The sequence below is a fragment of the Betta splendens genome, chromosome 3, assembly GCF_900634795.4.
Source record: "Betta splendens chromosome 3, fBetSpl5.4, whole genome shotgun sequence".
In the NCBI taxonomy this organism is placed as follows: Eukaryota; Metazoa; Chordata; class Actinopteri; order Anabantiformes; family Osphronemidae; genus Betta; species Betta splendens.
This window is the reverse complement of record NC_040883.2, coordinates 11,264,797-11,336,885: the sequence shown is the minus strand read 5'-3', so window position 1 is coordinate 11,336,885 and position 72,089 is coordinate 11,264,797. Positions and strand designations below refer to the sequence as shown.

General features: G+C 45.5%; 1 long non-coding RNA gene across 1 annotated transcript; it reads left to right on the top strand.

Moving 5' to 3' along the window:
* The first annotated feature begins 20,016 nt into the window (after window positions 1-20,016).
* On the top strand, window positions 20,017-68,533 carry LOC114852776 (uncharacterized). The gene is made up of 5 exons (XR_003785446.3): window positions 20,017-20,162; window positions 20,261-20,349; window positions 63,228-63,401; window positions 67,548-67,604; window positions 68,099-68,533. It is a non-coding gene; the product is annotated as an uncharacterized LOC114852776 (long non-coding RNA).
* Window positions 68,534-72,089: the final 3,556 nt, after the last annotated feature.

Here is a 72,089-nt window from a genome sequence, read left to right as displayed (position 1 = left end):
TCCACATAACATTATCAACAAGGGAAGGCATACATGAAAGGTGTCCTGCCCAGGTTCTGCTGTAAGTGGGCAGAGGACAAGCTTCATGATATGTCCATCTGGTGTTTGGCTTCTCGCGTCATCCCCTCATGGTTGACCAGAATCGGACAGGTTTCCTATCCTGGATCGCTCTCTTTTGATGCTTGTACAAACACAGGGCTGAGACACATCTCCTAACGCTTGATGCAATTAGTCAGCAGAGTGTGAAGCAGAAAACCTTGTGTACCTTTTTACTCAGTCGACAAAAGGAATAAATTAAAACCAGCACACACAAAAGGATGCAGAGTCCAGTCGGAGGAGAAGCAGAGCGTATTTGTTGATGCCAGTGCACTCCCCCGTGATTCAAGAACAGAAAAAATGATCTAGCGCAACGGAGGTAAAGACTCGGAAAGACTACGGGGGACGAGGTAAGGAGCGGTGATGAGGGAGGGGACTACAGGTGGTAGCTCGGTAGGACGTGAGAGTGCGGCTATGAACCTAATAACTGAGCGGGGATAGCTCTGATAGGCGGCGCTCCTGTGGTCTGTGAACTGACTGGAGTCTGGTTGGAACCTTTAAAAAATGTAATTGTTGACTACTGAGAAGTCACGCATATGACGGGCGGACTGAAAAAGATAAAGCATAAAGGGGTAGAACCACTAGAGTGCTGCACGTTGAGATTGCTTCTTTTGGAAATGCAGGATGTGATTCGTTTGAACTGGATGTGTCTTTGTGTGGGACGCACTAATATTCTGAATGTAATTCAAGCATCGCTCTATAATTAGTAGTAATGAAATTGTTATATAGCAGTGAAACAACAAGCAACAAGCTCTGTCTGAAGGAGGGTTAAGTGTTTATTAACTAATGACAGCTTGCCGCTGATTACGGTCTCCACCGTTGATGGCAGGCTTTTGGTGAGATGCTTGACCCCAACGTTAATCCCCTTTTGTTCTGGACGCTCGTTCAGAGGGAACCGTTGTGAGCCACTGTCCTGAGTTTAATTGAATTGGGCTGGTAACAGTTGTTTTGTAAACAGGGTTTTCAGAGGAGATTTAGATTGTGGCTTGGTTTTAACCATTTTACTGAAGATTGTGATGTGTGTCTCATTCAATCATACCCTCAGTTTTGCAGGGTTTAGCCACGCATGTAGTCTTAGGCTGGCGCCACGGGTTTCCAGTGCCACGCTGGGATCGCCGATCACTAACCACTCCCACCTACAATAAAGCGCAAGTTTACAAGCTGTATCAAGTAGCGTGTCACCAGTTGCGCCCTCTCCCTCTGATAGAGGCTTTAAGCTGAACTGTTGTGTTACATAAGTCAGCTCGGCCTGGGGAACCGACTGGGAGGTGGACTCTCCTTCCCCCGGTTAATTTCCAGCAAAAACGATAATGCCGGCGGCATCCTGAAGAAATGGACAGAGGGAAGGAAGGAGGAAGGAACAGAAGAAGGGTGAGAGGAGCAGACGAGGGAGGGGTGGGTGTCCAGAGGATGCGGGGGAGGGATGCTTCCACTCCGGTGGACTGCGAGTAAGAAGATTGCATATAAAAAATGATAAGTAGGAGAGAACGAAAATGAGAGGGATGGAAAAGACGAGGGCAGTAAGCAAAAGCAGGGGAGAAGATTGAATGAAAGCAGCAGGGCAAGAGTGTTGGTGAGTTACATCCCGAAATGGACCGGCTTTGAGTAGTAACTGGAGGGAACCTTTTATGAGAAGCATTCTTGAATCAACACCCCAACCTGCCAGCAGCTATCCTCTATACCAGTGGGGTGAATGATCTCTCACTCTTTCACTGCGCCAGTCAACCAAATGATGATCCTGCCACGCTTTGTCAAACTGAGAGCTAAATCAGCTGCTCATATGCTCAGACGTTTGAGGAATTCTTTACCAGAAGTTGTGGAAATGCTGTAGATTCCTCTAACAATGATTGTGATTCCCTTGCTTGGTGCATTGAAACATAAGGAGTTTATTGTGTGACTGTTTACCACTCTCAGGCTTCAGGTTGTGTCTCTAGTTGCTGGGCAGTGGGTGGTTGACACTACATGGATTAGTCCATACCTGAAGGTGAACAAGCAAAATATTGAGAAGTACAATGGGAAAAAATAAGAAGTGAGACCAACTGCTAGGTGCATGAAGTGTTACTGCAGTGCAGGAACGGCTAATCACCACTTTGCTTGCAAGGGTCGTCTCGGTGGTCTCTAGTGCGCTCATTAGGAAGCAGGGACAAGCAGCATGAGCCCTCCCTTTCCCAAGAGATCATGAAAAAACTAATTAGAGGTATCTCTCCCTGACACATTCCCATCGCCCTCTGGCACACCAGTAACTACTCAGCTTGCAACGTGCAGACTTATACTGTAAGTGGGAGGAAAGTGTTGGAAATACACGATGGAGAAAATGGGAAGGTGGTACTGATGCATGGAGTCTTGCACTAAATAATGTAGCTGCATCTGGACCCATTTAGACGCCACCACACCGGCCTCTATATAAACTTTATTAAGTCATCACCTTCCTGAGGGTTTATCTTAAAAGTGAACTATTTAACTGAGCAAGTTTGAATGAATAACTTTAAATTAGACGGTAAGTTTAGCTAGCTTATTAGGGCTGCCAACGCAAAGTGCTTTGCTGCAACGTGTCGTTTTACTAATGGGACATGTGACATGTAGTAATAATACTGCGACTCATTGGGAGCTTGCGAATTGTCTTTTCTCCTCTGTTCATTTCCCTTCCCCATCCTCAACTTGAAACATCTTTTTTTAGCTAAGCATTGAAACTAACGGAGGAGAACACAGGCGGCTAATTGCCTGTGAAATCAACATAAACAAGGCCCTGTTAGGATATTGGATTATAGATCAGCAATACACTAGCTTATATTGCAACTCTATCGAAAACGATTTAACTTGAGTAACGGTTGGGTGTGTGGTGGTGTGTGTGGTGTGTGTTGGGTGTGTGTGTGTGGTGTGTGGTGATGCATGTGGCGCGGTGTGTGTGTGTGTGCGCTGCGACGTGTGTGTGTGTGTGGCAGTGTGTGTGTGTGTGTGTGTGTGTGTATGTGCATGCGCGCTTGGGGTCGTCCCACTAGAAAAGAGTACAGCTTTGTTTTCATTGATTGTGCACTAAACCGCACATATTACCATAGCACATCCCACGTCGTCCTCATCTTCCCAGCGCCAATGAATCAAAAGCTGCAGTGGGAGGTAAGCAGAGCTGTTAGCGCGACTTTCCGGGAACTCTTTACTCAAACAACTGTACAGCCTCATTCTGATCGATAGCTGCCGTTCGGTCTGTGTCCTGCCTTTACTTGCACTTGTGACTAAGCTAACGTGTCAACGTGCTTCAAACCAGATGGACTGAATTACCCTGTGCTCCACAGGGGTAGTGACTTTGAGGCAAACGAGTGACTACGTGTGATGTGTTTTAAATTTTATTTTACAAGGAGAAAAGTGTCACTACTCTTGGTGATTTTTGTACCAGACGTGGTCAAAGTGGAGCTGGTGGGTGGGGGTGGGGGTGGGCATGGTGGCTTCACAAGGGGTGGGGTACACAATTCTGGACTGATGGCTTTACCTTCTTTAGGAACTATGATGGTAGTAACAACCAGTACGTGTACTGAAGTAATGAATATTGTTATAGATTGCAATTTGTCATGCCAAAAAAAGCAATACATACATACATACTGTGACAGTTCGGCTTTTCACAAATGGGAGCCAGTACTCCTCTGAGGTTGTACATTCAAATTCTGGCCAAAGGTCTAAGGAATGATATCTTTATTTTTCTTTCTTTCTTTTTTTTTCCTTGTGGGGAGAGATTGCACACAGAGGCTCACTCTCTAATGAAGCTTAATTCAATCTTATATCTTGTATTTCAAAAAGTTATTAAAGCACATTTCATCTCGCTCTGCGGAAAAATCACTTGTGTATGTTCGAAAAAAATAGTGTAATGATGGAATTAGGTTGCAGGAGATGGGGAAAAGAAACAAGACACTTTGTGGAAAGCAGACAATGACATAACTTCGGCTTTTGCTGTTTTGTAACATAAACATGAATAAATAGAAACAATCAGAACAAAAAATAACAACAACCTAGATGGTGCAATGTTGGTGTTTAGGTGTTTCTGAGAATGACAGATGTGGACGACCATTTGAATCCGTTGTTGAACCGGCACAGACAGAACATTTAATCTAGTCAATTCACTGTCACTGCAGGACGCCTTCATGCCTGGATCTTAATGTAATAAAACCCGTGCTCACGTCTTTCTGAATTTCTAACCGCAGATGTAAGAGAGCTATGCTATACGTTGTACGCAGTAAATATCATCAGGATCGTGTACGCAGGGTGGCACATTAGAATGAGTGGGGTAATGTGTCCTAGTAGAAACAGAGAACGAAAGGGGCCAGGATTGCAGCCATACTATTAGGTAATAAAAAGAGCAGACGCTGCCAGTGGGCATGGTCCATAATTAGCAGCCCGGCGGAAAAGAAAATGATAAAATGAGGCTATCCTGTTTTAACATAATTTAAAAGTTAATAGACTTAGGATATTATAGTAAGCAAAAAGAATTTATCTAACATGTTTGATGTCCGGAAATTCTGCAAGTAAAGGTCTAAAGAATCTGTATGGGGAAGAGGTCTCAGAGCTCCTCTAATGACTGGTCCTGCTGATCGATCAGTTGTGTCGGAATCAGCGTTGACATGCTGCTACCCCTACTTGATATGCTTTGACAGAGACAGAGGAAAGACAGGAAGGCTGAAAGGTTGAGAGCAAAAAAACAAGGACGGGGAAGACGTGCGCGCGCAGAGGTGAATGGGGGGGGGGGGGGGGGGGCGCGACGAATGAGGAAGCGGGAGGGAGCCGAGAAACAAACATCAGACATGCAAAAAAGCCAGAGTGTGTGGACGCGGAGGGCAGCAGAGGATAAGAGGAGATCAACACGAAGGTAAAGACGTGCAGAGAGAGAGGAAACGAAAGGGGGTGGGGGACGAGGAGCGAGGAAAGGGCGGATGAGCCGATCGTAGTGAAGGGGGCGGTGGCAGCGCCAGAGACCTGAGCAGAAAGCCTTGGCCATCGCCTCCGTTGCCAATTATGTGAAGCTGTCTGGGTCCAGGAAGCCTATTAGACCTCTGGCAAGAAAAACACATTAAAAAGCGCAGAAGAAAGTTCCACTGGCTGCTTCCCCACAGTGGTGCCTGTATGTAAAGCCCCTTGTTTTTTCTTGACTGAATAAAGTCTTCACCCCCCGTCCCTCCCTCCCAAAGTCTTTGGATGTGGCAGAAACATCTTCTGTTATTAACCATCTCACTAGAGACAGGAACAACCCCTCGCCGCCAGCAGCAGCCTTTATTTAAGATCCGCCGAGTGGAAAGGAGGTGAGCATTGAGATTCATTGGGAGACGAGAAAACACTGTGTGGGCCATAGCTGTAGTTAGTTCGAATAAGAGGAAGAATTTGTCTTGATGTTAATCAACAAGCAACAGTTTTTTCTTCTTGTTTAATAAGCAGTGCTGTTGCTCACAAACACGCGCACAGCAGCGCAGAATAATTGGGCGAAAATATTGTGTTCGCATGCATTAGAGGGATTTAAGTGTATCAAAAAATCTATCTATACGTTATCATAAAATGATAAATATCAGCACAGCGGTAAAAGGAAAATGGGCTAATGAATTTCTCTTATTTGTAAAACACATGAGATGACATTTAAAACCGCAGTGAAAGTACAGGCTACCGAATTTCCTTCGCGGTTCATTTCAGCAATTTGAACTGGAAAGAGATAACAGAAACCAGCGTGGTGCAGTTATATACATCAACAACAGTTAAACACTCTTTGTAAGGATTCTCCAGTGTTGCCAAAGCAACTCCAGGTTTTGATATAAAACATCAGGCGCCTGGTTTTAAACACTGGAGGTTTGTTCATTTTCTTCTGAATCAATCACAGAAGAAGTAGATTTGAATTAGATTTTCTTGATCCAAATGTGAAGAACAAGCAGCAAATAGTTTATATTCGACATTCAACTTTGGTTTTCGCTCACGTTTGTAACATTCGCGTCAGGAAGACATGGCTGAATTGAATAGTTATAGATATCTTCAAACAAGTCAAGATCCCTCCGGTGGCCTGTGATTTCTAAAGGTACTCCAGCTAAAACCGCACGTACCGCTGCAGTTGCACTTTTGGACCCTTTGCATGCGGTTGAGACAGTTTGTCGTAACCCTAAGCAATATAGATGACTACGGAGGGTCGCTTTTCATGTGCTGTATACATTACAACAGGCAGGATTGAAGGTGTTGGGAGTTCAGTCAGGGCGTTTTAAAAAAAAAATCATGCAGCTAAAATTGTGTCCCTTCGCATGTTTGGGAACAGTTTTATCAGTCGGATGTGGTGTGGTAAAACAACATCCCCGCTTGTTGTAATCGGGACAAAAACAGAATCACACCACGCACCGTGATAACCCAATAAACACTCCAGACAAATGTACGGTGGGTGATATGTTGGCAGGGTTGGTCGCTGGAATTCGGTCTCTAGTTCTGTTGGTGCGGGATGTGTCCTGTAGGAGCTTTCCCCCACATCACAACACCAGCTTTTGAATCTGGGGAGAGAAAATCTCAGAAACGTCACTTTAAAACTGCTTCGAAACAACGGTTAAACATTTGCTATTTTTACAAGTGTTTTGCTCCAAAAGGGTTTTTACACTGTACCTGGGGAACTATTAACAGGTCTTAGAGTGTGTTTTGGCTAAGGGAGAATAAAGCGTGCAACTCTTTGAGGACAGATGTTTAATCTTTTATTCCCCGGGTCTGAGCGTCTTCTTTAAGAGCTTATGTGCTTTGTGTTTTCAGCACACTCCTCACCTTATCACCACCCAACCCTAGGACCTTTTGGAATGTCATGAATGTACAATGCACATGAAATTGTCTAAGAATCCGATTGAGATATTGACATTAACAAGTGTACAGCCTATAGGAGAACATGTATCCTCATCAGCCAAATAGAGCTCCCAGTGTTTTTGTGCACGACTCAAATGTTACCCGCAGCCTGACGTCCGCTTTGGTAGACCTGTGAATTTGCTATTTCAGTTGTGAAGGTGCTAAGAAATGTTCAGGTCGTTAGATAACGCATGGAACATGTTCTAGCTATATAACAGTGTATATCATTAAGGAAGGCTTTGGTGGGGGAAAGAGGTATATAATGCTTGTTAAAAGTGTTAATGATAGGCTCACTTCTACGTCCATATATCCCCCTCGCCACAAATTGTTGAATTGCCTTGTATTAACTTTCTCTCCTGTCTTCAGTCCAATTTATCGTATGCTGATTAAACCATAAATTGCAATGCAATAGTTTCAAAGGACTGATTCTGCCTCTCTATACTCGCTGTGCCTCATCGTCTGGCGGCGGTTGGCTCGGACGCATCGTCTCTGATCACATCTTTCCCCTTTTCTGTGTGGGGGGTTGGCTCTGCTTGTATGCAGCCTTTACAAACAGCCGCCCGTTTTCGAGGAGCTGCATTGTCGCTGTCGGTCTCAGGCTCTAACGCGCTCATTCACGTCGCCTTCCACAGATTCGGTCTTTTATCTGGACAGTGTGTTTTACCAATTCAGGACACGTTGAGCTTACGCTCAGGTTTGGTAACTTTTGTTGAGCGTTCGGGTGAGGGATGTTGTGCCTGAGGTAACCTTTCTTCCATTGGAAGCACCTCTTGGGATAAGTGCCTAGTGTTTTCAGCGTATTTCTACTAAACACTTTTGGTATTAAATATCGGCTAAAAGTCTATGAAACCGTAGTGAGATGCTAAAATGAGTTGGTATGCTTGCGTTGAGTTTTTGGACTGGATCCTGTCTGTGTGGGCTTTAATGTACATGTTCTCCCTGTGTTTGTGTGGCTCACTCCAACATCAATTAATGTAGATTACATGGCCCCCCTTTGATTTAGCTTTGTAACGTATGGTCATTCGTATAACATGTTGTCAAACATGCCTCACAACACTGGCAGTTATATTGTGCTTTTTGGGAAAGGGGTGATTTTTCTCTCCTCATACAGTAAATAAACACCCATCCACCATCACCCTACACTGCACCAGTCCAGCAGTAGGAATAGCTTTGCAGGGGCAGAGTTTAAGTGAGGGGGTATTATCTGAGCCTGAACATGCCTGAAGCGCCTGTGAGAACTGGTGAATTACGGCCTCCGCTGTATCTCATCTCATGTATATGTGGTCTCTCTGTGCCGGAACCTGCCGCCAGTGCTCCGACATGATGACTCTAACTCTGTGGTAAGTAGCTGTTCAGCGCATAGAGGCGATGCTATAAAAAGATTATCAACTGCTAGACCCACAAAGAGCTGGCCATTTCTCAGGAAGGCCCGAGTCTAGGAAGAACGACATCTGTCACCAAAACCAAAGACACGAGTGTGAAGGTGTATGGTGGACTTTTAACCTAACCTCTGGTTAAGTGGTGTGGTGGTGGAAAACTGTTCCATCTTCGTTCTTCTTGATTCGTGTTTTCCATGTTGTCATTTAAGCCCTTCTGTCGCGATCAGAACCGCAAAATGCTGCTGAAAAAATTTCTGTATCCAACCTCTCCGTATGTGTCTCATGTCAGTCTCACACCTTTTAGACAGTCTCCACCTTGTTGCAACATCAATCACCTACGTCATTGCCCAGGAGGCCGGTCCTCAGCAATCCTCTGTATGCTGTATGGATGGTTGCAGAGATCTCCTCCACAAGGCTGGGACCCCACAGCCGTTGGTTTCAGGGAAAGCTCAAAATGAAACTCATCACTAACAGTAGAAGAAACTTAACTGTAAATGTAATGAGTCACCTTGGATAATGAGACCAATCAATCCTGTATTCGTGTGGTAATGTCTTAGTACATAGTATTAATGTGTTCACGTTCACATGATTTCCTTTACTCTTCTCTGAATTTATGCACAAACTGCCGCTGAAAACTTTTATTTCATTCAACACTCTTTGGAGACCTGTCATACAGCGTGTATTTTTTATGTTCAGATGAAACACAATATAAGTCTTTTAGTTAGACACTTTACTTGACAAGATTTATATATTTCATCTGCTGTAGATGCTTTAATAGCACTGCAATGGAAAATATCTATATGATATGATAGATACATTGTGGTTCAGGAAGGAATCAGAAGTCTGTTGCGTGTTTGTGTGTTATTAGCTTGTTTGGTGGTAAAGGGGGAAGGGGAAAGGTCCATGTCAGAGTGTGTCCCAGTTGCTCTCAGTATTGGCCGGTGTTTAGGGAGTAGGGAAGTCTAGGTCGTGTAGCCGATCGGCGGGATCAGATCACGTTTCCGGCAGGTTGAGGCACGTTTGGTAGTTTCCCAACATTTGTCAGCAAATATTCTCTTCTGATTATAGCTCCTACTACTTTGCCTGGCTCATTCCCGTAATATACATTTATCCTATGGACTAATTTAATCAATGACCCGTTCTAAATATAGCTTTAGCAATGCCAGATCAACACTCTTTGTCACTGGCTTGTCTTTGTCCACGACCAGGAAGTGCAAGCACTCCTGCCCAAAAGCCCTTTTCCATTGATCTGTGCCATCCGGTTATGTTGTGTTAAGTTTTTGGTATTTGCACATTGAAAAAAGAGGCAGTCCGACAAGAAACACTGTTATTTTCTCTCAATCACAGCTCCAGCAGAGATGCCCAGATGGCCCAATCAAAAAAAGAGTCTGGCTCGTTGCATCTAGCTTGAGCCAGAAGGCCAGATGGGAGAGTGGTGCAAATATGGGTTGAGTCAGAGCAGAGAAAAACAACTCCAAGAATGCACAACATGCCACCATTTGTGATTGCGACGGCCTTGTGTTCCCTTTTGGCCCTATATGGCGTTGATGAGTAAATTTCCCAAACGGATAGTTAAGATTCTCAGCGCTCAATCTCCCAGATCTAATTTCACTGTTTGCTGTGTGTTGGTCACAAACTTAGTGGGTCTTGTAGTATCACTCGCAGATGTTGCCCAGCAGTGCACTGATGACTTCACGTCTGTGTCCCTCACTACATGCAGATGGACACTCAGCTACGATTTGTGAACTATACCACAGAGACTGCAGCTTGACCGCATGAGTGAAACATGCCAGAGCAAAGTTCCTCTACAGAGGTCAAAGTGGTGTACTTACCGTCCACGTGTATTTCATAAAAAAGTTTTATTTCAAGAGGCATGTCAGCAGTTCAGCTTCAGGATGTTAGAGAAATCATCCTTTCTTCCTGAAGAAGATCTTTGAACCTTTGACTGATAGGAGGTTCGTAAACCTCTCCTAACTAACCTTTGGTGAGTCTGCTCTTTAGTGGGTCTTTGAGGGCAGGAGTGCCCGAATCTGGAGGGTTTTTTTGAAAAACGTTGCCCCAGGTTAGGTGCCAGTGAAAACACGTCCCTCTGGTGTCCCCCTTTATGTGCTAAGATGATGAACCTCGCATGATGCTGCACCCACTGAGCTTCTCTGGAGAATGACAATTAACTTCTTCTGATCGTCAGTCTTTAAAATGCTGGTTTAAAACGTGTGTGGCCTTTTTAAATCCACTACCTCCACAGGACTGATTGATAGCTGCTGTGTCTCCCTTCCTCAAGTTCTAGAGAGGAACCATGGTGCAGTTAAGGAGCATTGTGAATACCATTCAAACAGTAAAGTCAGAATTGACAAAGACAAATACAGAGAACATGAAAATTGTATCAAACTATAAAACCCTTATGGAGCCTCAGAATTCACTTCCTGCTGACTGCTGCTCTGCCACTCGCTGTCCCTCCCTTATCCAGCAGATTAGAGATTATTATCGGACACTCAGCAAATACGTAGGAGGATGCAGCGCTGGCAAAACAGCCAACTTTGTGTTGGACAGTGCGATAAGAGGTCGCACTATCATCTCCTGGCTTTTCTGGCTGATTGTGACCACTGTCTACACCGAGTCCGTTTCAAGGCCTCATTCATTCTTGTGGAGAACAATGGAATTTGTTTTATAACACCTGGTTATCAAGCTGTTTAATGATGAGTCTGAATATTCTGTCCAGCTTTGCGTGCACGACGTGTTATCTTAACGTAACAAAGTGTTGAGCCTTTTCAGCAGAAAAACGAAGAAATCCTACGTTTCTGTGTGTCTGTAAATTCCTGTACTCATCGTTTACTCATGAAAATCGTGACTTTCTACATATGACACTGCTGTCATTTATTCATTTCCTCAGTGAATAAACCTCATGAACAAGTACTGGTACATACGTGTACATACATAAACACTGAGAATTCACAGTGTTTATCCTCACAGACACAGGAACATTTTACAATACATTTAACGTCAGTACACCCACATGCTTTTATTCTCAAAGGATCCCTCTGTGTAACCAGTGTTTTTCTTCTCCAGCGTTAAAAGGTCGGGCCGACTCGATGCTTTACACGTCCCACCGATAATACTCCTGGAGCTTGGCGCAGCACCACGAGCCCAACAATCTAATTCACAAGTTGCCTTACACAACTCAAGCACTTCATCGCGCCTGGTCAGTGGCTGCGTAAAGGGTCCAGTGCTCCTCAAACGGCCAGGTGCCGAGCGTGAACAGACCTGTGGAAAGCAATTCAAGCAAGACAGAAGGTTGTGTGTTGTGAGAGCCTAGGTACACATTTCGGCTGGTATTATAGAAGCCAGCAGCAGCTTTTGGCTTGAATTTATTCAGACTCGTGTTAGTGTAAAGACTCATCACCTTTAAATCTGAAAAGTGTATCAGATGATAAAGAACTGGATTGTCTCCAGTCTTACGTTCTAATGCTCAACCAAAGATGCTCAGGTCAATTTTCCTATTAAGCCCAGTGCGTCGAAGCAGTGAATAGATTAATGCGCTCATGTCGTAGTTAGTGGAATCAAACTTCATCATCAGTACAGATGATCCATTCCACTGGACACACGCGGCCATCCTGGCTCCAGCTCGTTTGCTGGAGGGGCAATCAATTAACATGCTTTAACGAATTAATTTGGCCTTAAATGTTGGTGAAAAGTTCAAGTTCATGCTTAATTAAAGTATGTCCAGGCTGCGTAGCGTGTTTATTAACAATGTGAGGTAAAATAATAGAACAGAGGGCCGACGTAAAGGATCGACCAACGAGTGAACAGCGTGCATGGAGCACAACAAAAGAAGAAGTCACATGAAATATCTGGCGGCTGTGTTTGGGTTTCAGGGCTGTTGTAGGCTGCAGCCGCCTCGGGGATGCGCCTGAGGTGGGACAGTCTGGCGCGAGGGAGGGATTATCACAGGTGCTGCTTTCTCTGTGGCCTTATCGATTGTTGTCTCATTCCAGCACCTGGAGAGAGCTCCATCAAGCGTTAGTTAGTGGGTGGTTACAACCAGAATGGAGGCCTTTTCGAGCAGATCTACAATGTGGTTGGTTTCGATTGACTCACGTTCCTAATTTGCTCAATGGAGCCTTCAGAGTGAATTTTTAACACGTATTCGGTTCCTTTACACGACAAATGCTTTGCTTAGAAAATACTCTGGGTATGCAGCGTCTCTTTTTAGATGGCTGATGTGTTTTGCTAAAATAATGCCCCAGTTCATGCTTTACAACTGTCAGAAACAAACACTCGACTTCTCCTCCATGACACACCTTGTGTGTTTCATATTTTTTTGATGCCTGACATTAATAGTGCTACTGTACCTTGGAAACGAATACATTTCTTTCTTTAAATCGCACAATCTCCGTCTTTCTGTTCACAACGTCTCCCAGCTGCAGCTGATGCTGCTGTACGGCTTTCTGCAGGCACAGAGCAAGACAGGCTAGAAGGACTGTGTTTCTGACCCTGTAGTGAATGGTGATGATCTCAATAATCACAAGACACGCGCACGCACCTGACAAGGCAGTTAACCAGCCCGGGAACTGGCCTTCGATGGGGGAAACCATTTGCAGGATTCTGCCTACTGCTGAATGCAGGGGGATGTGGACCTACTTATTACAGCCCAGATGTGCCTGTTAATCCATCGTCTCCCGCGTCTCCCCGGCCCCCATCCCACTCTGGAGGATGTCTGGGATCGTGGCCCCCGAATGTGGCTGGTGCGTGTGTTGTGTGGTGTGTGCAATGATTATATGTTCATAGGTTTCTTTCGTTTCGCCCTTTTGCTTTAATCTTGAGTGATTATGCCGTTTTTATGCATATTTTCAATCTGTCAGTATGGCCCTCGCAGTTTCTCTTCCAAGTCGGCAGTTTTTGCAAATTTAATTAGACTTAGAAGTAGTTGTACGATAACCGCGACGGTCGTTCGCACTGGCATCCTTACGTCCACCTGTTTTGCAAAGCTTGTTCAATCATTCATGTGTGTAGAATGTCAGTGAAACCCCTCACAGACTCACTCAGACTGTATTACTGCGGTGCAGATGGTTAGTGTGTTGGTTGTGGCCCACTCATTTATTCCGGCTTGTCTGTTATTTACTCATTATGTGTGTCACTCTTCTTCTGCCGCAATAACATAATGATTTGTTTTGCGGATCCGATCGGATTCCGTTGCCATACATGCGATTTTCGCTGATGTCCAGCAGACAAGCTGCGGTGTTATGCTGGTTTGGGGCTGGAGCGACCTTGCCGTTAGAAACCTATGATGCGTTTAGTAGCAGTTGAGACCGTTCGCTCTGACAGTTTTGCATCAATATTATCAGGTTTTTCACTGTACATGAGGGGACCTGACTTCCTCCAGGTTGTGAAGGCGCCTGCGTTACCACCAAGCGGTTCAGAGCAGCTGCAGTCTTTACATTCAGGCCTCAGACGCTATCAGGAAATGCATTTAGAACAAAGACGACTTTGGGAAGTCAGGACAAGGGCAGACGTCTCGATTCCTGGGCCTTTGGTGTTCTCCTGCTCCGGTCATAATCACTGAGCCCAGTTATCGCCACCCACCACCAATTATTTGATTAGAGCAAGAAAATGCTTCGGTCGTTTTGGCCACTTCGTAATAAGCAGGCGACGCCACGGGATCCTAAGTGATCTGGTAAATACCGCAGGGCTGAGCTCCCGTACTGAAGGGATATGATCTGAAGAGCTGCTAAATAAATCCCACCCTCACAGACGCACGTGGACGCTTGTCTTCAGTCACTGAAGGGTGTGAACAGCAGCTGTGGAGGAGGCATCAGCTCCACAACACAAAGCGGACCTGTTCATAAACTCTCTCCTGCTTTACACTTTCTGTCTTTGCATCTTGTTTCCTCCTTCACTAACGACTTCCTGTGTGCACGTCTGCATCCTGCACCTTCGTTCTTATTTGAGCAAATGCAAACAGACAGCGATTTGCAGGAACTGTGTCAATACAATAAACATGCCACACGTAAATATGTTTTTTGTTGCATGAGGAAAAAAAAGCCAACAGCTTCTTCGGGCTCGTCATTCTCTTTCATGGCATGTGATGCAAGGGGGAAAGCAACGGGTTCGCTCGGGCTATTGATTTTCAGCTGAACCAGGCTACGTTCTCACAGCTGGACGGAGGCTGACGGAGCAGCTGTTCAAAGGAAGCCATGAGACGCTGGCGTGTTCGCTTTGTTGTCCTCCAGCTGACGAACGGACGAGACCTGCGCGAACGCTTGCTAATTAATGACACTGATTCATTCACGTCAGAACAATCCTAAAGAGCGCCGGGGCAGCGTTTGACCTCTCGGTGATGACATCATTTCTCACTGATTAGCTGCATGGACCCAAAAGGGCCAGTTAGCGGACTACAGGGCTCTGTGAGAGGTTGTTTCCCGTCCTGGACTGCTGATAAAAACACCTGCCCTTGTTTTATGCTCATTTCTTGAAAATGTTCATGATTATATAATGATGTGATAAATCAGCACAGTGGATGGTGACAAGAGAAAATGGAATACGTGAGAGAACCCAGTGGAGCCGGCGCTGGAACCGGTCCCATGTGTCCTCCAGACGGAACGGTGTGTGAGGAGGGAACATGTTCCAGCTGTGAGCAGCACATCAGCCTGGCGACTGTGTGTTGTTGTGAATACAGCAGGGATTTATGGCCTTTTTCATTCACTTCATTCTTTTGGTCTTGGGTTTTAAATTCCCTGAAGCTTTAGCACAGTGAGCGCATCCTGCTTTGACCCGCTGCTCCTCTGGTCCGAGTCGTGTCCTTAGGCCGCCTCTCCTGCCTGTTTTCTTTTTCTTTCTGCCACAATCTTTATTATGGGCTTTTTGTTTCCAAGACTGTATTTAAAATATTCACCCGTTGCTTGTTGTACAACCTGGAATTGGAATATTTCAACGGGGACGACCTACATTTAAAATCACAAGGTCCCTAAGAGAGCACTTATTAGATGCATTCAGGAGTTTTATTCTGAAAATACACCTTGAGACTCCAGCCTTTCACCAGCAGGCAGATGAACCCACGGGCGAGGGAAGCCATCCGTGCGACCAGCCAGATGGCGTCCGCGTCCACATTGATCCCGTTTTTGTATCTGGGCCGCGGTTCAGCCGGAGTCAGCGTTCTGATTGTGTTCTGCCCGAGAATGTTCACAGCACGGATGTGTTTGCTTGACCAGTGATTCATCCTGACACGAACGCAGATGGGCAGTATGTCAGAGACGGTAAACAGGGGCCTGACTTACAGCAGGGAACCGGCTGCTCTCCAGCCCCGGCTCACTAGAGAGTCTCTGTTTGGGCTACGAGGCTTCAGCCTCTCACACATGGGTAGAAAATCACAGAGTGGCAAAATCTGAAGGAGTAAAAGGCACAAATCTGAGCAGGGGAAATATGTGGAGCACCTTCTGATGACGTGGCTTAGATGTGTGCTGAACAGAATCGTGCAAGGACTTTATTTTGACGCCTAACTGGCTAAAAAGCTTTTTTCGTGGGGAAACATTGTATCGGAGTCACAGTCAGAGTGTAATGAAATGGGTATTTATGCGAGCGTGCACACAGTTCAAACCGATGCTAAGCTCGTCCACAGACAGAATCTCTAATCAGTCACCGGCTCCGGGCCCGCGGGGACGTGCTGTTCTAATGAAAAGCCTGCAAGAATAGACGCCACCAGTCTGCAGACGTTTTCACAAGTTCTCAACATGTTTTTTTTTTTTTTTCCCGGCGCTGCTTGATGAGTACTGACAAGAAGCGCTGTTAGTACTGCAGGTCCTCAGAGAGCGCCGTGGAGCTTGATAGTGGAACGGAAGAGAAGATGTTTCTGTGGGATTTAGCTTTAATCCAGGCAAAAACAAAAGAAAATTAGTGGAACAGAACGCCAAGAGTTTATTACGGAGACGCGCAGACGAGGCTCATCAACACCCCTCTGGCGCCGCGCGGCACCGCGGGAAGAGCTACGAGCTAATTAATTGTCTACTTAAACAATAAGCACCACAGCACTGACAGGAAACGCAGACTGGCTGAAGGTGGAAGAGCGTGAAGCAGCAGGGCTCCTTTCAAATAGTGGACAACACTGTTCAAAAGTCCAATTGGATCCACAGAGAACGAGCCGGGCCTCGTTGTGGTTAAGAGGCCTAATTATTCGATTCTGTGATTATTCAAACTGAAACAAATCCACACGTCAGAAGGTAAAAGCTGCGTCGACCGCAATAACCAGCCGAGCTCTGGCTGCTCTGGAGCTTCTCTCCGTCAATTACCTTTAATGCGTTTTACAGCTGCAATAAGAATCGTTTGTTCTCGGCAAAGCGCGGTGCGACTGCGAACAGATGTGTCGTCGCCCGCTCGCCGTGCGTAATCACCGGAATAGCAACGACTTCTTCTCCCTCCTCGTCTCCTAACAGCCGCTGGGGCTCCGATGGAATCTCTCGCCCGCGAGCTGCGGCGCGCGTTGACTGGCAGCTTTAAAGACGCACGCGAGAGCTCCCGGTTCAGCCGAATGTTGCTGCACGGGCACGTTGGGAAAGGACGAAAGTCAAACACACCTGATCGCTGCTGTTCCCCTCACTGACGCGTCGCCTCAGGCCACCGTTACAGTCGCCCGAGCGCAGGAAGATAAGGGCGCACGACGTTGGCTGCGGCAGCGGCTGATGGACACCAGATCGGAGACAATTTAAAGTTTTAGCAGGTTTGAGGACAATCATGGGACCTGCCGGAGGGAAGGCCCGGCCCGGTGCCGACCCGCTCTGCTGCCCTTCACGCAGCACGCGGGCCGGCGACTGGGCTCATTTCACGCCCTCACGGGTCCGAGTCATTTCATAAATGCGCATTGTGTCATTTGTTTGGATTCGTTGCTAATGTGCCTGGTGCTGTACATGTAGAACGGACTCGTCGGGCAGAACATTGTGACGCGGCTGTAGGGATCAGGATCGGATCAACATCTACTTAACAGACAGCGAGACACTCTGACAGCGCTGACACGGGTCCTCTTGATAATAAGGACGGGGGGCACGGGCTGTCGACGGGTGTTCCGTGGTTCCAAGTTTATTTCTCCTCCGCTCGGCTGCCGGCGCTGCCATCTATATTTAATATTTCCATTCCCTTCTGTCTGCCCTGGTGGCCCGGTCTTACTGTAAGCAGCGTAGCAAAACATACACTCATTCACCGGATTACTAAAATGTATAGTTGGCCGCGGCAGGTGCTTCAGCTGAGGCACTGGAAACATAAAACACGGTGCACATTCTAAAGCATGGCTGTTTTCATAAAATGAAAAAGTGTAATATGCTCGACCCTCTTGTGGAGCTGGATGATCTTAATTCACCATCATTTCCTTCCAAGTCCGAGGACCGAATGGGCCTGGAGGGTGCCGGCCCCTGAGTTATGGGACGTGCGTTGGACAAAAAAAACTAACTCTTCCGCTTCCACTGGTTCGTTATCACCTCCGAAACGTGTGCCGAGACACAATGCGAGATGAAGTTTAGACGATTCAATATCACATTATTGTGTTAATGCTGACGTGCGTGGGTGGACACCGAAAATATTTTAGCTTGAGCAAAAAAATGTTGTGTGTTTATATCCTGGAGATTTATGAATGTGGTGTTGCTTCATAAATCTCCACAGACAAAGCAGACTGGAGGGGAATGATCCTGGCAGGGTCTGAGATCAGTTAGAGGAACAGGAAAACTCCCACACGCATCTGTCAGAATATTCTCTGAATATACAGTACGCTCGATACGTGCGCTGCTCTAGAGTCAAACATCACATTTACCAATAACTAATCCTAATAAACAATGCAGAGGCTGTGCCACTCTGGCTGTGTGGTGTGTATATACAGTATATAATATACTGTATATATATCTATATATACATATATACTTTTCAATGCATTGTGTATTTTTGATTTAAAATGATCCCTGCTGCAGATACTGGGTTTGGTTTTCCTCCCCTCCAGAAAAGACTGACATTTCATTCTTATGCTGCGCTGTATGGAAACAAATTGCCACATACTTGGGGAAAAAAAATGACTTCAGCTACTCTGAATATTTTTTCTTGTTTTGTCAGAGTTTCAGTTTTGTTGTGTTTCATTGTGCCTGAGCTGAGACTTTTCATATCAGTGCATGCGTTACGTCGGGCTCTGCTTCTGTCAATCTACCGACTCCCACTGGGAAAGGGAGAAACCTCTGCAAAAAACCCTAATCCCCTTACAAACACGCAGCTAAACCGTCTTATAGTGTAAGCTTTTCCAGTGCTAAAGGCATTAAACCGATACCAATATTTACGCCTATACAGATGTTTCTCTTGGGCTAATTTTGCATTAACGAGCATTTAAAAATCCAAAACGTCTCATTCAGCCGCACAGTGACTGGGCTGTATGTGTGCGTACTGTACAGATGGCAATCTGATGAGAGCGTCCACCTGGATGGAAAGCCTGTTAGCGACGCAGGCCGGTGATTGGGTTTTGTTTCCGCCGCGTCCCCCTGGGTGCGCTGCCACGCTGCGCCGCTATCTAGGCTCAGAGACAACAGGAAGCAGCAGCAGCTGCTGCCGCTGCTCCGCTCTCGGACCGAGCTGTCCTCATTCCATCTATCTGTCTTCATGTGATTCTGTTTCTGTCTACGGGACGTCGCTCGCTCCTCTTCCCTCTCTGTCACGTCGTCCTCACATCTCGACACGGGGATGCAAACACAAACAGGAGCGGTCTTAACAAAGGGGCCTCGTTTTTAGCGTATGTGTTATGTATTTTCATGTTGCATGTGAGGTCTGTGTAATGCATGTAATGCAATGCACTATGTTCTAATTTACACACGCCGGTATAAAGAACAATGTTTTGTTCCTTTAGTTTGCAGACGGACATTCATCTTGTTCAAACTGAAGAAATAATGAGGACGTGATGTAAAATAGGGCTTTGTGTAAACTTTGACAGCATTTTTTCCCCACAGTGACTTTTATTTGTCACATGCATAGTTCATACCAAGTTGGGGAAGTTTTTCCTGCCGCTCCTAATTCTATCCTGGTCTATGTACAGTATGTGTCTCAGAAGGACGTGTGTGCTGGCCCCACTTGTCTGACTGATGTGTTATTCTGGACAGGAAGCTCCGCTGTGCTCTGTCTACACTCGCGGTGGGGACTCTCGTCACTTGGCTGCCAGTATCCAGGCCTCTGGGATGATATTGTCCAGATGCTTCTCCCAGACCAAGAGGTTCCCTGCCAGAGGAAATCACTGCTCTAATTTAACACCCCTATATGTGCCACTATGTGTGTGAGCACTATAATCTGGTTGACCCATCTGGTTGCAGTACTGAACCACTCTACAAAAATAAGATGCGCATTCACAATTCTGCATTTAAACCAAAGAACTAGTCAAACCTACGTAACCCACTGGAAGCATCATAAACATGGGTTGCATAATGTAGTATTACTAATTTGTGTTTAGTATTTATCAAACATCCTACATTTACACAAATAAATAATCAGGAAGGTTCGTTTTATTGTTTTATTTTGAAGTTCTGCTTCCTGCCGATGCAGCCCCGCCCCCATAATTGACGTTTCTCGGTATCGAAATAAGAAAATTAAATAAATAAAACTAATGAATGATTGCAGAAAGCGCGTCAAAAGTGAACAGACGCACCGAAACACCTGCACGAAGGTTCCAACGTCACGTGTGGGAGCGTTCTGGTGAGGTAACGTTGGTTAAGCTAACGCAGCTAACCGCAGTGTGACGGTTGGTCACTGAGATGCTACTTAGCTGTTTATGTGTGGATGTTCTTTTACCGTTTTGCTGCATTTAATGCATTAGGAGTGATGAAGTTTTGCATTGGAGCAAATAACCCACGTGTAAGTCATCACTTATGTCACAGTTGAGTTTTTTTGGAAGAATTTGGAATCAACATTTCATTTATGCGACTGTAAACAAGAGCTTTGTTGTTGTACAGGCTGGGTTTCAGACATTCCATGGAGATTCCCTCACTGGAGGAGATGGTGAGCCTGAGTCCACTGTAAAGGGATCCAGCATCATCATGTGGTAGGACTGTTTAAGAGACTGAGCAAAACATCAGGTTACAGGTGTTAAAAGGAAAAATCCACGACTCTACTACTGTGGAATTAAATTTCACAAGCAAAATCTGTTTCAGTGTTCGAAAAAGCATGCATGTCTTATGAAGATGTGATTTCACTGTATAGAGGAAGCATTAATTCTAATTTGTTGACTATGACTTGGCTCCAGCTTCATGTAACACTGCAACAGACCGGATATCACGATGTCTTAGGGCCACTGTATATTATCTGGGACATGTGAGCTATTATGTGTTCATTATATTTCACACCGTCCTTTACGTGTGCTCTCTCCCTCTCACTGTTGCCTTCATTGACAAAACCCCTGTGGTGGTTTTAACAATATTGAAGGAGTTGTCCAGGCTTTAATCTGTGACTCGGGGCTGTCATTATCCATCAGAGGAGACACTCTGTCCCTTCCAATCACCTCCCTGCATCCGTCTTTCCCGTTTGCACCACCTAGACTGTGAATTCTCCCTTTGCCTCTGTCTGCCTCATAAATATTCAGTATGCCAGCCAGTAATTTACACACACAGTCTGACACTCTCCATCTCTTCTACACCTGGTCACATGGGTGTTGACATTCCTACGCTTTTGGGTCCTTTTCCTTTTTCCTGTCACCTTTTTAATGCCTAATGCTACGTATTGTTGACCAGTTAGTGGTAAAGGGTGTTAAGTATATAACGTTGAGGCTTCAGGTTTTATTTTTGGCCCTGGAAACGGTCTGTTAAAGGATCAGACAGAATCTCAGCTGGACTTGAAAAAGGTCGGAGTTGGAAGTTGTGGATGTGGACTGAAGCTGTTATTGGTGATTACAGGTCGGTATTACCTAGAAAAGGGAAGCTGGAGTCAAGGATGGTGGGTGGAGCACAGAATGCAGGAAGAGACATTATTCATGGACAGTTGACAGGAAGGGGTGTGCTGTAGTTCTGGTCCTGCTCCCGACTCATAAAGCCCATTTCCATATAGTTTTGGACAGGTAAGGAGAAGGGGTCACACAGATAGTCTAACCATGGAGGCCGTGCCCATCATTAGATTAGCTCACATTTCACTGTGCTGGTGCTTTATTAACATAAGCTAAATCCAGCACAGCTCCTACTCTGTGTACTGGACACTTGGACAGTTTGGGTGTAATTTAAAGCCTTAATAAACTCCTCTGTAACTATCACAAAAGTTTAATGATGAGAACTAATCTGTGAAGCTCCTTCAGTGGGAAAGGATCATCCACTGTAAACATAGGATTTATTAAAGACAATCTGTTCCTGTTTCCCATCACAAACTGCAGCGACTCATTAGCCTTGTCTTGCTTCTTGGCTCGTGTAAACAGCAGTATTTTGTGGTCTGCTGTTGTTGTGCAATGCAAAATGTCGGAGGTTTCAAAAACAGTGCGTGGCAGCAGTGAGTGCGACTTTCCTGGCAGGAGGCTGGGGACACGGTCGCTACAGGTGCCGACGTTTGCGGATGTCAAGGTGAACGATATCAGAGCGGGAGCAGAATATGGGGAAAAGAGTGGGAGGGAGGAAAACAGGCAGCGCAGGAGAGAGAGATAAATAGACAGAGAGAAGTGGGGAATGGACGCCACTGTGAGAGAGTGGTGGGAAGCCAGTGTATAATCAGTTGGTCTTCGGCTTTGGTCCGGTGTTTGGTCTGCTGCTCACAGGCAGGACATTTACACTCGGTGTCTCACACATAAATCATGTCGCACGCTTGAATGAACAGACGTCGCCAATATTTTAGCAGCCCTGCCCCTGTAGCCCCCCCCCCACACACACACACACACACACACAGAGTCTGTATGATCGTGTTTAGATGTCGACGCGGATGCAGAAGCACATGAATGCACACGCACAGACTCTCACTCCATCTGTCCCACGTCCCCGTGTCGAGCTTTTCCCTTTGATCAGCGCTGCAGGTGTCTCAGTGACTCTCTCTTCTTCTCGTCTGCACTTCTCTTTCCACATAACATTATCAACAAAGGGAAGGATGACAATGAAAGGTGTCCTGCCCAGGTTCTGCTGTACGGGGCAGAGACAAGCTCATGCTATAGTCACTCCTGGTGTTTGCATTCTCGCGTCCCACTCCCCTCATGGTTAGACGACATCTGGCACAGGTTCCTCATCCTGGATCGCTCTCTTTTTGATGCTTGTACAAACACAGGGGCTGAGACAACAGTCTCCTAACGCTTTGATGCAATTAGTCAGCAGAGTGTGAAGCAGAAAACCTTTGTACCTTTTTACTCAGTACAAAAGGAAATAATAAAACCAAGCATCAACACAAAAGGATGCAGAGTCCAGTCGAGAGAAGCAGAGCGTCTTTGTTGATGCCAGTCCATCCCCCGTGAGTCTCGCAGGCTGAGAGTGGATCTAGCTCTAACATAAACCTTGGAAAAGACAGGGGAGGGATGAGGGAGGCTCTGACGAGAGCGGCGCTGCCCTGTGGTCTGTGGTTAGTGAATGACATGGAGCTCGGTTGGAACCTTTAAAAATGTAATGTTGAATACATGAGAAAGGTCACGCATTGACGGGCGGACTGAAAAGATAAAGCATAAAGGGGTAGAACCACTAGAGTGCTGCACGTTGAATTGCTTTTTTGGAAAATGCAGGATGTGTTCGTTTTGACGGATGTCTTTGTGTGGGAGACGACTAAATTCTGAATGCTAATTCACACGCAGCGCTCCTATAATTATGTAGTAATAGAAATCTGTTTATAGCAGTGAAACTAACAAAGCTCTGTCTGAAGGGAGGGTAAGTGTTTATTAACTAATGACAGCTTGCCGCTGATTACGGTCTCCACCGTTGAATGGCAGCTGGTGAAGATGTTGACCCACGTTATCCTTTTGTTCTGACCTCGTTCAGAGGAACCGTTGCTGATGCCACTGTCCTGAGTTAATTGAATTGGCTGGTTAACAGTGTTAAACAGGTTCAGAGGAGATTTAGATTGTGGCTTGTTTTTAACCACTTTTCTGAAGATTGTGATGTGTGTACTACATTCAATCATACCCTCAGTTTTGCAGGGTTTAGCCACGCATGTAGTCTTGCATGTGGCGCCACCTGGGTTTCCAAGTGCCACCGCTGGGATCGCCGCTCACTAACCACTCCCACCTACATTAACGCAGTTTACAAGCTGTATCAATTGTAGCAGTGTCACCAGTTGACCCCTCTCCCTCTGATAGAGGCTTTATAGCTGACTGGTTGTTGTTACATAAGCTTAGCTCGGCCTGGGACCGCTGGGACTTCCTTCCCCCGGTTAATTTGCCAGCAAAAAACAGATCAATGCCGGCGGCAATACTGAAGAAATGGACAGAAGGAGGAAGGAAAAGAAGAAAGGGTGAGAGGAAGCAGAAGGAGGGGTGGTGTAGAGGATGCGGAGGGAGGATGTGGTGACTGCGATTAAAAGAGTGAATAAAATTAATAAGGAGGAGAACGAAAATGAGGATGGAAAAGAGAGGCAGTAAGCAAAAGCAGGGGAAGAGTGAAAGCAGCAGGGCAAGAGTGTTTGGTGAGTTAATTCCCTGAAATCGACACGGCTTTGATTAGTAACTGGAGGGAACCTTTTAATGAGAAGCATTCTTTAATCAAACCCCAACCTGACACAGCTATCCTATATACAGTGGGGGTGAATGATCTCTCCCTCTTTCACTGCGCCAGTCAACAAATGATGATCCTGCCACGCTTTGTCAAACTGAGAAGCTAATCAGCTGCTCAGATATGCTCAGACGTTTGAGGAATTCTTTACCAGAAGTTGCTGGAAATGCTGTAGATTCCTCTAACAATGATGTGATCCCTTGCTTGGTGCATTGAAGCAATAAGGAGTTTTATTGTGTGACTGTTTACCAGCTCTCAGGGCTTCAGGTTGTGTCTTCTAGTTGCTGGGCAGTGGGGGTTTGGACCACTACACTGGGATAGTCCAATACCTGAAGGTGAACAAGCAAAATATTGAGAATGACAATGGGAAAAAATAAGGAAGTGAGACAAACGGCTTGAGGTGCATGAAGTGTACTGCAGGCAGGAACGGCTATCACCACTTTAGCTTGCAAGGGTTCGTCTCGGTGGTCTCTAGTGCGCTCATTAGGAAGCAGGGACAGCATCATAGAGCCCCTCCTTTCCCAAGAGATAGAAAACAACTAATTAGAGGTCTATCCTCCTCCCTGACACATTCCCATCCCCTCTGGAACACCAGTAGCCTAGCTCAGCTTGCAACGTGGCAGACTTTATACTGTAAGTGGGAGGAAAGTGTTGGAAAATACAGATGGAGGAAAATGGGAAGGTGGTACTGATGATGGGAGTCTGAGCACTAAAATAATGTAGCTGCATCTGGACCCATTTAGACCCACCACACACTGGCCTCTATAATAAACTTTATTAAAGTCATCACCTTCCTGACGGGTTTATCTTAAAAGTGACTATTTATAATGAGCAGAGTTTGAATTAGAATAATTAAATTAGACTGAGTAAGTTTAGCTAGCTTATGTGGCTGCACAACGCAAAGTGCTTTTGCTGCAAGTTGTCCGCTAATGGGACATGTGACGGATGTAGTAATACTACTGGACTCATGAGCTGCGAATTCTTTTCTCCTCTGTTCATTTCCCTTTCACCCATCCTCACTTGAAACATCTATTTTCTTCTAAGGCATTGAACTAACAGGGGAGGAACACAGGCGGCTAATTCTGCCTTGAAATCAATAAACAGGCCCTGTTAGGATATTTGATTAGATCTCAATACACTCTATTGCCTCTACTCTGAAAACGATTTCACTTGAGTACAGGTTGTGTGTGTGTGTGTGTGTGTGTGTGTGTGTGTGTGTGTGTGTGTGTGTGTGTGTGTGTGTGTGTGCGCGCGCACGTGTGTGTGTGTGTGCGCGCATGTGTGTGTGTGTGTGTGTGTGTGTGTGTATGTGCATGCGCGCTGGGGTTAGTCACTAAGAAAAGAGTACAGCTTGTGTTTTCATTGATTGTGCCACTAAACCGCACATTTACCATAGCACATCCCCACGTCGTCCTCATCTTCCCCAGCGCCAATGAATCAAAAGCTGCAGTGGGAGGTAAGCAGAGCTCGTTAGCGGCGCTTTCCAGGGAACCTCTTCCTCAAACAACTGACAGCCTCATTCTGATCGATAGCTGCCGTTCGGTGCTGTGTCTGCCTTTACTTGCACTTGTGACTAAGCTAAGTGTCAACGTGCTTCAAACCAGATGGACTGAATTACCCTGTGCTCCACAGGGGTAGTGGACTTTGAGCAACGAGTGACTCCGTGTGATGTGTTTATATATTTTTATTTTACAAGGAGAAAGAGCTGTCAACTCCTCTTGGGATTTTGTACCAGACGTGGTCAAAGTGGAGCTGGTGGGGTGGGGGTGGGGGTGGGTGCATGGTGGCTTCACAAGGGGTGGGGACACAATTCTGTGCTGATGGCTTTACCTTCTTTAGGAAATGATGGTAGTAACAACCAGTACTGTACTGAAGTAATGAATATTGTTATAATATGCAATTTGTCATGCAAAAAAGCAATACATACATACATACTGTAGCAGTTCGGCTTGTCACAAAATGTGGGACCCAGACTTCCTCTGAGGTGTCATTCAAATTCTGGCCAAAGGTCTAAGGAATGATATCTTTATTTTTCTTTATTTTCTTTATTTTTCCCTCTGTGGGAGAGATGCACACAGAGGCTCACTCTTCTAATGAAGCTTTAATTCAATTTATATCTTGTATTTCAAAAAGTATTAAAGCACATTCATCTTCAGCTCTGCGGAAAAATCACTTGTGTATGAGTTCGAAAAAAATAGATGTAATGATGGATTCAGGTTGCAGGAGATGGGAAAAGAAAACAAGACACTCGTTTGTGAAGCAGACAAGTGACATAACTTCGCTTTTGCTGTTTGTAACATAAACATGAATAAATAGAAACAATATCAGAACAAAAAATAACAACCTAGATGGTGCAATGTTGTGTTTAAGCTGTTTCTGTAGAAATGACAGTATGTGGACGACCATTTGAATCCTTGTTGAACCGGCACAGACAGAACATTTAATCTAGTCAATTACACTGTCACTCAGACGCCTTCATTCCTGGCTCTTAATGTAATAATAACCGTGCTCACGTCTTTCTGAATTTCTAAACCTGCAGATGTAAGAGAGCTTATGCTATACGTTGTACGCAGTAAATTATCATCAAGGATCGTGTACAGCAGGGCTGGCACATTAGAATGAGTGGGAGTAATGTGTTCTAGTAGAAACAGAGAACGACAGGGGGCCCAGGATGCAGCTCATACATTAGGTAATAAAAGAGCAGAAGCCTGGCCAGTGGGCATTGGTCCAGTAATTAAGCAGACCCAGCGGGAAAGAAATGATAAAATGAGGCTATCCTGTCTTAACATAAATTTAAAAAGTTAATAGGACTTAGGATATTATAGTAAAGCAAAAGAATGTTATCTAACATGTTTGATGTCCAGGAAATTCTGTAAAGTAAGGCTAAAGAAACTCTGTCTGGGGGAAGAGGTCTTCAGAGCTCCTCTCATGCCGGTGTCCTGCTGAGCTCGCCTCAGTGTGGTCGGAATCAGCTGTGACATGCTGCGAAGCCCCTACTTGATATGCTTCTGACAGAGGACAGAGGAAGACAGGAAGCTGAAAGGGGAGAGCAAACAAAACAAGGACGGGGAAGACGGCGCGCGCAGAGGTTAATGGGGGGGGGGGGGGGGGGGCGCCGACGAATGAGGAAGCGGGAGGGAGCCGAGAAACAAACAATCAGACATGCAAAAAAGCAGTGTGGTGGACGGAGGCGCAGCAGAGGATAAGAGGAGATCACACGAAGGTAAGACGGAGAGAGAGAGGAACAGACGGGGGGGGGGCGAGGAGCGGACGTGGCCGCTCTGTATTGAGTCGGCGGTGGCAGCGCCAGAGGACCTGAGCAGAACAGCCTTGGCATCGCCTCCTTGGCCAATTAATGTGAAGCTGTCTGGGTCCAGGGAAGCTATTAGACTCTGGAAGAGAAAAACACATTAAAAAAGCGCAGGAAGAAAGTTCACTGCTGCTTCCCCACAGTGGTGCCTGTATGTAAAGCCCCTTGTTTTTCTTGACTGAATAATAGTCTTCACCCCCCGTCCCTCCCTTCCCAAAGTCTTTGGATGTGGGCAGAACATCTCTGCTTTATTAACCATCTCACTAGAGACAGGACACCCTCGCCGACAAGCAGCAGCCTTTATTAAAGATGCCGCCGAGTGGAAAGGAGTGAGCATTGAGATTCAAATTGAGGGAGACGAGAAAACACTGTGTGGCCATAGCTTTAGTTAGTTAGATAAGAGGAAGAATTTGTATTGATGTTAATCAAACAAGCAACAGTTTTTCTTCTTGTTTAATAAGCAGTGCCTGTGCTCACAAACACGCAGCAGCAGCAGCGCAGAATAATTGGGCGAATACGTGTGTTCGCATGCATCTAGAGGGATTTAAGTGTATTCAAAAAAATCTATCTATACTGTAATATCATAAATATGATAAATATCAGCACAGCGGTAAAAGGAAAATGGGCTAATGAATTTCTCTTATTTGTAAAAACACATGAGATGACATTTAAAATACCGCAGTGAAAGTACAGGCTCCGAATTTCTTCAGCGTTTCCATTTCAGCAGATTTGAACTGGAAAGAAGACACAGACCAGCGTGGTGCAGTTATATACATCAAACAAGCAGTTAAACACTCTTGTCAGGATTCTCCATTGTTGCCAAAGCAACTCCAGGTTTTGATTAATAACATCAAGGCAGCTTGTTTTAAACACTGGAGGTTTGTTCATTTTCTCTGAATCAAATCACAGAAGAATAGATTTGATTAGATTTTCTTTGATCCAAATGTGAAGAACAAGCAGCAATAGTTTATAATTCGACATTCAACTTTGGTTTTCGCTCAGCGTTGTAACATTCGGTCAGGACAGACATGGCTGAATTGAATAGTTATAGATAATCTTCAAACAAGTCCAGATCCCTCCAGGTGGCTGTGATGTCTAAAGGTACTCAGCTAAACCGCACGGTACCGGTCCTGCAGTGCACTTTTGGACCCTGTGCATGCGGTTGAGACAGTTTGTCGTAACCCTAGAGCAATTAAGATGACTGACGGAGGCGTCGCTTTTCATGTGCTGTATACATTTACACACAGGCAGACTTGAAGGTGTTGGGGAGTTCAGTCAGTGCGTTAAAAAAACATGCAGTCTAAAATTTGTGTCCCTTCGCATGTTTGGTGAACAGTATCAGTCGGATGTGGTGGTAAACAACATCCCCGCTGTGTTGTAACTGGGACAAAAACAGAATCACACCACAGCACAGTGATTAACGCCACATAAACACTCCAGACAAAATGTCTGTGGTGATATTTGGCAGGTTGGTCAGGGCTGGATTCATGTCTCTGTTCTGTGGTGCGTGGATGTGCCTGTAGGAGCTTCTCCCCACATCACACCGCTTTCTGACTGTGGGAGAAATATCTCAGAACACGTCCTTTAAAACTGCTTCGAACACACGGGTTAAACATTTGCATATTTTTCAAGTGTTTTCTCAAAAGGGTTTTTATCTACTGTACCTGGGAAATATTAACAGGTCTTCGTTAGTGTGTTTTGGCTAATGAGAGAATAAAGCAGCAACTCTTTGAGGACAGATGTTTAATCTTTTAGTCCCCGGGTCTGAGCGGCTTCTTTCAGAGCAGCTGCAGCACTTCACATCACACCAATCAGGCTTCTTTTGAATGTATGAATGTACAATGCACATTGAAATTGTCTAGAATCCGATTGAGTATATTGACATGTAACAATGTACAGCCTATAGGAGAACATGTATCTCATCAGCCAAATAAGCTCCCAGTTTTTTGTGCACGACTCAAATGTTACCGCAGCCTGACGTCCTGCTTTGGTAGAACCTGTGAAATTTGCTATTTTCAGTTGTGAAGGTGTAAGAAATGTGTCAGGTCTAGTTAGATAAAGCATGAAATGTTCTACTATAACAGTGTATATCATTAGAGGAAGGCTTGGTGGGGGAAGAGGTATAATAATGCTGTTAAAATGCTAGTGGCTCACTTCTACGTCCATTTCTGCATTTGAATTGCTTGTATTAACGTTTCTCTCCTGCTTCAGTCCAATTTATTCGTGTCTGATAAACCATAAATGCAATGCAAATAGTTTCAAAGGACTGATTCTGCCTCTGCTCCGCTGTGCTCATCGTCTGGCGGCGGATTGGCTCGGACGCTCGTCTCTGATCACATCTTTCCCCTTCTTCTTGTGGGGGGTTGGCTCTGCTTGTTATGCAGCCTTTACAAAGCAGCCGCCCGTTTCGAGGAGCTGCATTGTCGCTGTCGGTCTCAGGCTCTAACGCGCTCATTCACGTCGCCTTCACACCAGATTCTGGTCTTATCTGGTCAAGTGTGTTTACCACTTCAGGACACGTTGAGCTTACGCTGCAGGTGTCTGGTACTTTGCTGAGCGTCCGTGTGAGGGATTTGTGCCTGAGGTGAACCTTTTCTTCCATTTGGAAGCACTCTGGGGATAAGTGCCTAGTGTTTTCAGCGTATTTTCTACTAAACACTTTTTGGTATTAAATATCGGCTAAATATATATATGAAACCGTCAGTGAAGATGATAAAATGAAGTTGGTGATGCTTTGCTTGAGTTTTGGACTGGATCCTGTCTGTGTGGGCTTTAATGTACATGTTCTCCCTGTGTTTGTGTGGCCTCACTCCAACATTCAATTAATGTAGATTAATTGGACCCCCCTTTGATTTAGCTGTAACTGTATGGTCATTACGATAACATTTGCACATGCCTCACAACACTGCAGTATATTGTACTTTTTGGAAGGGGTGATTTTCTCTCCTCATACAGTAAATAAACCCATCCACCAGTCACCCTCACTGCACCAGTCCAGCAGTATGAATAGCTTTGCAGGGGCAGAGTTAAGGTGAAGGGGGTTATTATCTGAGCCTGACATGCCTGACAGCCTGATGAGAACTGGTGATTAAGGCCTGCGCTGTATCTCATCTCATGTAGATGTGTTCTCTTGTGCCGGACCTGCCAGCCAGGCTCCGACATGATGACTCTACTCTGTGGTAAGTAGCTGTCAGCGCTATAGAGGCGATGCTATAAAAAGATCTATCACTGCCAGACCCACCAAAGAGCTGCCATTTCTCAGTGAAGGCCCGAGTCTAGAAGACATCTGTCACCAAAACAAAGACACGAGTTGAAGGTGTATCTGTGGACTTTTAACCTAATCATCTGGTTAAGTGGTGGTGGTGGTGGTAAAACTGCTTCCATCTTCGTTCTTCTTGATTCTGTTTTTCCATGTTGTCATTTTAGCCCTTTCTTTGCGATCAGAAAGCAGAAATGGCTGCTGTTTCTGTATCCAACCTCTCCGTCTGTGTCTCTGTCAGGCTCTCACACCTTTTTAGACAGTCTCACCTTGTTGCACATCAATCACCTACAGTATCTGCCATGGAGAGCCGGTCCGTCAGCATCGCTCTGTATGTCTGTATGGATGGTGCAGAGCCTCCTCCACAAGGCTGTGGACCCCACAGCCTTGTGCTTTAGGAAAAGCTCAAATTAAACCTCCATCATAACAGAGAAGAAAACTTACCTGTAACTGTAATGAGTCACCTTGATGACATGAGACCAACTCAATCCTGTATTCGTGTGGTAATGTCTTATACATAGATATTTAATGTTGTCACGTTCACATTGATTTCCTTTTCTTCTTCTCTGAATTTATGCACACATGCCTCTGAAAACTTTTAATTTCATTCAACACGTCTTTGGAGACCTGTCATACAGGCTGTATTTTTTTATGAGTCAGAGACACAATATAAAGTCTTTATTAGACACTTACTTGACATAGATTTATATATTTCCATCTGCTGATAGAGCTTTTAATAGCACTGCAATGGAAGAAATATCTATATGATATGATAGATGAAATTTGTTTCTCAGGAAATCAGAAGTTCTGTGCTTGTTTGTGTTTATTAGCTGTTTGAGTGTAAAGGGGGAAATGTCCATGTCAGAGTGGTGTCCCAGTGCTCTCAGTAGTGGCCGGTGGTTTAGGGGAGAGGAGTCTAGGTCGTGTAGCCGATCGGGGGATCAGATCACGTTTCCGGCAGGTTGAGGGCACGTTGGTAGTTTCCAACATTTGTCAGCAAAGTTTCTCTTCTGATTATTAGCTCCTAATACTTTGCCTGCGCTCCTGCCCAGTAAATAACATTATCCATATGGACTAACTTTAATCAATGACCCAGTTCTAAATATAGCTTTTAGCAATGCCAGATCAAACTCTTTGTCACTGGCCTGTCTTTTCCACGACAAGGAAGTGCAAGCACTCTGCCCAAAAGCCCGTTTTCCATTGATCTGTGCCATCCGTTTGAATGTGTGTTCAAGTTTTGGTATTCTGCACATTGAAAAAAGAGCAGTCCCGACAAGAAATAACACTTTATTTTCTCTCAATCAAGCTCCAGCAGGGAGCTGCCCAGATGGCCCAATCAAAAAAAGAGTCTGGCAGTTGCATCTGGAGCCAGAAGGCCAGATGGAGAGTGGTGCAAATATGGGTTGAGTCAGAGCGAGAAACAACTCCAAGAATGACACACATGCCACCATTTGTGATGCGACGGCCTGTGTTTCCCTTTTGCCATATGGCTTGATGAGTAAATTTGCCCAAACGGATAGTTAAGATTTCTCAGCGCTCAACTCCCAGATCTAAATTTCACTTTTGCTGTGTGTTGGTACAACTTAGTGGGTCTTGTAGTATCACTACGCAGATAGTGCCAGCAGTGCACTGCATGACTTCACGTCTGTGTCCCTCACTACATGCAGCTGACACTCAGCTACGATTTGTGACTATACCACAGAGACTGCAGCTCTGCACCTCAGAGTGAACATGCAGAGCAAGTTCCTCTACAGAGTCAAAGTTGTACATTATCCGTCCACGTGTATTTCATAAAAGTTTTATGTTCAAGAGGCCTGTCAGCAGCTTCAGCTTCAGGATTTAGGAAATCAATTCCTTTCTTCCTGGAAGATCTTCTGAACCTTTGACTAGATAGGAAGGTTCTGTAAACCTCTCCTAACATAACCTTTGGTTAGAGTCTGCTCTTTAGTTGGGTCTTTGAGGGCAGTGAGTGCCCGACTCTGGAGGGTTTTTTTGAAAACTTGCCCCAGGCTTAGGTGCCAGTGAAAACAGTCCCTCTGTCCTTACTGCTAAGATGATGAACCATCGCATGATGCTGCAGCCACTGAGCTTCTCTGGAGGAATGACAATAACTTACTTCTGCATCTTCAGTCCTTTTAAATGCTGTTAAAACGTGTATGCCTTTTTAAATCACTACCTCACACAGGACTGATTGATAGCTGCTGTGTTCTCCCTTCCTCAAGTTCTAGGAGAAACCATGGTGCAGTTAAGGAGCAGTGTGAATCCATTCAAACAGTAAAGTCAGAATTGACAAAGACAAATACAGAGAACATGAAATATTGTATCAAACTATAAAAACCCTTAAATGGAGCCTCAGAAATTCTACTCCTGCTGCTGCTGCTCTGCCACTCGCTGTCCCTCCTATATCCAGCAGATTAGAGATTATTATCGGACACTCAGCAATACGTAGGAGGATGCAGCGCTGCAAAACAGCCACTTTGTGTTGGCACAGTGCGATAAGAGGTCGCACTTCATCTATCCTGGCTTTCTGGCTGATTGTGACCACTGTCTACACCGAGTCCGTTTCAAGCCTCATTCATTCTTGTGGAGAACAGTGGAATTTTTTTTAACACCCTGGTTATCAGCTGTTTAATGATGAGTATGAATATTCTGTCCAGCTTTGCGTGCACACGTGTTTCTTATAGTAACAAAGTGTGAGCTGTTTCAGCAGAAAAAGCAGAAACTCCTACGGTTTCTGTGTGTCTGTAATTACTGTACTCATCGTTTACTCAGAAAATCGTGACTTTCTACAGTATGACACTGCTGTCATTTATTCATTTCCTCAGTGAATAACCTCAGTGAACAAGTACTGTACAGTACGTGTACATACATTAAACACTGATAATTCACAGTTTTCCTCACAGACACAGAACATTTTACAACTACATTTAACGTCAGTACAACCAACATGCTTTTATTCTCAAAGGATCCCTCTGTGATAACCAGTGTTTTTCTTTACCCCAGCGTAAAAAGGTCAGGGCCCGACTCGATGCTTTACACGCCCACCGTAATACTCCCTGGAGCGTGGCGCAGCACCAGCGAGCCCACAAGCTAATTAATCCAAGCTGCCTTACAACAACCCGTCAAGCACTTCATCAGCGCCGGTCAGTGGCTGCGGTAAAGGGTCAGTGCTCCTCAAACGGCCAGGGTGCCGAAGCGTGAACAGACCTTGGTGAAAGCAATTTCAAGCAAAGACAGAGGTGTGTGTTGTGAGAGGCCTAGGTACACATTCGGCTAGTTATAGAGCCAGCAGCAGCTTTTGGCTTGATTTAATTCAGACCGTGTTAGTGTAAAGACTCAATCATCCTTTAAATCTGAAAAGGTATAGATGATAAAGAACTGTATTGTCTCCAGTTACGTTCTAATGCTCACAAAAGATGCTCAGGGTCAATTTCCTAGTAAGCCCAGTGCGGTCGAAGCAGTTGAATAGATTAATGCTCTCATTTCGTAGGCTTAGTGGAAGCAATCTTCAATCATCAGTCACAGATGATCCATATCCATCTGGATCACACGCTGCATCCTGGCTCCAGCTCGTTCTGCTGGAGGGCAATCAATTAAATGCTTATAACGAATTAATTTGGCCTTAAATGTGGTGAAAAGTTCAAGTTCATGCTTAATTAAATATGTCAAGGCTGCAGTAGCGTGTTTTATTAAACAATGTGGAGGTAAATAATAGAACAGAGGGGCCGACGTTAAAGGATCGAGCCCACGAGTGAAAGCGTCTGCATGGAGCAAAACAAAATGAATTAACATGAAATATCTGGCGCAGCTGTGTTTGGTTTCAGGGCTGTTGAGGCTGCAGCCGCCTCGGTGGATGCGCCGTGATGGGGACAGTCTGGCCTGCGGAGGGAGGGGATTATCACAGGTGCTGCTTCTCTGTGGCCTTATCGATTGTTGTCTCATTCCAGCACCTGAGAGAGCTCCATCAAGCCGTTTAGTGGGTGGTTAAACCAGAATGAGGCTCTTTTTCGGAGCTACAATGGGTCTGTTCGATTGATCACGTTCCTAATTTGCTCAATGGGAGCCTTCAGATGATTTAACACGTGATTTGGTTCCTTTACACGACAAATGCTTTGCTAGAAAAATACTCTGGGTCTGCAGCGTCTTTTTAGGGATTGCTGATTGTTTTGCTAAAATAATTCCCACAGTTCATGCTTTACAAGCTGTCAGACAAACACTCGACTTCTCCTCCATGACAGCACCTTGTGTTTTCATATTTTTTCTGATGCCTGACATTAATAGTGCTACTGTACACTTGGACGCATACCATTCTTTGTAAATCTGCACAATCTCCGTCTTTCTGTCACACTGTCTCCAGCTGCAGCTGATGCTGCTGTACGGCTTTTCTGCAGCACAGAAGCCAAGACAGCTAGAAGGACTGTGTTCTGCCCTGTAGTGAATGGTGAATCTAATAATCACAAGACACGCGCACGCACGCTGACAAGGCATTAACCAGCCCGGGGAACCTGGCCTTCGATGGGAAACCATTATGCAGGATTTCTGCCTCCTGCTGAATGCAGGTGGGATGTGGGACCTACTTATTACAGCCCAGATGTGCCTGTAATCCATCACTGTCTCCCCGGCCCCCATCCCACTCTGGAGGATGTCTGGAGCGTGGCCCCCGAAGTGTGAGTCTGTGCGTGTGTGTGTGTGTGTGTGCATGATTATATGTTCATCAGGTTTCTTCTTCGCCCTTTTGCTTTAATTCTGAGTGATTATTGCCGTTTTTATGCATATTTTCAATCTGTCCGTCTGGCCCTCGCCATGTTTCTCTCTCCAAGTCGGCAGTTTTTGCAAATTTAATTAGACTTAGAAGTGTTGTACGAAACCGCGACGGTCGTTCGCACTGAGCATCCTTACGTCCACCTGTTTTTGGCAAGCTTGTTCAATCATTCATGTCTGTGTAGATGTCAGTGAAACCCCTCCAGACTCACTCAGCCTGTATTACTGCGGTGCAGATGGTGTGTTGGTTGTGGCACACTCATTATTCCGGCTGCTCGTTATTTACTCATTATGTGTGTCACTCTTCTTCTGCCGCAATAAAATTAATGATTTGTTTTAGCGGATGATCGGATTCTCATTGCCATAATGCGATTTTCGCTGAATGTCCAGCAGACAAGGCTGCGTGTCTATGCTGGTTTGCTGTGGAGCGACCTTGCGCTTTAACCTATGATGCGTTTAGTAGCATTTGAGACCGTTCGCTCTGACAGTTTTGCATCAATATTATCAGGTTTCACTGTACATGAGGGGACCTCGCTTCCTCCTCCCGTATCGATTCGGTCTCTAAAGGCTCTAATCCTGTCTTCAAATGCCACTCATTCGACTCAAGTGTTGCTGAAGCACAACAGGCAATTAGAGCATCAGGATGAGATTGCTTTTATATGCTGGGAGCAGTCCCTTCAGTGAAGGCCTCTGGAGGGTTGCTGTGTCTGCTGCCCCCTCACTCCGGCACACTAAGCACACTGGCTCGTTCAGGAGACCGGTTACACAGTCAAACTTTCCTTATGTCTCGCAAGAGGCAGATCTTCACGCCAGTAACAGAAGCCTGCGCCTAAAACGTGAACTCGACCCATTATCTGAAACCTGCTTTTCAGATTATATAATGAAACATCAGAAGCGTTATTTATTTGTTTCCATGTTTATTCCTTTCTTCCGTATTAGCTGCCGCCTGGAGCCATGGGCGCCCTGATATCTGCACATCCATCGAAACCATGAACTGCCTCACAGACTATTGAACTGTGCGACACCAAATTGTGTTCTCTGAACACAAAGCAATTAAGTCCTCAGCAGATTCTTCCCTTAACAACAAAGCTTAGCTTTTCTTTGTCCATTTACATTGTCCTTTACTCTCCTAAGCAAGGCTTTACATACTCCAGGTAAAATCGATACTCAGATGTACCAATAAATTGCTACCACTTCTACCCACGCTAATGAAAAAGTAGCTGAGCTGAGGAGAAGCAGGGATCAATTTCATCATGTTCCCAGTAAAGGCTTTAGTTAGATGACATTCTGGTGCTGTCCTGGGGAGGGCGCGTGTTCCCCATTGGTGTCGGAGGTGTAGCTGTGCTTCATCAATACGGAACAATAGTCCCAACATCACATGTATACAGACTCACCCTCGTCTGCCCTCTGACCCCAGCTGCCTCAGGTGTTGCACTAATTCCTCGGTCAATACTGTGGACTGTATCGTGCCAAGAAAAGCCTGAAGCAAGAATGAGAAACAGACAGATCCTGTCAGTGCCCCCACCCCACCACCCCCCCGAGGGCTCATCTGTCGCCCGATCAATTCTACCGATGACACCAGGCCGGGCGATATCGAGATCCAGCCGAGCAGCTGCAGTAGTTTAACCACTCTTTGTGCTCATGTGTGCTGTTTGCAGGTAGCAGGTAGTCAGGATGTCCATGTTACACAGACTAACAGAGGACAAGCCCAGTAATGACTTAGTCAGAGGAGAGGGAGCCAGCTTGGATTCAAACTCAATGAACTCCCAGTGCTTACAAATCCTACAAAAAGCTAATAACAGAGTTATGAGTAATACTTTTAAAATCAAGCGGAACCTACACATAGAACGTGAAACTCCAAACTGCTAGACGGCACCGTCAAGAAGAACTTTAATAAACGTGTTGAGCTCCCAGCCATTAGTGCTCGGCGCCGTCCTCTCTCTCGCCTTCTCACTGAAGCCGAGTTGAAAGCGGCAGGATATCAGGGGAAAATAGTGGTGTAATTACTAATAAAGCAGGAGCAGTCATCATTAGAAGAGAGTCTTTCCTGCTCTGTTGTCTTCTCTCCTCCCAGTTGCGCCCGCTTCATAAAACACTTTTCAGAACTGTTAGATCTGTTTTTACTAACTTGTCTACTGAGACCGAGAAGAGACGCATTAAAGTTCGTGCACACAGTTTTGTGTGATCACATACGACGGATGTGGACTGATGTGTGGACTCTAAACAAAAAACACTTTACCCATTTTGGGACACTTCTCTCAGGTTCTGGCCACTTGCATCCATTTTCCCAGCCTCTCTTAGGACTGTAGCCAAGCAGGGCAGCAACCGATGCACAGACTTTATAGTCCCTGTATGGATCTGCATTGATTAACTATCGATGGTGCAACCTTGGCTTCATTAAAGGGATTACTGTTAGGAGCCATATCATTCTTTATGGTCTTAATCTTAATTCCTTAAGATGATTTGTTGCTATTTAAATAAACAAAACAGGATTAAACTGTTGAGAATGAAAGTCGTTGAGCATTAATGTGCATTTCATTAACAATAAGTGAGGTCAGCGAGGTTCTTGCCATCAGGCTAATCCACAAATCTGCTTCAGACTCAGCTGAGTTACTGGACTATTCTGTATCCTCCCAAACAGCAAATATATGCAGACCTTGAAGTCCTAGGAGCTGCCTGCTCGTGTGATTGTCACAGTATTATCTCTCATCATGCTGGACCATGACACACAGTCCTTCTAGAAGCGAAGGTACAGGGTTGCACTCAAGGAAAGTAAATAGACCTCAGCGAAGCCACGCGGTCTTGTTAGTCAAACACACACAGCGACGCGTGGATACATTTACTCTTCGTCTCTGTCAACACTATATCAGACTCAGGGTGTTAATCCAAGACAAGGAAGACGACGACTGAAAGATCAAATGTGTTAATTGTCTTCGTTGTTTAACACAGAGGGAAACACATAGCGTTACAGTACATGCAAAACCTTCAGTGCCATTTCAAATTTTGTGTTCATGCTCAATAGATGCTGCATGAAGAGCCAGCGGTCCATTCATAACCAGAACCGATAATGCATTTTCATACCTGAAAAAGAGGGGGGATGAAGACGCAAACAAGTAGAGGAGGAATGGGATTCAGGAAAATAGGACAGGGGGAAGCGTGAGAGGAGGCGATAGGCGTCCAAACGGTGTCCGTCCATGTGCTGCGCTAATATGCAGCACAAATGGATCTGCCTTTTATCCCGGCGATGCACAGCGCATCAATAAAGGCCTGTCACAGCCAAGGGGGCGGCTCATTTATGCTGCTGCCGCACGCGCACACGCGCAGGTGAGCTCGTTTATGCTGCCGTTTATTACCATTATCAGCAGACGAGAGGAAGCGAGCGGGCGCCGGGCCGCGTCCCGCTCCCCGACGCCCGTCCTCATCACGTTGTCTGAGTCTCAGGTGTTTATCGGGCTGCCACCTCGCAGGAGGCCCAGCGGGCGCCCTGACACTCCGTCCGTCATCCGTCCTGGTTCTACGCCTGCTCTCCATCTTGTGTTGTTTCAATCATTTCATCCATGTCTTATCTCCTCACACGCCTCTTTACCTTTTTAATGTCTTAACTCTCACACTTTTCTGTTATTTTACAGTTATGTTGATTCGTGCTGTGTTAAAAGGGAAACCGTGTCGCTTTAAGCATTTAATGATCTCAGAAACTGTTTTCCTGTGGTCTAATTACTCCCCGGCGCATTTTTATCACTCAGGTAAAACATCATGAGTCTAATTTAGGAGTTGCGCTTATCAAAATTCAGCAACCGGTCCATTTTGGTGCCCATTATTTTGGAAGGGAATCGCTGTGTCTGATAATTATGTTAATGGACAATTAAGAGACACTGACTTTATCCGGCTATAATTGGGGATGAAGTGAGATTTCCGCATTGACAGCTATTAGCAGGAGAAACGTGTGCGCTTGAGGCGGCGCGTTCCCTTTTTTAATGTGGCTGTTTTTCATTAGCAATCAGGCTTCAAAGGGTTTAGACATTTTAAATATACGTCCTCACAGACACAATATAGATACAAAGTTAGTTCAACTACAAACTTCTTTCCTGCATGAACGCTATAGAAATCTCCAGCATTTGTTCTGTGTTTATATCTATCCTGAAACCTCAGCTATTACATGATTAAATTCCTAGAGAATTCGGTTCTGATTCTTCATTTAGGACCAGATGCATCTCAATGTGCTTCGCATGTTAAGGTCAAGGCGTTCCTGATCGATCCCTGCTGAGCGAGCACCAGGCCACAGTGGGGAGAGGAGCTGGAAGTTGGTCTAATTAAACCACAGGAGTTTGTGCTTGCTATTAAATATGCATGTGTTATTTAATGAAAGGTCCAGCCTGTTTGGGTTTGTACCGTTTAGACCTGTTTGTCCTGGTGGCTGGAAGGGTCTGGGCTTCCTCTGAGTGCTTGTCCTTCAGCGTCTCAGCTTATAACAGTATCAGCAATAACTAAGGTAGACGTATTGAAACAGAAGTGACGTGCTCTTCTTTGATCTGCCCCACTTTTCCTCTCTGAATTGATCGTCCTCCGTCTGCTCGTCTGCTGCTCTTCATTTCCTCCCTTCTCATCGCGTTCCCTTCACTTGGGCCACTATTAATCTTCCTTCTCGAGCCATCAAATCCCCACCTCCACCTTTGTAATTTTAATGCTCAGCCTCGCCCTCCTGTCCTGCAGCTTTAAATCCCCTCTGTTGCTTTACCTTCTCAATGCCTTCCTGTCCTTTTTCTCCTCATTTATTTTTTATTCCCAACAAGGAATGCAGTTGATCTTATTATTATCTCCTCTGTTTTAGCCTTTCTTCATCCTGCAATCCATCTCCCACCTCTAATCCCCTTCTCTTACTTCTCCATCTGTTTCCTTGCTTGTTTCCGCCTCCATGGATCTCAAGAAACCCACATGGGGAAGAGCTATTTGCTGCCAGTGTCTCTCTTTTGCTCATTCCTCCACTCGTATGGTTTCGTTTGCACACTCTCTGTCCCTCAGGTTTCAGATTCTTGTCTCCCTCTTCCCATTTCTGTTCCCTCCCATGACCGTCTCTTTCTTCCCCTCCGTCTTCCTTCCATCTTGGCTCCCGAGCTCTCGTGGGAGCAGGTGGTAGAGGATGACGCTTTGCTTTGATTGCTGAATGGCTGCAGGCATTCCCGGGGCAGAGTAGCTGTGGAGCATCACTGTGCTGGATGTAGTGGTAAATAATCTCGGCTGGGGAGAGAGGAACAGAGAGAGGCTCTGGAGGGGAAGGAGGAAGGAAGTCAGTGAATGTGTGTGTGGTTGGGGAGTTTGGGTTTAAAGTGAAGGGCTATCACCAATCTACTTCACAGACAGGTGGAACATCTTAGGCCACAGTCGTTGCTAGACTCATTTTATATCACTTAAACATGACAGGTAAGTGACAGACTTAGCTTTGCAATGACAGTGGTTCACAGCACATGATCCTACAGGTTGAAGTTCAGGGTCTCAGAAATGCTAATGACTGTTCTCCTCAAACTGCGACACTAGTACTGATTACAATTCATGGTGCTTCTGCCTGGGACCTACAAACAAATGTTTTATTCATCTTCGACTTGCAAGCAAAGTCATCGTGACGCTAATCAAATAGAAGAGAAGAAAAGACTTTAAGGGGAGAGAAATTCTCCGTGTGATAGAATATTCTGAGCCTTTCAGTGGGATTTTGAGCTTTTTAATGAGATTGTGTTGGATGTTGACAAAATGTCCTTTTAGTTCACTGTGAAAACCTTTATGAGATGAATAAAGGCAAAAAGCAATTGCTACTGTAGCTGCAGCGTCTTTTAAAAGAAAGAAAAATATATTAACTACATAAATTTATAGAGATAAAAAGAAACTTGAGATCTAAACTAATTTAATTTGAACTTTACTGCTGAATTAACTTGAAATTGAAAAGAAAACCACCGCAGTGACTCCTCCGGGTCTAAAGTTATTTACAGTAAATTAGCAGGTCACTGAGAAAATACCACTTCAACAGATGCTTCAGCTTTGACTGAAATCATCACAAGCTGAGACGTCTCCATTCAGTCGTTTCAGCTAATTATAATTATTTGGTTGTTGTTGTAAATAGAAATGTTTATGGCGATTAGTGTTATTGGGAATTGCAGTAGCATTGTTTTTTTAAAGCCATGCATGTCCACACTAATTCATCCGTTGTGTGTACAGGTTTACACAGCATGATGTTTATTATATGCATCATTTTAAAGCCTTCAGTAGGCTCCAAGTGGCCACACTCGCATTAGCTGCTGTGTAAACAACCTCATCCACTGTAGAATGGATTTTGTAATACCTGCGTGTACAACAGGTGACTGTGGCTCAGGTGGCAGAGCAGTCACATCTACAGTATCTGAGGCCAGTAGTTCAACCTGCGCCTCCCGTCCATATGTGGAGCCAAACACCGAGCCCCACGTAGCTGCTGGCGGGTCAGAGCAGCGGCAGCTCGAGTGTTTGAATAAATGTGCTAATGCTCTTTGGGTGCTGATGAGCTGGAAACACGCTGAATAAACGCAGTCCATTTACTGTATTAAGCTGCTGAGGTGGATCATGCACAGAGTTAACTAATGGGAAAACTCTGCAATCATTTTGTCTATATTGGGTGAGTGATGACTCGTATATTTTCTCCCCATCTTGCTCAAAGTGGCCATTTGACTGAGCGTTTCTCCCAACAGAAAGTAATAGGTGCCGCACTGAGCAGGCGATTCCGAGACACGACGACCAGTTGAAAGCCGCCCTTAAAATCCTCTGAGCTGTGAAATAAAATAGTGAATAATGGTTTTAGAGAAAGTCATGGTTCCGTCTTTGGGCAGCATTATTGTGTTAACATGGATTATTTTTATGATTCACGAATTTGATGATTGCTTCTGTTCAATTGATTTTAAAACAAAGACTTATAACTGTACTAGAATCTCAGTGGCGTAAAATCGGACAAAATTATCCTCAAGGTTCCTCATTTAACGAGGCGCTTCATGCTTCTGATATCTTCTTATTTGCATCATCGTCCTCCTCACACGGCTGCATCTCCCAAGCTGGGATTCACAAATAGTCAGGAGCCACAAGTGGAAAGCAAGGTCACCAGATGAGCCGCAGCTGGTGTTTCATCACCTCACACAAACATCAACTCTGCTTTGCCAGAGGCAGTAAAGGTCGCTCCAAACACCTCCTTCTCCAGTAACACCTCCACTCCCGTGTTTCTTACATCACTGCTTTCTTTTGATTCTGACTCATTCAGACACCTATAGCTGCTCTAGGAGTGTCTGGAGCCTTCACTCACTCAGGCCGGTGTTTCCTGAGGCTAATTTCCTTGTCCTGGGACATCTCCTCCTCCTCTGCTTCTCTGCACTAAGGGATAGAGCTACAGGTGTGTGTAGAGAAGAAAGCTGATCTAGGGAAGAACACACTGAGAACGAGGGCTTTTACTCATACTCATATTGTGTTTACATGCACTAGTAATCAGGCCTATACATGTACATGCACCCATTCTGGTAGACATGTAGAAGATTCTGCCTCAGGCTTCACAGATTTGACTGAATCTCTGACTGATGCAGATGAGGAAACAGTGAAACGCTCCTTTATTCTGCTCTGTATTCTGCGTGCTCCCGTTCACTGCTGTCACACGGCATTTTCCCCACAGGAACTATTAATGTGTGAACGTTATTGTCTTGGCGTCTGTTCAGCTCATCCTCTCACAGCTGCCGCCGCCACCTGACGAGCGAGAAACCTGCAAACAGTGGTTTTACAGGCGACCGTGGGACTGGCTCGTTTATCACGCCTGAGGCAGTGCTAATAAGTCACTGCCGTGTAATCAGGTGTGGGAAGCGGGTCGGCTCGTTAGTCCTCAACACAGGATGATTTCAGGAAACATGTAGCGTCAAAACACTTCTAAAGCTGCAACATTGGACCAGCGCTCCAAGTCTAATAACCTCAGTGACACTGTTCTCATTCACGAGGTCAGACACTGACAGGTGAGATGAGAGAATTGTGACGTCCTGTGTTACACGTCAATCATATATGAATAAATGATAATCAGATGATTTAATAATAGAATAAATAGTCATCTAAATATACATTAATTCAGAGCCTCATCTGTCTGGGTTATTTTGGGTCATAGCAACATTCCTTAATGAATTCATTAAGCCATACAGTAGAAGGTTCTCTTCCAAGGTTATTTCACACCTTTTGTTTGAAAAACAATGTTCACCTTTGTGTTTTTTAGGGTAAACATTAAAATCAACTTAACTAGTGAAATATATGAGACTCAACAGACATGTTCATTCCCTCACTTTGACGCCGTTCAGTGTCTTTTCCTAGGATTTAATATTCTGAACAGTTTGCCCTAAAACAAGCAAACAAACAAGAATTATCTTTTCTATAACAAGCAGAACTGTGAGACTCTGACCAAGACACAAACCCAGACATAAAACTGGGCCCTGAAGGTAAAGTGAATCTAAAATAGGTTTTTATAGTGTAATGTGGCTTTATTGTTGGGCTGCCGTCACATTTCACTGCCAACAAAAGACACTTAAGTTTTAGATTTTACATGCTGGTCGGCTGCTCGGGCCTCTGAGCGGCGCGTGGGGACAGTTCTGAGCAGCTGTGACATGGAGGAAAACAGTCTTCGCTGAAACAGTCGTACCCGTGGTCAAACCCAAGTCATTGCCCGTGAAAAATGTGTGGGTAGGAATTTATGTTTCAGTTCGTATTTTATATTCATATTACAAACATTTTGGCTCTATTAACATAACTGGGGCTTTAGTTTAGTGGCAGAGAAGCATCAGGTTCAGGAGACAGGGCTGCGGTGGTAGAACCAGCAGAATGTGCGAGTCCTCATCGTCCTCAAACCCTCGAGACGGAGACGCTTTGTGTGTGACTGCACATTCACTCGCAGACACGAGAATGAGAATCATGAGAACATGAGAATCTCCATAAAAATTAAAGTTCACGCAGCTCGTGCTGGATGATGGTGGGAGTATCATTGTTTGTGCAGCAGGCAGCTTACTGTGCAGTGGTGTAATAGAGACATGAATATTACTGGTAGTATTTCATGCCACACATGCATCTATTTAAAAGCACCAGTCTGCATCAGGCAGCTCCACCACTTGGCCTTTTATCCTGTAGTAAAGTCTCATTGATCGCTGCGCAAATCAGCTGTTTACAACAATTGCTTCTGCCTTCGTTTGTTTCATTATTAAGATGAAACTTTAAAAAGCACAGTCAGATTTTTTTTCTTCAGTCATTTTCAAGTTATTTTAGAGGAAATGATTTTTTCTGTGGAATGGCATCAAGAAATTTGTTCACATCCGCGGCTGCTTGATGTGGCAAAAATCGATGCTATGAGAAGAGTGAGCGCACCAAACAAAGGAAGCCGCTAAATTATTGATCTGTTCTTCTGCGTTATTCATAATTTTATCTGCTTTAAGCGCAAATCAGTCCAACCTTCTAGCTTACATTCACTTTATTCTACAAGTGGACACACTGCAGGTGTAAAGTACAGTGTAATCTGGGCTAGTTAATGTCAGGGGCGGCTGATTTACAGTGAAGCTATAATAGCAGTGTAACGACTGGACTGACATTGTGGAGCTCAAATCATGAGTCTGATTTAATGAAGAACGACACATGTGCATAAAGTTGTCTTTCAGCCTCGCTCACTCAATTAAGGCGACACTTTTAAAACTGAATTAACATGAGATGTATTGTAAACAGTAAATCACGGAGCTAAAACTTTATTCCCGAGGAAGCAGTGAGGACACTCATAACCCATTTAGTTTATTGCCTTATTTGTAGGGTAATTTAAACTAATTGCTTCAGGTCCAACCTGAGGATGTTGTTGCTGCCAAATGAGATGGTCCAGTAGGTGTTTGTCTGAACTGAACTGTCTGTGAACAGGCAGCTGCAGAGTTACGGCTCTACTCAATCAGAGGTACAGTAACTAGAACATAAGCTTAACATGTGAAGCAGCATCAACCTGTCGGGCACGGAGCCGCTCGGGTGGGCGGAGGTGGAGGCCGTCGTTAAAACAGACACAGTCCATGAACCGGAGCCTCGCTGAGCCTCAGCAGAAGCAGTATATCAACCTGTTGTCATGCAAACGACGGCCGTCCCTCCAGACAGAGACTCGCTCAGTTCCTGCTAGTCAAGGAACAGCAGATAGTGGTGACCGGAGGTCGCAGCCGTGCACACACAGGCTGTGTGTTGGTGGGACTACTCCTGTGGCAGCTCACTGTCTCTGAACAGAGCCCCTTGCCACAACTTTGAGACTACTCTAATGAGAAATACATACTAAAGTCTGGTTCTCGATTAAAACATACAAGTATTAGTTAGTAATAGCTTGTAGGCATCGAATCCTACACTTCAAAACCTTCCTTTGTTCTTAACAAAGGACAAATTACGTTTGTGCTAGTGGGGTTTTAATTTAGGATTAGGCGGTTGGTGGTCTCTCAGTCTACTAAGCCTAAAGAAGGAGATTAAAACACAGGTAAAATGACTCCTTTGTACCTGCTGGCACCCTGCTGGGCTGGTATTAGACATGACAAGACAAGACATCCTGTGTTACCCTCCCCTGTCTCGTCCTTGTAAACCCCGCAAGGATTTCTTAGCCAAATGGGCCCCATCGGCTACCTCTGGGGGGGTCACTTTGCTAAGTAGTAAACCTGTGTTCTGTCAGGTGTCATTAAGGTCCAGCGGGAGTCTGAGGGGACCTGTCACGACTAGGAGTAATGGATGTCTTCTTCACTGATTGCTAGCAGGGATGGAGTCAGCACAAACAGCAAATTAGAAGTGACATTTTGATGGAAGCAAAGCAGGAGGCACAGCTGGCCGCACAAGTGGGATGGAGGGAGGTGAAGCCCAGAAAGTACAAGGAAATAAAAGGAAAGTAGCAAGAGATCTAAGTGGTACCACGCTACATGTAGCATTGAGTTTAAATGTTTGACGTCAGGCTCGCTGCTGCTGCTGATCAGCTGAGGGTTGAGAGCTTTGCCCTGCAGGTTGCCACCGAACCAGTTTGTCAGAAAGTGCAACGTATTAGTCAATATTATTAGTGAATGTCTTGTAAGTGTGTGAGAATCACACGACGGCCGATCGGGAAAACTTGTGGACACGAAATTAATTCTGTCTGGATCATTCCGTGTTGAGTTTCAGTGTCAGCGTTGCATCCAACCACGATCACAGCTTTGTCAATCACTTCGAGCGATGTAATAACGCGTGGGGTAAACAACATGAAGGGACGGTGGCGCCGCTCGGCAGCCTCGGGACGATCCCGGCGCAGGAGCTGACATCATGAAATGGATTAGATTTGAGCGCAATTAAAAATGAATTGCTCGAAATGAGCGCTGACCCTCACCGAATTGGATGCCAGTGATCTCATTAGACTGGATGCTCGCTGAGCGCGAGCCAGGAGCCGGGGAACAGGGAGAGGAGGGTGGCTAAAGCCAGCCGCCTGTTTGGGAGCTGCCTCCTGCGACGGTGCACGGCGGTGCACGAGCACGTGACGCCTGCTCTCCAGTCTCGGTGCAGCGGGCGTGGGTTTGATGACAGCACACAGACCCCACGGGGCTGGGCTCATGCATGTGTGTGGGCTGTGACACATGGACAGTGTGTACTGCATTAGCTAATCATCCTGTTTTGGGGGTTCCTGTTGCAGCAGAAGCAGGTCCAGATAAGGATTCTCTATGTTCCACCTCTGATCAATAATATGCTAATTTCTGCACACGTCACCGTTTGTTAAAATATATTAAAAACAGGTATCTTTTCCTATTCATTACTTTTTTAATGTGCATTGACTCCAGTAATAGTGTCATTAAAAAAACATTAGTGTCGATTTATGCTTTGTGCTCCAAAAGACACACAGAGACAAATAATAAAATAAACAACATAAGACCTACGTCAAACTGTGTTAGTCCCTGCGCCTCATCCCCACCAGCCCCTTTGTCCGATCCTCTCTGCATCACAAGCAATTAGCCGCGTGCCATCTTGGCTGACTGTGTTGTGATTGGTCATTAAGCATCTGAGGCCTTCATTAGTGACAGTGCCTTTATCACTGAGGGAATTAGCTGATGTGCAGCGAGAACAGAAGTGAGGGAGAAAACGCAGTTCAGAGGAGGACGAGGACGAGGACGGTCTGAGGGCTGCGTGAGGAAGCAACCTGTGCTATTCAGCTGGTCTCATCCCAGTGGCGCTGTGTGATCTGAGGTGTTGCTTTGAGGTCTAAGAGGTTGTGTGTTATTTATGCAACTCAAGTGTTGCACTTGGCAATAAAACCATCTTGTTAGTGTGACAAACACTAGTGATTCTAACTGAAGTCAGGTTTTGTGTTGAGTAGATCTTGGCCATCCCTTGATACAGTACATCCTCATTTCATCTTCGGACAGATTCCTCCTCTCACTCGTCAGGGCTTCACTGTAGATTTGTCATGCGGGACCACGTCTAACGGACACGTCCTCGTCCCCTGGGAACGCTCCTAATGCACTTCCAAGGTCCTCTGCTCTCGAGTGGCAACAAGTCCTGACAGCATCACTGGCCTAACGGAAGCCGCATAAGAAGGTCCCTGCTCTGTCGAGCATGAGACATTAAAAATGGATCGATCGATACGTAGGAATACATGCACCTCCACACGCGTATGTTAATTCAAAGCGAAAGGAAACCAGCAGAGGATAAAAGGTTGGAACAGTGAGGGATGAGACCAAAGGGCAGGAGAGCTAAAGTGTAGTCAAACATAGGAAGGAAGGAAGGAAGGAAGGAAGGAAGGAAGGAAGGAAGGAAGGAAGGAAGGAAGGAAGGAAGGAAGGAAGGAAGGAAGGAAGGAAGGAAGGAAGGAAGGAAGGAAGGAAGGAAGGAAGGAAGGAAGGAGGGAGGGAGGGAGGGAGGGAGGGAGGAGGGATGTGTGATGTCCAAGTGTACTTCACCAACTCAGTCCTAAACAGATGATGATCTCATAGTTTACTCCCCTTTTACCACCCAAGTATCTAAATAACAATAAAGTCACTTCCTCTTTTGTGGGGAACATTAATGGAAAATGTCAAAGCAGATGTTGGTTTTCATTGGCTTCTTTTGATCAGTTCTCACATTAAGTTGCTACTTTAAATGTGTTTTGTTCTACGTCCTCATTATTTTTACAAAGTGATGGCAGAAGTGCGAGCGACTACAAAGACACAGTATTAATCATGTGCTTGCTGCTGTTGTCACAAAGCATTGATAATCCAGGCTGAAGCTCCCTATCGTGCCTCTTTCATCACAGAGGTGTCAGCTGTAGCTGTTGGAATGCTACTGTCTGGCTTTATAAACATGCATATTTGGCTCGTGGCTTCAAAGATGCTGCTTCTCTGCTGATCTGTGTGGCTCAGTAGGAATAAAGGCCACAGTTAAATTAGCTTTTTGATCTTAGCCCCGTTGTGATTTAGGTTGTTCAGGAAGAAAAGTTGAATAAGACCGCGCTAAGTATTTGCATAGGAATAGTGGGGAACAGTGAGAGAGTCTCCCAAACAAAGTGGGTAATAGTTATTTTACATTTTTATTGGCTCATAAATAATTCTTGCACAGTTCATGAATATCTTGCCTGCATTAATAGTCAGTAACAGATCAATTAGCATGTCAGTCAGGAGGCCCAGTGAGAATTCTGACCAGCTGTGGTGTTGAAGTGTGGTGGGAGGAAAAAAATCCTCTGTTCTTTTGCTTGCGTCTTAATCTTCGCTCAGTCTCGTGTCAAAGTCCCTCATTTTGCCTGACGGGTCTGAACTTTGACCATTTCAGTCAATTTGCATGTGAATTATTAAATATATTCCCAAGTAATTATAATTTCATGAAAAGGGCCGAATCGTGATCTGTATTTATCAGACTGAAGAAACACGGGATGGAATGAAACATGTTTAATGCTGTTTCTTATTAAGGCTCCTCCCACTTACTATGTAACCAGCTTCTTGGCTTCTTCTTCCCCCTCCAGTTTGTTTGAGCCTCTCAGACACTCAGGATCTCAGCCTGCATCCTGTTAGTCCTGTGTGCTGGACTGTGAAGGAGGTGGGAGACTGTCGGCTAGTGTTGGTGGTGGGATGGTCTGTTGTTGATGATGATGATGATGATGATGACGATGATGACTAATCACTGGCTGCTGAGGGCACAGATCTTCTCCAACCTTCTCTGTCCCCTCACCCCAACGTGAACCCAGATGCTGGTTCTGCTGGAGGTTGGGGTTACAGGTGGATGTCTGTTTTCCAAACAGTTCTCCCATAAGATGCCAGGGGACATTCTCATCCTCACCCGTCTACACTGTAAATCCAGCGCCTAATAAAGAGAGTTCTTCTTCTCTTGTTTCATAGCTGAGCTCCTAAGGTTCTATACCTGTGGTTAAAAACACTCCCCTTGAAAAAACCCTTTTGTTTCCCTCACCTACGTGTCAGTGATTCCCCTTTGATGCCAGCACAAAGGACTTACTGTCAAAGCATTTATTCAGATTTCTCTGTGGCTCAGACTTACTCGTGTTTTGACGGGAGTCTCTTGTTGCGTGAGGACGATGGTGTTGACTGTGGCTGATCCAACCAACACTTATAACCTTGGTGAGAAGAAAGCGCCCAACATCGCCGTCATAAACACCCTCGTCCTCCTGACCTTCACAGGACGCTACGCAACAGCCTTGATTCTCAGCCTACACCAGCTATCAAAGCGCATTATCTATTTTGATTGACAGCTCGTTCGCACGGGAGCGTCAATGTGCATGATGCAAGCAGCCTGCAAGAAATGCTTCCAGCATGTTGCTGCAGCGCATGAACAAACAACACGGGGCTCCATTGTGCCTCCCCGTTCGTGTTCATACAGTCGTATGAAGCTTGTTTCGTACATGGAACAGTACGAACTGCTCACTGTAGTACAATAAGTTCACGCGGAGGTTTAAGTTATGCTGCATACACCATCTCCATTTGTTTTCACCTTTTGGGATCAACTTGACAGAATTTTGATGAACGCAATTGTTCGACTGCCATATACGGAACATCTGTATCCATTTTTTTCCATTGACGTTTGATTGATGCAGCATTAAAAGAATCTTTTGAATTAATTTTGTCTTCATGAATATTAACCACAGATTCGGTCTGTTTTATATTGAAGCCTCTTCGGTGATTCTTCAAAAGAATGTGCAGCACATCTGCGTCAATCACGATACTGATTTATGTGGCAAATATTTGCATGTGCAGATTTAATGACCTACTTTGAAATGTTTTGTTATGAAATGTTATGACTGACATCTGAGCAAACACCAGATTTAGCTACTGCGACAAATGTGGAGCATAATTCAATTATGAGCATTATTATTATGAGCAAAATGATAAATGCCCTGCAACATGTGCCGTTACCAGGTCACACTAACGTCCAGCAGTTCTGTCCGGATCATTCAGGGACGAGGTTAGTTCAGTAGGAAAAACAGGAGGTTTTGCCTGACGAAACTGAGAGATACTGATAGCTGTTGCTCAGCGAGGTTCGCCTCCTGGAGTCTCCTTGGAGCTTCTTCACGTTTTTCCAGCTCGGCCAAATAACTACGACGCCAGGTCTGTTTTGGCTCCGCCATTGATTTCAATAGAATGCCATCAAAGATGAGGTCACGCTCCCATGAATTGCATTTAGAGTATCACCTTGAAAAATGCAATATAAGGTTTTCACATGCCGGGCTGTATTTTTGTGAGTAAGTGGCACATGATGAGGTCGTGCTCTGCATGCACAACTGGCTAAGAGCCGTGATGGAGGAATGTGAAAGGTCTCTGCTGGAGATGCCTTCTACTACTGACCATCACACTCTCCTCTTTTGTTGTGTCAACTCTGTGTTAGCAGGAAACCTTTGTTACTGTGGTGATAGTTCCCATCCACCAGTTTTTGGCCTGGTTCCGATTAAAGACACAGCTCGTGTACTGAAAGCCTCACACACAGAGTTAAAGGAAGCAGTCTGGATCCAAGCGTGTGACATTTTACACTGAAGCTCAGCTGTTTAGATCAAGTAACAATAATTGCATTAAAGAAAAGGATTATGAGCTCAGACGCAGCAGATGGCCCATTATTCATGTTGTTAACAGTATCATGGAGGGGACAGAGTGAGATGTTGTATTTTCCTCACGCAGGAGTCAGCGAGGTTGAAATAGGCTCAGGATTGCTGCCAGCTCTTTATCGGTATGCCCGACACTTAACGTTGGGGTCGGCCCATAGGTGTGGAAATGTACAAATAATGAAAGACTGTGTCAATAAACAGACAGCAGCGAGCGTAATGGAGCAGAAATTGTTGTGCGACGCTTGGCTGGTAAAGTGATTCGTCTCTGAATAAAGCCGCTGTAAATCATATGAGATGTTAAATCCAACGTGAGCAGCAACAAGAGGCGCCGTCCCATACAAACACACAAATCACCCATGAGTCTTCACTGGCCTCACCCTGTAGGAGCTGATGGACAGTAGGCGTGAGCAGCCTCAGACGCAGGGTGTTTGAGCATCAGCTAAAGCGTCTGATTGATATTAGACATGGATGCCTGTTAATACAAGGCATCCAGTGGAACACGGGAGTGTTTACTGTAGCAGCTGAAGAATCAGATTTGACTCCAGCTGAGACACACACAGAGGTAAAAGCAAGTGGACTGTTCCTGGACTGGTCTGTGGGGAAGGACTGCGGCTACAAATAATACATGGGCCTTGTCTAGACAGCGGAGCTCTCAGTCGGAGCATGATCCAAACGTGAGGGTTCAGCTGAGACGTGAAGCACAAACTCCTGGTTTTCACTTCCATTTTGTTCCAACTTCTTATTCAAAAATTTGTGAAAACTGGATCTAAGATTTCAATCCATGCTTTCATCACAAGTCCTTTGGATCACGACAACACACTTTTTGTTGGGCTTGTGTCGGCTGCAGCTAGTCCAGAATGCTGCTGCCTGGCTTTTAACTGGTACAACAAAACAAAAGCACATTTCTCCAAACTTGGCATCACTTCACTGGCTCTGGTCCGTTTTTGGAATGATTTTAAAATGGTTCCTTTGTTTTTAAATGCTTACATGGTCTAGCTCCTCAGTGTCTGTCTGACGTCCTCCTGCCATATACTCCATCACGCTCTCTTACTGTAGGTGAGCATCAATTACTTTTAGTCATCCCTAAAACAAAGAGAAAGTCTAGAGGCGATGGGGCTTTTCAGTAGCTGTCCCAAAGTTGTGGAATCATTTGCCATTAGACATTAGACAGGTAAATTATTGTTTTAACCTAGTTTAAGTTGGCTTTTACTGTGTTTACTGTTTTATTTTTATTCTTATTTTTATTACTTCTCCTTGTCTTTAACATTTATTTTGTGTGTCTGCTCCTTTAAATATCTCATTGACGGTCTGTCTGTCTACAGCACCTTGGCCAATTATGTTAATTTTAAGGCGCTTTATAAATAAAGTTGTTAGAGCAAGAGGGAGATAAACTGGGTTTATTGTAACATTGCAGCAAAAACCAGAAACTACGACTAAACGTGAACGGAACGGTTTACTCTCCAATGCCAGAGCATTCTAAAAAACCCATTTGAACTTCCTGTCAAAAACAACCTCATAATGAAGGTGATAGTTTTGGGGAAACCTTCTCTGGAGGCATGTTTTAGGGGCGGATTCAACCATGTGTGATCTTAAAGCAGTTTGAGGTCAATTCAGCCCTTGACGTTGACGTCACAGGTGATTTTGAGCCTCACTTGAATTCTCTCCCTCACACTGGGACAATGATCACATTCCTGACAGATCAAGCTAAATAGACGCCCACTCCTGTTGTGATGGAAAGGCTGATCCAACTCAGCCGCCGCCCTGCGGGAAGGTTCACGGCTTCATCCCCAGCCGCTTTCTAATCTCCCACTAATACAGCTTGAGTCATGATAAAACGGCTCTGATGGAGGCAAATCCTGTTACCGAGGGGGCCGCGTGGTGGAGGGCGCCGCGGCTCTTTGTTACAGGTGGCGCGCGGTTCAACAAATGAACCTGAGTCTGGATTTTGGGATTAAACACAGCAGCGCAGCATCTGAGAGGTGACTCGGGCACCGCGTGGCGCTTATAGAAGGAGCCCTCTTTGTTTCCCAGCTGCAAAAGCCTAAAAGCTCGGGTAAAACACACATTTTAAGGCCAAGGAGGTTGGTTCCTAATGGAAATGCATTTCAGCCGCTGCCTCCCCTCATCTTGTATATTGCTTTTTCATTGAAAAGACTAGAGGAGCAGAGCTTTTGTGGGCTTTTGTTCCAACACTCTCATCTCTTAGAAGGACACATTAGGCCTTTATCTTTTAGAGAAATGCTGGCACATTATTTCTTCTTTATCCCATTTCATATTAGTCTCTCACATTCAGATCTAGTCAAAAGAGATATGAGCGAGGCTTTATGTGATCCCTACTTTTTGTGTTACTTGTCGCCTGATAAATGGGGGAAAATATAGAACTCGGCACAGACCATCATTTCTCAGTGGTATAAAAACGTAGTTTCCAAAGATTACATCTGCTTTAGCTTAGCTCTGGACACGGAGGAGATAGTGGGAGACGATCCCTCACCGGTTTGACTATAGGAAGGTGTTTCTGCTCAGTGTTACATTTGAAGAGTGTCATTTTCCAACACTACATCTGTTGGATGCATCGTGTTATAGAATGAGCAGGTGCTCTGAGGAACAAGCCTCAGCTTTGTGTAATTGACGAGAATGAAATTTTGTAAAAACAAAACATAAAGGAAACAATAAAAAAGTGTTTGGAAGGAAAGAAGTTCCTAATCCAGGCTGACTGCTGTGCTTCCGTCTGACAGCGTGTGATTATCCATTTACAGACACAGGCTGCCGGCAGACAATTAGCCTCTGGCCTGGTTCTGTTGTGGTGTAGTTATCTATGATAGCTAGTGGTGAAACCCCCACTTATGATGTCAAGGGTCCGCTTGGCTCCGTTCTGCAGCCTGACATGGCAGATGAGCCTGGCGGCTGGAGAGCTGTGACCGGGAACGCAGAGCAAACAGGATGATGATACGCCCTGTCACTCAGCGCGTCCTCGTCTCACTCAGATCCTTTAAGAATTGAGTTGACGTGCTCCCTCGCAGGCCTGTGTTCAGAATAAGTTAAAACTAGCTTATTGCTTTATTCCAGAAGTGGCACAAAAAAAAACAAAAAAGCGGGTTCATCATTTGTAATTGTATTTTTTCCTGTAATCCCTGATCAAATATTGCTGTGTGCCGTGTTTGCGTGCATCCTGTTTGATGAAATGAAACCGAGTCACCTGTCGTCTAATCCTTGACTGGAGAGTATATCAAATGTTAATCCGCCACTTTTAGAAGTGACAATAAAAGATCGAGGGCTTGGAATGAGTACTGAGTGTTGAGTACTGAGGAAATGATGAGCTCTCGTCACTGAACTGCACTGGTTGTTCCTTTCATGCTCATCTACACAATCAGGAGCATCATCTTATTAGCTTCCTCTTTTGACTTTGCGTCCACTGAGAACGTGCAAGATTAGTCCTGGATCGGTGCTCAGTGCTGCTCCCTTCTGTGGCCAATTTGTATTCACTCGACAGCGGTCTGATAAGTAACGGCACAGAAGAAACAATTAGAGCTATAAAAGCTAATAGCTTGGGGCTCTGCAGACCAACTCTACCATTACTTAGTTATTAGACAGTGAGGTCTGGAAGGGACGGCTTTAAATGAAGGCATGAGTCTGGGAGAGGAGATAGAGATGAGGATTGAAACGCAATACGAGGAGGAGAGAGAATAAAAGAGGAGATGGATGTGAGGGAAGGTGAAGAGAATCCGAGTGAAGTGGGGCTTGTCTAACAGTGGGATATGGTGGGAATGCGAGGGAGGCTGGGATGAGGATAACATGACAGATCAAGGGATGAACTAAGCGAGGCAGCGCACTAGAACAGCTGTTGAGCAACTTGTTTCACATGAAAAAGGCAGCAGAGAGGAGGACGCAGGGCAGGACAGAGGAAATGCTTAAAGACATCAAAGTAAATTACAGAAATTACAGCGCATGGAAGGGCTGCGATTCCACTCCAGTGTTTTCTATAGTGGGAGCCACTTGGATTTTAAAGACCTTTCCGTCTGTGGAAATCTGCACATCTATTCCTGAAATAAGAAACCAGACAAAGCCGGCAGAAGGTGAAGCCAGAGGTGGTCGGGAGCAAGCTGAGGGCGGCGTCTCCTCGCACGAGATGGGCTCAACACGAGCTGGAACACTTGGGTTTTCCTTCCATTCTGTGACGGAATGATCACGAGCCATTAAAGCCTCTTCTCTATTGCCACATAAGCTTGTGTTACTAAATAATCTGCCACGACGCATTAAAGCGCCAGACAGCGGCGAGGTGCCGATTAGCTGGAATTCATTGTGACTGTGGCGGCATGGGCTCAGAGATCCACCTCGCTAAACGAAGCGCTGTCATAACAGCCCTGTTGTTCACTCGTCCATGTGACACTTTACAGCCCTAATTACAAGCCGCTGCCTGTTTGCTGGAGAAGCCCAGGCCTCTCAGTGCAGTTAAATATAGGGGGAACAAATAGTGATTAGTTGATAACAGACACTGTTACGTCTGCGCCATTAAGCAGGCGCCATTAGCATAAACAGGAGTTTGTCTGACCATAAATCACCCTGGATCTGTTGAGCTGATGATGATTATGGGGGGAATCTGCTGTGCTCGATGCGCTGCTACTAGCTTAGTCGTCGAATGGATTGAAGAGCGTCTGCACCTTTATAGTCGCTACAGTTCATCCCTCAAACCACTGGAGATTATTGTGCATACCGTGTGCATGCCATCAGTTCAGGTGGAGTCTGACTTGGCCGGAGTTCAGCTCAGCGGTGGCTCCAGGATGGAGGCTCCCTTCAGGTGAGGGCTGTTGTGGCATCTCCCAGAAGGCGACAGGGTGATGTAAAGGCTCTGGGCCGGGCCGAGCCCTCCGGAGCGCCGGCGGCTCGGCGCAGGCATGAAGGCGTCCTCCGGTGAGTTCAGGGGCCGGCCGGCGGTGCCCCCGGGTGGTGTCTGTGACAGCAGCCCAACACTTAGTGTGACACACTGTGCTGCACCGGCTACAGAGCTGTTGTCAGCGCCCTCAGAATGAGGTTGCATTATTATTTATTGTCGTAAATGTAATATAGATTTTCCTGTGCGTTTGGTCTGAACTGTGATTCTTTGCCTGTTCTTCTTCCTCGCCCTCCGGCCTTGGGGCAGCTTGCAAAACTCCAAACTCTGTGCTACATCACAGGCTGGAGCGACCATCGGCCACCTCAAAGCAATGAGTTTTATCAGTGGTGACGTCGTTCAGGGGATTCATCAGTTGATAAATGTATAACTATACATGTACAAGTGCAGATGTCTCATGAGCTCCTGACTTTATCGATGGAAATGAATCAGTAGCATAAATGTTGAGAATCAGTACTAATGTCAGTATCAGTGTCATTGAAGGGCCAATGGAGGCACATGCGTTCGGCTTCACCTTTCATCTCTGTCCCCGCGTGTCGTCTAAGGACAACGCGCTCTCATCCCAGTGCACGTGTGGATGAGTTAACTGCCCGTACGCGGGTGCAGTATTTTACAGTTAGTGTCAGCCGCAGCAGGAAGCAGCAGCTGTTTACTTCCATTGTTTATTGTACATTTCACAAATGATTCAGCCGCGTGACGCGTTCCGGAGCCCGGCTTGGTCCGGTAATATCTCGCACGTGCTCCCTCTCCCTCTCCGTCGGTTCACCTGGGCCTCGCTGCATCTGCCTTTTAATTGCCTGCGTTTCAATCCCCGCAGTGAAATTCAACACCTCATTAAAGCCCTCGGCAAAACCTGAATCATTCAGTGAAGAACAGGCAATTAAAGGGAAGTTGGCATGGAGTTCCTGTTGGCGGAGTTATTGATTGGCTCGCTGCGGCTGCTTAGCCGTCCTCTCAAAGCCGTCCTCTTTTTGTAAGGGGCTCTTTGTGTGCCGTAGCGCTAAATATTAACATTTTAGTAGCAAATGAGTTCAGTTCATCATCTAGTTTTAAATCACCTTTCTTGGTGCGGTTCCTCATTTTGAGAGCGACAGTCCTTTGGTTCTGGTGCTTTCGTTGCACACACAGGAAACCAATCCTCATGCAGGAGGCGTCGGCACTTTCTCCGTCTGGGTTGTTTGCTGCGCTCTGAGCGCAGCCCCGGTCTTTAATTTGAGCTACACCCTGGCAAAGATGATTAATGGAATTCCTATGCACTCGGATCGTTTCTCACAGGTGATTTAAAGGTATAATAATCCTTTACGATATTGCTCTGTGGTTTCCAGGCCATTAAAATAACACCAGATGTGTCAGAGGAACACAAACAGTTCATTTAAAACAGATTGCTGGGCTACTGTGAGACTGGGACCAGAGGCACCGGGGAGCCATTGCTAAGGTGTCACTTCTCTGGCTGTTTGCACGGAGGAGACGTGGAGTAAAGGTTTAGAGAGTCTCATATGTCTCAAACCCCCTGGATAATTTATACAGCTACAGCTTTAATAGGGAAAAGTGCTCTACGTTTGAAACACGTGGGTCTCTTCCATAATGGCTACATTTGTTACAGCAGCAGACCTATGGGTTTAAAATGTGAATCTGTTCAATGTTTTAATGTGGAGAGAATTATGATACAACCGTTTATGCCCTCGGAGGGAAAATCCAGCTTTGGCTGTAAGTTTTTTACAACACAGTGGCTGCATCCTAAAAGTGCTCAGAGTCTACATTTACCTTACAAACCTGACCCTGGGTCAGATGTTCATCTGCCAACCCTCACCACAGTGAACCTCGTGCTGGGCGCTACAGGCCTCCATCCTCTCCCCAGCTGAGCGTCTCTTATTTCAGCATGTGCTCTGGTTTTTAGAGGCAGGAAATCTTCCTAATCCATTCAACACTGATTGTGCCAACAGCTATGATTCTGGTTTATTTGTCTTCTCACTCAATTGGCCTGTTTTTTGTTGTTGATGTTGTTGTGTGAGTTTTTCTCAGTTTAATATTGATCTCAACTGAGCTGTGGTCATTTCACACTAAAGACAGTTCCAACTTTTGTTGTTTTTCCCTAAATTGGGATTAAAGGATCGATCTGAATGACTTTAGTGACAGGAAATGATGGGCTCAGCTACAGTAAGACACACCCTGTCTGTTTTAGTAAGATGAAACTGAAATACAAACACATTCCTGCTATGAATTCAAGTGAAGCATCACAGTAAATAATATCTTTGTGAACACATATATAATTCTTGTCTGAGTGTCCAGAATCTTTGCGAGGCCGAGTCCCCGTTCGAGCTCTTCAACAGGCTGGAAAGGTCAAGTTTCTATGCGTGGAGAATCTCATACAGCTTCACTTAAGCCACACATGGTATTATAAATAATTACAGTCATGTGTGTCAGTTTGCTCCCTCCGTCCCTGTGAGTCAGTGTTTGGGTTCTTCATGTGTGTGTGAAAACATCAGGTTGTAGCAGCAGCAGCAATATTATAGTTATTTGAATGAGTCTGGAGAGAAAAGAAGAAAAACTCTTCTAAGGTTTGCAAAGATTCTGGAACAGTCTCCTTCAGATACAATTCAGCTTTGTGTTTGGTGAAACCTAAAAGAATCTCCTCATATCATTAATTGCGATGGTGGAGCTGGGATGATTTGGTTGTTTTGCAGTTGGTCAATCCACCTCCAGGAGCGATAAGGTCATACAGGAAACTGTTACTTCAGGTCCTTGCCTGACAATCAATCAAAATATACACAATTATAAAATATTGTGGTTTACAGCCTTTTTTAAACTTCATATCAGATTATTTACCTCTGTCTGACCTTTACTCGATTGCACTATGTCGGAAAAACTGCCTAAAGCAAAGTGGTTAAAATCCCATTGCAAAGCAGCGATGCAGAGGGGAAGAGACAGGTTGTGTACTTCTGGCTGTCAGGCACTTAAAACACTAGACACAGCTCTCAGAGAGCAAGCGGAGACAAAGGGGCTGAACCAAAACAAAGGCACTCCGCTAAGCTGCTCTCAGACTGCAAATCCTCCCTGTAAACGGCCTCACACATGCACACATGGAAAGCTGGTGTCGGCTCACCCGCCGCTGTGCATCGGAGCTGAGCAGGAGCAAAGCGGTGACACGAGTCGGGGAGACGAGCTCCCAGCGTCCCAGCAAACGGGCCTCAAATAACTTACAACAATTTACTAACAATTTGCTACAATAACCCAGCTTTTACTTTTTGAGGAAGTGATTAATTCCAGTGACCGAGGACAGATGTTCTTCCTCCAGGTGTCTGGGTTCTAACAGTCTCACAGGTGCCAAGACGGGTCATTTTGGAGCCTTTTGCTTTGATATCAGTGCAGCTTCATTTCCTCTTTGGCCTACGTTCGTCTCTGTCTCTGTGCACATGATTCGTTTAGAGTTGCACCATAGTGATAGTGAATGTTCGGAGTCATGACTTGGAGTCTCTCCTTGAGGAGTCTTCAGACAGAGCGAGGCACAGATAAGACAGACGTCAGGTGTTGTAAAGTGCCTCCAGTGTCTTTGTGCATTTTTCAATTGGGAGCCCAATTCCAAAAGTTGCGATGGCAGCAAGCGCTGGCCGGACTGAACAGAATATCAATAGGCCGCCTCTTAAGGGCGTAATGGCCGCCGCCGCCGTGCGCTCTGAAGGTGACTTTGTTTTAGTAATGGCTGTCACAGGGACCCGCGCTGAAACGTGAATTGATTTGCAGTTATATTTTCTCCCCTCGCGCTTCAGACCCACGCGTCTGTTATTGCTGTATATGCTGATGCCAAGGTCGTTTCCAACGTAAGAATGATAGAGTCTGACATTAGCCCCGTTGCCTCAGAATGGGCAGATGCTTCGCTTCGGAAAGTAGGTTGCCAAGTGTCTGCTTGGATAAACCAGCGGGCCGGGCTGAGAGGAGCTGGCAGGCGGGCGGGCGGAACCTCCCAGTGCGTGTCTCCAGCACCGAGAGCACAATGAGCGCACACACATACACACGCACGCACGCACGCACGCACGCACACACACGCACACACAAATGCACGCACGCACACACACACACACACACACACACACACACACACATTTAACCCTTATGTGTTTGTCAACACAGACATATGTTGAGCTTGAGTTTAAGTTGAATTAAACGCTCGTTGAACTGGTGATGTTGAGGGCAGGTGGAGCATATGGGAGCATAAACATCCAGTTATGGCTGAACATTACACCCAACTTTATATTGCGCCTATATTAAGTAATCACTTACAAGCTGTGGAGGGAAAACCCAGCAATAAAAAAGCCAAATTTGCTCAGGATTATGGCCAATTGTGATTTTTCATTACCTTAACTTGGTGATAGGCCTCTTGCTAATCCCCAGTAATTTCATTCCAGCTGCCACCTCCACTAAAAGATGAAAGGATTATTGCCTTTTTTCACTTCTTTGCCCAAATATTATCACCTCTGACGTTTTGTAGTGGAGATGATGGTCACCTGAGGTTGCCATTTGATGCATCTGTCACTTTTGTTGTTTTGTTCTTATCGTATGTGTTTAACCGACCGTCCCTTGTGTGTGTCTGGCCATAAACCAGTCAAACCAGGAAGCTCCTTTTCAGGCACGCTCCTCATCCCTCCAGCCTCCCTCCTCCGCTGGTCCTCTGTGTACGGTGACCTCCTTCATTTCAGCGGCGTCAGTAGGTAGCAGCAGTGAGAGCAGGACACGGGGGCTGAGGTAATGAGAGCTGACTGTTAGAGGGCAGGCCTGAGCCTCCGTGCTTCCTGTCTGCTGCCGCAGTCTCTTTTATTAAGTCGCCGTCCTTACAGCCACTTTCACAAATGAGTGTAACAAAACTCTGCCACATGTGCCTCGCTGGCTTTGTCAGAGTCTTCCGAAGGTTTGAAATCACACCGATACTGTAAATGGAAAAAATGGGATTTTACACAAACCGTCCGACCGCTATGTGAAAACCGTTCTGCTGCTTCTTCGGATCTTAACACACACACTTAAGAAATCAGGATTAGCTCAGGTGAAGTCTCCTGTGGCTGCATTGATCCATCCAAAGACACTTTCCTCCTCCTCGCATGGACTTGTTTCATGTACCAGGTAATTGCTTTAGGCATCCCACATTGACACATGTGGGTTATTAATATTTTCGATCGACATCCCCGCGTGTCTTGTGAAATGTAAGTGTCAGTGGAGAAGCCAACGCTCCTGAAAGTGTCGCTGTCCAGGAGACGAGAGCGTTCGGTGTGTGAGGTGCAGCCACTGCTTCACGTCATCGATTAGAAAGTAACGCGAGGACACAATCTGGGGAGCAGCTCCTGTTTCTGAGACGCAGACGGTGTCTTTGTCTCAGATTAGCGTCCCTGCTTCCTGCTTGTGCGTCCGCGTCTTCTCAAGCTTGTTTTCTTGGTTGTGGTGCCTCCATTTCTTCTTTCAGACCAGATCTGTGGCCCAAAAGTGACTCATCTGGGCAAAACCTCTGCAAGAACATTAATGTCGTAATTTCGATGCAACACTGAAAGAAGGTTCACTTCATCAACATATAATCCAACGGTCATTCAACCATAATTATGATGTTGATTCAACTACAGTAGTTCAACGTTGAAGAATTTTCAGGTTTGTTCTGCAAAACAGAATTTCAGTTTATATTTATAACATGTAATATTTGCTCATCATTTCCTTCCTCTGTCAAACATTTTTTTCCTAATTTTTACCTAAATGGCAATGAGTTATTGTTATTATTATTTTAATTCTACTGAGGTCATGATTATAGAGCGGCCACAAAACAGATGAATTAAATTCCTTGAAAGGTTGTCGTGTAAATGCCAGGTCGCTGTGATAAAAATGAGTTTGCTCAGGGCGTGATTTTATTCACAGCTCTAATCTTTTCATATCTTCTTCTTTCCTGCCCTCCTGAGAATTTCAGGCCAGTTAACACATCTCTCATTTCCTTTCTGCTCCAGATCTCGTATTTGGCTTTAAATGACTGCGACCAGGATGAGTAAGAAAATCCGAATCCTTTGAACCTATTAAATTGCTGTCAAGCAAATTAGTCTTTAGATTCATCCACTAGATGCCATTTGTTTTGTACTGTGTACTTGGAAACAGGGCGTCACATTTGGTTAGTGCTGACTGTTAAAAGCTGAGGTTTATACTGTAATCCAAGAGCTACCGTTTAATAGGAGCCAAGGTTGAGGGTCTTTGTTTTGCTTTAGCATCTTTGACTCGTTACAGGTTATTTACAATATGTCATTGTTTTATAAAAAGACTTATTTCAGTAAACAATAAGCAAACAGACTGTGTGTCTGACTGACTTCCTGCTCCGCCGTCCGTTGCGGCCTCATATCCAGTGGATCCAGTGTGGCTCATTTTGCGGTGACCCTGCAGTGACTCAGCAATAATAATTAAAGTCGGAGCAGAGGGGAATGTGGAAAAAAACATGGACGAGGTAGAGGTTGTCTTTATTTATTTGCTGCGGAGACCTGAGTGCTCTCAATAAGGTTCAGGTAAGACCGGTCTTATTAGGAAAACTCGGAAACGGAGGCACTTGGCTTTACAGAGGGCAAAGCCAATCATACGGGTGTCATCACGCGTGTGTGAGGAGGGACGCGTGTGTGTGTTAACAGCTTGCATACTGAGCAGAGCACCAGTCCCTCCTCTGTTGTTGTTGGAACATAACTCACGCTGGCCAATATTTTACACAAACCACTCACATTAAACCAGATTAATGCCCGCTCTAAGAACAGCTGAGCGCAAACACCTCGTGTCTTTGACGAATTACTGAATTTTTTAAGCAGCTGATTGAGAACGCGTCTCAACAAGCACTTGGTAAATTAACTGCCAGTAATTTGTCGTTATGATGGGTGACCTGTGACTGCACATCAGTGGTTACAGTAGTAGAAGTGTATTTACTGTGTTTATTTGAGGCCAAAGGATCCTGGTGGTTTCTAATTTGACTATCGATGCAATCTTCACCAGGATTTCTGCGCTGCTGAGGAGAGGAACTGCTCGTCAGATTTTAGGATAAAGGCTGCTGAAGGAGAAGTCTTTGACATTCTATAAAGACCCCTCTTCAAGCAGGAAGCGGGCCTCGCCACAGATAAGAACGGGCCCCGGTGACTCCTCGCCTGCCGTCCACTGGACGCTGCAAAGGTATCAGGCATCACTCGGACACAATAGCATATGCACTGGCAAAACACTCCTACAAGCCTTTGCGGACTGGAGCTGATCTGCTGTGGGAGATTACGTCTCTCTGATCTGGGGGGAAAAAGCGCCTTTACCTCCCACAGGCCAGACGGTAACCAAAAACGCTACACAACAACAAACCGGTGACACATCAGAGAGACCAAGCAGGCATCAGCCAGTTTTAGATCAGTGATTTCCTCTTCACTCACTATCAGTCATTGTTGGAGGGATTATGAAGCAGAGATGGACGGTAGCAGAGGATGAGGGAAGGGAGGGAACATAAAGGACTGGAAAGGAGGTCCGATAAGGAACAGGTAGAGTGGAGGTGTGTTCTTGATAATGAACGTAATCTGCATTTAGACGATATCAGGCCGCTGTGCGTTCAGCGGCTCTGCCCGCTGTTTGGAGAGGCGCTTTGAAGTAGAGCGGCACGCTGATAAGGCCAACCTGCACGCAGAGGCAGCTAAAGACGCTAATCTGATCTGCCATATAATTAAGGAGTGTTCATCGCGCAGCCTTTAAAGTCCGAAGCGGAAGCGGCGCCGCAAATATCAATAAGCAGCCGCGCAACAGCTGCTGCTGCGGCGGCAGCGTCGCTAATAATGGAGCTGCTACTTAACCAGTTTGAAAGCCTCCGCTCGCTGTGAACGGCCATCGATCTCTTGTATAATGGTGTAAAGTGGCCTCTATCAATAAATGCAGACGCTTGTCAGATGTTTAATCAAAAAAAAGGGACAAGACGCGTCGTTTTTGCCCGACATGAACAAACCGATGGAAGCACTTAAAGCAGAGCTGTTGCTCCTTTGGTGGAAGTTTTCCCCTCATATATTTTCCATGTGTATTCTTGCGTCTTGTGAAACGAGGTGATCTGTTTAACGAACGAACACACATCTGCTCTGTGTCTAAATACCTGATGATGCAGTTTCACATCAAAGGCACTGAAATTAGATCTTAAACAATAAATGTTATGTCGTGGATGCAGCTGTTGGTTCCTTGTGGCCTATTTTTAGTCTTAGTAACAAATGGAAGAAATACAAAACCGCATTAATTGTGTGCTGTAGCATAATTTCCTTTAGTTTCATTATTCTTTATGAACGACTCCCTAATTATTAGTGCCTGTCTGAGAACATTAGTTTGTTTCTGGAGGTTTTGCCAAATGAAATGGCGCCGAACACCTGGCGGTGAAGAACTGCTGCGACCTTCTCTGCAGAAACATTTTAGATGTTAAACATAGACAGAGGCGTGTGGAGGAGGAGGCGTGACGAGTGGGGACGCTTCAGATGAGCAGGCGGGACCCTGATCCAGTACAGAAATCAGCCAACGAGTAGTCGACACATCTAGAAAGTCCTTCATGGCTGTTGGGAAACAGGATGCAAAGCCGTTTAGTCCCGGTTTAGATGTGCGTCCACGCCGACTGCTGCTTCATCTGCGTTATTTTTAAATCCGGTTCCCCTCGGTCGGTTTCACGCTCCTCATCCTCCACCTTTCACTCTTCACAGACGTGCAGCATCGCGCCCCCCCCCCTGTTTGTCAGGCAGGAGGAGGAGCAGCCAGCCTCCGCGGGTCATGCAGAGGGGTCACCGCCAGCAGGGCCTGTTGACAGCTTGGCGCTTGTTATCCGGAGCTGATACTGAGGACAAATTAGATCCCTGCAGTGGAGGGAGTTGTTGAGTGGCTGCAGGTGTGGCAGCCTGAGGGGTGACCATTAAACTTACAGGCTGATAGAACACAGAGCAAAACAATGTGGTCCAATAATCCACACTTTTCATTGTTCAGAGTAAGTCTTTCTAGATCATTAAATTCATCTTCAGCCTTTTAGTCCACCGGTGAAACAACGCTTTTCTTCAGGTTCTGTGTCAAACGTTTAGGGGTGACACTCGATTAGTCACTGCAGCTCACAGACGCCGGCCGGGTCCGAGTCTACTCGTCTCCCTGGTAACGAGATGCTCGTGTGATTTAAATGAGCGAGCGGGGAGTGATTCATCTTTACTGTGGCCCATCAGAGCTGTTACGATGTCACACTGCGATTCTCTGCCTCCAGCTTTGATTTACTCTCGCTTCCTGCTCACAACCAGGCTTGTTTTGACAGCGCTCGACGCCCTTGTAGTTGCCCTGAAGTACCTGAGCACAACATTTCTCTTCCCAGAAGGAGGACGGAGCGCCATCCAATAAGCGACGGGGTGACTTTAGGAGAGGAAGCAGGACAGAGAGCGATGGGTCCACCATTAAGAAATAGCCCCTAAACTACATCTGACAATAGCCAAGATTGCACTTGAACCCAATTCATCGAGGTAAAGTGGCCATTTGAGGAGGTGTGGTGGGGAATTGGTCTTCCTGGATTGAGACAGAGGAATAGCTTCAGAGAATGTGAGTTGTTTTTTTATGTCCAAGCATCGCTGCTACACAGTAATCCTGCGTCTCAGCAGCACTCGGGTCCACACAGAATCAGCAACATGAGCAGATTTCTGGATTTGTGCGGATGCACCTGCACAGAGTGCAGCGGTGGAGGTTTGAGTGGCAGAGCAGAGGGATTTATGGAGAGAAGGGCAGAGTTTAAGGCCTGGTCCGGTTTATTACCTCTCCAGCAGAATGACACCAAATGCATTTGGTGCACTTACTAAAAAAATAGAGTTAGAGTTAGGGGTCAAGGTCAAAGGTTAGAGTCAGGGGTCAAAACAAATGCTTTCGACCTTCCAGGACAGAACTCCAGTCTCTTGGGGTAAAGTCTTGTATTTATGTTGTAGTGAACACTATTTTTAATCAAAAGCAGAGCATAAACAAAGTCATTGGAAGCTTTCTGGATTATGTACAAATAAACTCTTACACTGTAGGTTGACTAAAGTGAACATCCAGCTTTTAATAAGACTGCACAACGCTGACTGACCTCCCTACGGACTGCGCTATTACCGTTCCAAAGAAGGGAACATTTCTTGGTTTGTTGGTTTGCCTGCAGCTCCGGGATGAGGTTCTGCACACCATGCCCATAGCTGATCCTCAGCTTCTTGACTGAGTAAGAAAAAATGCAAAGAAAGGAAAGAACAGACTGTACTTTTACCGGAACATTTGCAGTTTCACTGTAACAAAGGCTTGTGTTTACTTAGACTTGCATGACTTAATCTTTGAGACAAGCATATGACCCCCCCCCCCATCTCAGGCACCGAACCTAGAGAATGTTACGCACCAGCATTTATTAAGGGACAAACATGACGTCATCGTGTAACCTCAGTAGAACATTGACTCAGACTCTGACATCAGCATCCTCCTGAGCTTTGGGATCTAAACACTGCAGCTGGTGCTGCCTCGCACCCTTTGCTGGGCTTCAACGAGGTTACACGCCGCCTAGGTTGTTCTCTGAACGCTAGTTCCCAGAGCCGCACAGGTCACATGGTTAAAAAGAGTAAATGATCCGCTCCAACACACTTTAGGGATGTTAGAAAGATTTGCTGCTGCTCACATCTGCGTTTACAGGCACAGGAGCGTCGCCGCTTCTTCCTCCCTTCCCTTTCATTTCACAGGCTCCGGGGCGCAGCGAAGACCAGTGGAGCTGCTATATTGGCAATCCCACAAATCTGCCTCCACCTCAATATTTAATGAGCTGAGCAAATTAGCCATACAAAGCAATCTATTGAGCCTTTCCTCCCCACTTTGCTGATACACGCGGAGGAAAGCGCCGCACAGAAAGCTTATTACAGCTGAGCCAACACTTCCAACACGTAGACGCACAACTTCAGAGTGTACACACACAAACAGCCTGGACTAACAAACCACCACTGGCTCTAACAGCTACTGTAGCAGCAGACGTTCAAATAGATGGTGATAATCAGCCCTTCACTCAATCAGATCCGACGCAGTGATCAGTGTGATGATGGAGGTGTGTGTTTCCTGACTGTTAATTAATACATAGCCTGAACCTTGACAAGCCTCTGATTGAGGCAGTAAATTAATCATCTCGTTGGAAACGAAGAACACGTTTAACGGAGCGAAAGGAAATGCATCGAGTCGGAACTAACAAAACTTGTGTCAGTCAAACTCAGTTGTAAAACATATTTTTATATATACATATGTTTTATTCTGCACAAAGTATTGTTTAATTGTATTTTTTAAATCTAACAGTTAAACTGACCAGAGCAGGTTGGAAGCCAAGCCTCATCCCCTGCAGGTGTTTGTCAGGTGAGACACTGACATTGCTCTGTTTAAAGACTATATCCTTGTCCAAACACGTAATCCCTGCACTCACTCAGCTACAGCTAATGCTCAGAGCTGAGGGGACGGCTGCCTCACCTTTAATGGCACCACTGGATCAGCCACCACCAGCTAATTATTATTTCAAGGCAATAAAGAAAAGACAATAATGGCAATATTTGTCAAATGAATGGATTTTAGTGGTTGGAAGGATTCTGATTAAATGCCTTTAATGAGAGGATGACATCATTAACGGCTAATGACTAACAACGTGACGGTGACATGGGCAACATTTGCTTTAATTAAAAAGCAGGAGCAGCTCGAACATCATCCTTTGACCTGGACCTTGATGCTGTAGCTGCTGATGCCACTAAATCCACTGCTATTAATGTGTTTGTTCCCTGTTTTCCTATAGATAACAAATACAACCCTGCCTTTCATTGTGAGGCACTTTAATGTGTAATTGTGTCTTTTCCCTCCAGTCTCCCTCATCCAGACCCTCCCAGGTCTCACCATCTCACCCATCTGTTTCCATTCGAGACAGGCCTCGCTCCCCGGCCCCTGTGACCCCCCTCTCACGTCAGGCTGCAGCATGTAATTAAACACGGACAGTAGGAAATAACGTGTGAGCTGCAGCTGCAGCGGCCGTCTGTCGGCTGCTTTGTTGGACGAAATCAGCTGTTTATTACTGCATCCACGTCTCAGTCACACACAGGTTTAAGGTTATTGTATTTTACCAGGTAAATTGCTCTTCATGTACATTTTAATTGAGCTGCTTCCTGGTAAAACAGTTGAAAGCCGTTCATGAGCTGAAGAGAAGCCTTGTTTTACGGTATTTGAGCGTCTGTTGTGTTACAGTTCATGCTGCGTGTTGAAGAAGATGAAGATGTTTAATTAAATGACCAAATGGCAAACCACTGAAGTGCAGGGGCAGTTTTGTGCTTTGGGAAAACGCGCATACAGTATTTACAAATCACAACAAGTGGAGCTAAATAATGAAATCACTAGTTGAATAACTTATGGCTGCTTTCTGCTGTTGTTCATAGTTGCTCTTACTGTTTACACCTACATAGGAACATGATGCTGCAAGCCTCGCCATCATCATCATCATCATCATCTTCGCTGCTCATTTTCCCATTTGACTGTCTGGTCACAACGAGAAAGTTTACTTGCTTGCTCACTTACTCTAAATGCAAAACACTTGTCCTCACACAATCACAACACAAACACTTGAGGTTCCGAGAGTGATGCAGCAAAACAGTTTGGAGGCATCGTCCAGCACGCCAACCCACACAAAGATGTCGACCCGCGGGGAGAAGTTCGCATATAGACGCTAACGCATAGCGAGCGAACTCGTACGAGCGACCTCGGCGTAGACGCACACGGAGCAGCATATTTGGAATCAGGCTGTGGGCAGCGAGAGGCGCCTCCCAGCCAACACGACAGGCTGCTGGGAAGCATCCTGGGGAGGAGGGCAGCTTGTGACCGCGGGAGGACGCCGACTTGATTGCTTCATCAGCAGGTGCCAGGGTCTCCTGACACACGGACGCCTGTGGCATCGTGCACATGCACTGTAACGCCACGCGCAGTGCAGGCGTTAGAGAGAGTCCGCTCCAAGCAGAGGCCTGGCGCCGCGTCCAGGTGACACGCTGAGGCAACCCCTGAACCCTCCAGATGACCATTTGGCCACACACACCTGACCTCATACCTATTTCTGCCTTCGTCTTGTGTGATGGAAACACTCATCACACTTAGCTGTAATAACCCACTGCTTCCATTCAGTTGTGTTTAACTTTCTGCTACTACACTTCATCGTGCTCTATGCAAGTACAAAACCAAACACAGCGGGTTCCTCCATCTGAATCTTTTCTCTGTCGTGTGTGTGTGTGTGTGTGTGTGTGTGTGTGTGTGTGTGTGTGTGTGTGTGTGTGTGTGTGTGTGTGTGTGTGTGTGTGTGTGTGTGTGTGTGTGTGTATATGTATGCGTATAGCAATCCCAAGGACTGACCTGACACTTGGTTATCTTCCCTCTCCTTTGGCCTCCCTGTCACACAGAGCACAGGGAGTGATGAGTGGCACCGGGAGTCCCTCAAGTAAACGATACAAACCATGCATTATGGATCAGCACGTAGGTAAACAGGACCCAGTGACCTTCTGGACCGACGGGGATGGAGCAGAGAAAAACCCCACAGCAGAAAGGCAAGGCGGCTTTTATTTCCTTCCTCCACCAGGATGTGATATATCCAGCAGGTGCAGGGATGAGAATACAAATCTGGATCTGGAACCTACTGGCAGGAGAGTTTTCCCCAAAGCTCTATGCAGTTATAGTAACAGACTCACATGATAATGTTGATTAAATACACACAATTATGCTTAGTGTAATTATCTGTGAGTGTCTTCTGAGAGCTACTATCACGGCTGATGGAGGAAGTCACTGTGGTACATGTTCACATCTGCACACAGACGTATTCACTATGTCCTGACTTTACTACTACTCTAAGTAAAAACCATGAGTTAGACACAATTGAAAGGGGTTAAGTCGAGAAAAGGAGCTGAACATGCGGCTATTGTGTGTGGTTAAAGACCACGAGCTCTGAAACCCTGAAGTTCTGGTTCCCTCAGCATCCAAACATCACGTCCAGACTTTCCTCATCTTTGCTGTGACCTACATTTTATCAGTAAGATTCAAGCCAATGATGCATTTGTGGATGATAGTGTTGTCCAGATGAGTGCTGGGGAAACTAGAAAGGATTAGCCAGCATTGGATGACTCCATGAATAGGGACGAGCTGTAGATTGGATTGGTGCGGAAGCCCGTTTAATCTGTTCTAAAGTGTCACCTCCTCTCTGTCCTCTGTGATGTGAAAGTTTAGATGAGCTGTGTTCAGCTGTGTTCCACCAAATTATTCACGCAAAAAACATAGAATGCTGTAGGAGATGCATGAGGTGCAGCCAATAACCCACTTTACCGACACTTCAGCTTCTTAGGTCAGTTTAGAACAATGAGCCTCAGATTAGAGTGGTGGAAAAAGAGGAAGAGAGAAACTAGGTGTGGGTATTTATCAGCGTCACCTATGAGGAAACCTGGATCCTGGACATTTATCATTGTTAGGGGACACTGCAGAAAGTGCAAACCGCAAACCTTCCGGCAAAAGGAACACGCTTCACACACGTTAACAACCATTGGAGGGTGAGCCCACGTCTCTAAGTCTGAATCGCATTTGTAAAGTTTGTAGGCCGGACCCTGTTCACTTTGGAAAATGCTCTGAATCGATTTGGTTTAGTTGCAATAGCAAAAGCTTTTATTTTGGTGAAAACACCAGGTTGCAGCGCCTCCTCAGCGCCTGTACTGGGACGACTCCATCTCACAGAGAGACAGTCTCTGACCTTGGACCTGAAGGAGCAGCAGCTCTGCTTCCCGTCTGTAGTTTTTTTGGATTTGCTTAAAGTAAACAAACATTGTGTTATTACAGTTCAGCTGTTGAGTTTTGCCTCCTTACAGGCTGGAACATTATCAGTGTGTTTCCTGCCTTCGCCTTCAGCTGCTTTCCCACCAAGGATGACCTTTATGAATAATGAGGCCCTCCAAAGGTAACCGTGACAACGGGTCTACCTCAGAGGTGGCGAATAAGCACCTAGATAGAGTAAATCGGCTGACAAGGAAGTGCAGCGCGTTCTCTTCATCCTCTGAATGGAGGGACAGAAGTCCGCTGATTAACGCTGACAGTCTGAAGAGCACATTGTGCCAGCGCATTAATAATAAACCCCTGAAACGCCTGTGTGCGCTTTTAGAGAAGGTTATACAGCCATGACATGAAGGTAAGAGCCAGCGATGAGGGATGAGCCGGGTGTGACAGCCGGGTTAAGAGACAACTTGGCTTAAGTTCACAGACTTTATTTGCAGTGTGTGTCTTACTGAAGGCCCTAAGAAGAAAAATTACAAATCTGGAGCTGCTAATTAGCACTTTTTTCAGCGTAGCGGGATATTTTAGTATGTACAAAGTGCATAATTAATAAGCCAAGAAACTTAAATCGCTTCTGGGTTGCTCAGCATTAATTGCCTGGGCAAATTAACATATCCGCCCCATCACTTTCTCCCTCCGTGACTCCAACGCTGCTCAGCGAGAGGAAGAGTCTTCCTCAGAGGACCAGTGGCGCTGACCTGAAACCTTCCTCCATTTGCAATGAGAAGGTGAACTTGTTTAGGTGTGACTGGTGTAGAGTAGGACCCAGTTCATACTACAAGCTTCAAAATGAACCTTAGCCTACTGAAAACGACATGTTTCCACTTCCTGCTCAGGACCTTATGTAGCACTGCAGCTTCCACCTGGATGACAGTGTGATTTAGAAACCTGCTGCAGGCAGAGACCACATCATTTGCCCAAGCATTTCAAAATAACTACCGACGTGACAGTTTGGATTCAGAGCTATTAGTCTTGTCCTGCATAGAAGCGGCCATTCGCCAAATGTGCCAC